General features: G+C 51.1%; 2 protein-coding genes across 2 annotated transcripts; one reads left to right on the top strand and one right to left on the bottom strand.

Moving 5' to 3' along the window:
- Nucleotides 1-38522: 38522 nt before the first annotated feature.
- LOC125521254 (uncharacterized) lies at nucleotides 38523-40283 on the top strand. The gene is made up of 2 exons (XM_048686319.2): nucleotides 38523-38970; nucleotides 39818-40283. The coding sequence occupies exons 1-2, from the start codon at nucleotides 38603-38605 to the stop codon at nucleotides 39933-39935; spliced, it is 486 nt and encodes a 161-aa protein (XP_048542276.1). The 5' UTR covers nucleotides 38523-38602; the 3' UTR covers nucleotides 39936-40283.
- Nucleotides 40284-43067: 2784 nt separating this feature from the next.
- On the bottom strand, nucleotides 43068-45988 carry LOC125519695 (glycosyltransferase family 92 protein Os08g0121900-like). The gene is made up of 2 exons (XM_048684425.2): nucleotides 45541-45988; nucleotides 43068-44986 (listed from the first exon to the last, which is right to left on the bottom strand). Exons 1-2 carry the CDS (start codon nucleotides 45737-45739, stop codon nucleotides 43410-43412), a joined length of 1776 nt encoding a protein of 591 aa, XP_048540382.1. The 5' UTR covers nucleotides 45740-45988; the 3' UTR covers nucleotides 43068-43409.
- Nucleotides 45989-71446: the final 25458 nt, after the last annotated feature.

The raw sequence follows: 71446 nt of genomic DNA, 5'->3' as shown, positions 1-71446 counted from the left end.
ATTACACGGACTGGGTCCGTAACTTGGGGATTATCCTCATTGTTGCACAGAAGAATTACGTCCTGGAAGCACCGCTGGGTGCCAGGCCTGCTGCAGATGCTGCTGACAACATTAAGAACGTTTGGCAGAGTAAAGCTGATGACTACTCGATAGTTCAGTGTGCTATGCATTACGGCTTAGAACCGGGACTTCAACGACGTTTTGAACGTCATGGAGCATATGAGATGTTCCAGGAGTTGAAGTTAATATTTCAAGCAAATGCCCGGATTGAGAGATATGAAGTCTCCAATAAGTTCTATAGCTGCAAGATGGAGGAGAATAGTTCTGCCAGTGAGCATATACTCAAAATGTCTGGGTATCATAATCACTTGACTCAACTAGGAGTTAATCTTCCTGTTGATAGTGTCATTGACAGAGTTCTTCAATCACTGCCACCAAGCTACAAAAGCTTCGTAATGAACTATAATATGCAAGGGATGAATAAGACTATTTCCGAGCTCTTCGCGATGCTAAAAGCTGCGGAGGTAGAAATCAAGAAGGAGCATCAAGTGTTGATGGTCAATAAGACCACCAGTTTCAAGAAAAAGGGCAAAGGGAAGAAGAAGGGGAACTTCAAGAAGAACGGCAAACAAGTTGCTGCTCGGGAGAAGAAACCCAAGTCTGGACCTAAGCCTGAGAGTGAGTGCTTCTACTGCAAACAGACTGTTCACTAGAAGCGGAACTGCCCCAAGTATTTGGCAGATAAGAAGGATGGCAAAGTGAACAAAGGTATATGTGATATACATGTTATTGATGTGTACCTTACCAGAGCTCGCAGTAGCACCTGGGTATTTGATACTGGTTCTGTTGCTAATATTTGCAACTCGAAACAGGGACAGCGGATTAAGCGAAGACTAGCTAAGGACGAGGTGACGATGCGCGTGGGAAATGGTTCCAAAGTCGTTGTGATCGCCGTCGGCACGCTACCTCTACATCTACCTTCGGGATTAGTTTTTGACCTAAATAATTGTTATTTGGTGCCAGCATTAAGCATGAACATTATATATGGATCTGGTTTGATGCGATACGGTTATTCATTTAAATCTGAGAATAATGGTTGTTCTATTTATATGAGTAATATCTTTTATGGTCATGCGCCCTTAAAGAGTGGTCTATTCTTGTTGAATCTCGATAGTAGTGATACACATATTCATAATGTTGAAGCCAAAAGATGTAGAGTTGATAATGATAGTGCAACTTATTTGTGGCACTACCGTTTGGGTCATATTGGTATAAAGCGCATGAAGAAACTCCATACTGATGGACTTTTGGAATCACTTGATTATGAATCACTTGGTACTTGCGAACCATGACTTATGGGCAAGATGACTAAAACGCCGTTATCCAGAACTATGGAGCGAGCAACAGATTTGTTGGAAATCATACATACTGATGTATGTGGTCCGATGAATATTGAGGCTCGCGGCGGGTATCGTTATTTTCTCACCTTCACAGATGATTTGAGCAGATATGGGTATATCTACTTAATGAAACATAAGTCTGAAACATTTGAAAAGTTCAAAGAATTTCAGAGTGAAGTGGAAAATCATCGTAACAAGAAAATAAAGTTTCTCTGATCTGATTGTGGAGGAGAATATTTGAGTTACGAGTTTGGCCTACATTTGAAACAATGCGGAATAGTTTCACAACTCACGCCACCCGGAACACCACAACGTAATGGTGTGTCCGAACGTCGTAATCGTAGTTTACTAGATATGGTGCGATCTATGATGTCTCTTACTGATTTACCGCTATCATTTTGGGGTTATGCTTTAGAGACGGCTGCATTCACGTTAAATAGGGCACCAGCAAAATCCGTTGAGACGACACCTTATGAACTATGGTTTGGCAAGAAACCAAAGTTGTCGTTTCTTAAAGTTTGGGGTTGCGATGCATATGTGAAAAAACTTCAACCTGATAAGCTCGAACCCAAATCGGAGAAATGTGTCTTCATAGGATACCCAAAGGAAACTATTGGGTACACCTTCTATCACAGATCCGAAGGCAAGATATTCGTTGCTAAGAATGGATCCTTTCTAGAGAAGGAGTTTCTCTCGAAAGAAGTGAGTGGGAGGAAAGTAGAACTTGATGAGGTAACTGTACCTGCTCCCTTATTGGAAAGTAGTTCATCACAGAAACCGGTTCCTGTGACATCTACACCAATTAGTGAGGAAGCTAATGATGATGATCATGAAACTTCAGATCAAGTTATACCAAACCTCGTAGGTCAACCAGAGCAAGATCCGCACTAGAGTGGTACGGCAATCCAGTTCTGGAGGTCATGTTACTTGACCATGATGAACCTACGAACTATGAAGAAGCGATGATGAGCCCAGATTCCGCAAAATGGTTTGAGGCCATGAAGTCTGAGATGGGATCCATGTATGAGAACAAAGTGTGGACTTTGGTTGACTTGCCTGATGATCGACAAGCCATCGAGAACAAATGGATCTTCAAGAAGAAGATAAACGCGGACGGTAATGTTACTATCTACAAAGCTCGACTTGTTGCAAAAGGTTTTCGACAAGTTCAAGGAGTTGACTACAATGAGACCTTCTCACCCGTAGCGATGCTTAAGTCCGTCCGAATCATGTTAGCAATTGTTGTATTTTATGATTATGAAATTTGGCAAATGGATGTAAAGACTACATTCCTGAATGGATTTCTGGAAGAAGAGTTGTATATGATGCAACCTAAAGGTTTTATCGATCCAAAGGGAGCTAACAAAGTGTGCAAGCTCCAGTGATCCATTTATGGACTGGTGCAAGCATCTCGGAGTTGGAATAAACGTTTTAATAGTGTGATCAAAGCATATGGTTTTATACAGACTTTTGGAGAAGCCTGTATTTACAAGTAAGTGAGTTGGAGCTCTGTAGCATTTCTAATATTATGTGTGGATGACATATTGTTGATTGGAAATGATATAGAATTTCTTGACAGCATAAAAGGATACTTGAATAAAAGTTTTTTCAATGAAAGACCTCGGTGAAGCTGCTTATATATTGGGCATCAAGATCTATAGAGATAGATCAAGACGCTTAATTGGACTTTCACAAAGCACATACCTTGATAAAGTTTTGAAGAAGTTCAAAATGGATCAAGCTAAGAAAGGGTTCTTGCCTGTGTTACAAGGTGTGAAGTTGAGTAAGACTCAATGCCCGACCACTACAGAAGATAGAGAGAAAATGAAAAGTGTTCCCTATGCTTCAGCCATAGGCTCTATCATGTATACAATGTTGTGTACCAGACCAGATGTGTGCCTTGCTATTAGCCTAGCAGGGAGGTACCAAAGTAATCCAGGAGTGGATCACTGGACAGCGGTCAAGAACATCCTGAAGTACCTGAAAAGGACCAAGGATATGTTTCTCGTTTATGGAGGTGACAAAGAGCTCATCGTAAATGGTTACGTTGATGCAAGCTTTGACACTGATCCGGACGATTCTAAATCGCAAACCGGATACGTGTTTATATTAAACGGTGGAGCTGTCAGTTGGAGTAGTTCTAAACAGAGCGTCATGGCGGGATCTACATGTGAGGCGGAGTACATTGCTGCTTTGGAAGCAGCGAATGAAGGAGTCTGGATGAAGGAGTTCATATCCGATCTAGGTGTCATACCTAGTGCATCAGGTCCAATGAAAATCTTTTGTGACAATACTGGTGCAATTGCCTTGGCCAAGGAATCCAGATTTCACAAGAGAACCAACCACATCAAGAGACGCTTCAACTCCATTCGAGATCAAGTCCAGGTGGGAGACATAGAGATTTGCAAGATACATACGGTTCTGAATGTTGCAGAACCGTTGACTAAGCCTCTTCCACAAGCAAAACATGATCGGCACCAAGGCTCCATGGGTGTTAAAATCATTACTGTGTAATCTAGATTATTGACTCTAGTGCAAGTGGGAGACTGAAGGAAATATTCCCTAGAGGCAATAATAAAGTTATTATTTATTTCCTTATTTCATGATAATTGTTTATTATTCATGCTAGAATTGTATTAACTAGAAACATAATACATGTGTGAATACATAGACAAACATAGTGTCGCTAGTATGCCTCTACTTGACTAGCTCATTGATCAAAGATGGTTAAGTTTCCTAACCATAGACATGAGTTGTTATTTCATCAATGGGATCACATCATTAGGAGAATGATGTGATTGACTTGACCCATTCCGTTAGCTTAGCATTTGATCGTTTGTTTACTGCTATTGCTTTCTTCATGACTTATACATGTTCTTATGACTATGAGATTATGCAACTCCCGAATACTGGAGGAACACTTTGTGTGCTACCAAATGTCACAATGTAATTGGGTGATTATAAAGGTGCTCTATAGGTGTCTCCAATGGTACTTGTTGAGTTGGCATAGATCAAGATTAGGATTTGCCACTCCGATTGTCGGAGAGGTATCTCTGGGCCCTCTCGGTAATACACATCACTATAAGCCTTGCATGCATGATAACTAATGAGTTAGTTACGGGGTGATATATTACAGAACGGGTAAAGAGACTTGTCGGTAACGAGATTGAACTAGGTATTGGATACCGACGATCGAATCTCGGGCAAGTAACATACCGATGACAAACAGAACAACGTATAGTGTTGTGCGGTTTGACCGCTAAAGATCTTCGTAGAATATATAGGAACCAATATGAGCATCCAGGTTCCGCTATTGGTTATTTACCGGAGACATTTCTCGGTCATGTCTACATAGTTCTCGAACCCGTAGGGTCCGCACGCTTAAAGTTCGGTGACGATTGGTTTTATGAGTTTATATGTTTTGATGTACCGAAGGTAGTTCGGAGTCCCGGATGTGATCACAGACATGACGAGAAGTCTCGAAATGGTCGAGACATAAAGATTGATATATTGGAAGCCTACATTTGGACATCAGAATAGTTTCGGGTGAAATCGGGATTTTATCAGAGTACCGGAGGGGTTACCGGAACCCCCCGGGGACTAATGGGCCTTGTTGGTCCATAAGGGAAAGAGAGAGGGGCCGGCCTAGGGCACGCAGCGCGCCACCTTCCCAATGTCCGAATTGGACTAGGAGAAGGGGGGCTGTCGGATGTGGGGTTCCGGCAAACCCTTAAGGTTCGAACACTGGGGTGCGCGCGAAGTCTTTTCCTCCCACCGATCTATGCCCTAGCTCGCTAAGATCTCGCGGACGAACTCGACGAACTCGCAACACAGAAAGACACAAGATTTATACTTGTTCGGGCCACCATTGTGGTGTAATACCCTACTCTAGTGTGGTGGTGGTGGAAAGCCTCTAGGGCTGATGATGAACAATACAAGGGGAAGAACAGCCTCCTGAGGTTGAGGTGTTCTTGTGCTTGGCTAACTTATGTGGTTCTGGATGGTCTAAAAATGGTCCTCCCTTGCCTATGGTGGTGACTAGTCCTACTTATGGAGTCCCTGGTCCTCTTCCCAAATATTGAGCGGGAAGGGAGCCAACAACGGCGGGAAAATTTAAAGGGGGGCAGCTAGTACAAGCTATCCTAACAAAGGCGGTCTCCGCCTGCAAAAGGCTCTGGTGGTGACGCCGTCTTAGGCTCCACGATGACCTCCGTCTTGCCGTCCTTCTGGTCCTGGTCTTGTTGCACCGATATGGCAACCTTTTCCTGATGCCTCGGTACTCCTCGCCTGCGCAGGCCTCCTTAGCACCAAAGAGGAAACAAGGACGCTGCGCGCGCTGGCGCCCGCCTGGTGTCGATCGTCATGGCTCGCGTCATGAGAGCCTTGTGAGGTTTGCCTCGCCTTGATATCTCCGCTCCTCGTGAGCCTGCCCGACTAGGCCACTCCAGAGGAGGTCTTGTGTCGTCCACCTCGCGAGGCTTGGCCCCTCGCGAGGGTCTTGGATGCCTTGTTGATGAAGATGGGCCGTATGGCCTGCTGGCTTAGCCACGCAGCGGGCCGCAGGCAGGCATGTCTGGGGACCCCCGTTCCCAGAATGCCGACAGTAGCCCCCGGGCCAAAGGTGCACTCGAGATAGGCTTCGCGGCGAAGCCAAGGGTCAAGTACGGAGCACCGCGGGCCCCCAAAAGCCTGCGGCCTCGGTTGACACGTGGCGGTTAATCAATGCAGGCGTCTCTGCTTCCCCATGCTGTCTCGGCAACTGCACGACTCGACAAGTCTCTGCGGCATGCAAGGAAAACTATCATTACCTGCGATCGTGGGAGGCGCCGGTTGGCCTTCCCTTGCTTTAAATGGGGATGGGGCGGAGCCCCCGTCGCCCATCTCTTCCTCGCTTGCTTGCTTCTTCTTCGCTCCTTTGCTTGCAGTGCCACCAATGGCACCACAAAGGAAGTTCTCCGCCGCCGAGAAGGGAAAGGCCCCTCGCGAGGGACCCGGCTCCCCGGCGCCCAAGCACGGATGCGGCCGTCCGCGCAAGCGAACCGCGTCCCCTGCCGCGGCCCACCGTCGGAGCAGTGCCACGGCACGCGGAGGGGGTCGTCCCAACCAAGGCAATCTAGTTGATGAGGGGAGGCGTGCTCTGGTGGCGCGGCCCCCCGGTCCGCGCTTCCACACGATGGAAGTGTCCCTGGAGTTTGTCGTCTGGTCGGAGAATCCGGCCGGCAACTGGCTCCCACTTCCGCACTTCTTCGCCGACGAGCTGTCGGCCTCCGGTCCAGGCGGACTCTGGCTGCAGGCGGATGGTTGCTGTACCAAGGCGTCTTGGGTTGAAGTCGTGACTTCCACCGCGGGCAACATAGCTCTGGCCCGCGACTGGCAGACGTTCGCCCGCGTGGGCGGCTTGGGCAGGCGGTGCGCCCTCCACTTCAAGTACGATGGTGGATCGACCCTCTATGTGAGGGTGTTTGGGGAAGATGGTCACCGCGCCGGGTGTTGCCCCGAGGCGAACGATGGTGAGGAGGTGCTCGGTCTTGGGGACGGTTGCGACGAGGATGAGGGCGAGTCTGCCCTTGGGGGCAGCTGTGTCTTGTCCAGCTACGGCGGCTCTTCCTCCGGTGACAGCTCCAGCAGCAGTGGCCACGACCAGCCGCCGCGCCGCCGTGCCCGCTTTGAAGGCGTAGTGGGTCATCTTGTCGTTGTGCCTCCATGAAGCGCGAAGAAGGATCCGGCTAGGCTCAGGGTACCGCTAGGGGTCTGCCTCCGCGGATTGCTGCAACGCTACTTTTGTTTTACTCTTTTTCCTACATCAAGAATGAAAACAGTATGGGCCCAGGAGGGCGTGTATCGAACTATGGTTCCTCGGTTGTTGCACTATGTGTGTTGTTCCCGTGTTGTGTTGTTACTTCGTGTGAAGGTAACTTAACCTGGTATATTCGGAACGCCCTCTTCCTCACGAGGCGCTCATTTCCTCGTGTCCATCTTGCCTCGGCGGCCTGCATTCGCACGGGAACTGCAAAAACCCTTTAGGAAGTGCGCTAAAAGATTTGTCGGTCACCCTGGCCCTGACCTGGCACTTTGTGTCACGGTACCCGAGGGGCACGGACTAGGAGAAGCACGCCAGCTTTTGGGCTCGAACAAGGGTGGCTCGCAAGAAGGCAGAGAAGGGAGAAAAAATGCTCGTGAGGGCACCTGCCTAGCCCCCTCGCGAGGCATGCGAGAGAGAGAACGCGAGCAAACCCGAGCCAGAAAAATGCAGTGAGAGGTGAGGGGGTCAGATCAGCAAGGAACGCCAAAAGCAAACTTCAATTAAGGAAAAGCAAGCCAACTATGGAAAGCAAATAAAAAGGCGTGTCTGGCACCTAATCTAGTCTTCATGTCTTCTCACCAGCGTGGAGCTAAGTGCTGCTGCCACTAGGCGTGGGCGGGAGCCCCAGGGCCTGAGGCTGGCACTCCTGAGACTCCGGGGCGTGTACAGCCCCAACTCATTATTACGTGAGAGTGTCACGGGTGGCGATTCTTCACAGGCATCGGGCCTTCTTCACAGGCTCTGGGCCTTTCTTCACAGGCTCTGGGCCTTGCTTCATGGGTAGAACTTCTGGAGGTGCTGGATGTTCCAGGCGTTTTGGATTGGTACCCTGTCTTGTGTCTCCAAGCGCACGGCGGCAGGCCTGGAGATGTGGACGACCTTAAATGGGCCCTCCCACATTGGTGAAAGCTTATGCAGCCCTTCCCTGGAGAGGACCCGCCTCAGGACTAGGTCGCCCGTCTCGAGTGTCCTGGAGCGGACGTTGCGGCAGTGGTATCGCTGCAATGCTTGCTGGTACTTCGCCGCATGTACCGCAGCTTCGCGGTGACGTTCCTCCCCTAGCACGAGGTCCATCCCCCGTGTGGCGTCCTGCTGCGTTTCGTCGAACGCCAGGACCCGTGCAGAGCGATGCTTGACCTCATGAGGAAGGACCGCTTCAGCTCCGTAGACAAGGAAGAATGGAGTCTCTCCCGTTGGCTTGGTGGCGGTGGTTCGGATGGACCACAGTACAGACTGGAGCTCGTCGTGCCAGCCCCTGCCACAAGCCTCCAGCTTCTTCTTGAAGGTCCTGGTCTTGAGGCCCCTCAGGACCTCCGTGTTAGCACGTTCGGCCTGACCATTACTCCTGGGGTGGGCCACCAAAGCGTAGCAGATCTGTGTTCCAAGGTTAGCACAGTAGGTTTTGAAGAGGTTGCTAGTAAAGTGCGAACTGTTATTTGTGATGATGCGGTTGGGGACCCCGAAGCGGCTTACGAGGCCCTTGATGAACTTGACAGCAGAGCCGGTCGGGATGGTACGGACGGCTTCCACCTCCGCCCACTTGGTGAATTTGTCGATGGCGACGTAGAGGTAGCGGTAGCCCCCTAGGGCCCGAGGGAACAGGCCTAGGATATCCAGCCCCCAGACTGCGAACAACCATGTGAGTGGGATAGTTTGAAGACCCTGAGCTGGCTGATGGATTTGCTTGGCATGGAACTGGCAAGCTTCGCAGGATTTCACCAGCTCGGCTGCGTCGTTGAGTGTTGTAGGCCAGTAGAATCCACTGCGGAACACCTTGCCGACAAGGGTTCATGATGACGAGTGGTGTCCGCAGTCACCGCCATGTATGTCAATCAGCAACTCCCTTCCTTGATCGCTGGATATGCAGCGCAGCGTGACATCGTTCGGTCATTTCCTGTATAACTCGTCGTCTTGGATACAGTATGTCGTGGCTTGCCGGGCCACGCGCTCTGCCTCCTCTTCCTTCTCCGGCAGCGTCCCGTGCATTAAGTACTCCTTGAATTCATTGGTCCAGCATTCCTCCTGGGGCTCGAGTGCCAAGAGTAGCTGAGCTCCTGAGGTCGGGCCACAGGCTGGGGCTCCTACGGCCGGAGGCTGGGGGAGCTCCTCCCGAGGTTGAATCGTGCTTGAAAGAGGTGGCGCAGCTGATGGCTTGAAGAGCCGCTCCTCAAAGACGCCTGGCTCGTGTGGTTGCCGCTTCGATGCTCTCCTGGCGATGTCGTCGGCCTCCTTATTGGTGCCCCGGGGCACATGCTGCAGCTCCAGGCCCAAGAACTGTTTCTCCATCTTGCGCACCTCCGTGAGGTAGGCCTCCATATGCTCGTCCATCAGCTTGTACACCTCGTTGGAGAAGTTGACGAGGAGTTGTGAGTCGCCTCTGACGGTGAGGCGCTTCACCCCTTGAGCCGCCACAGCCTTCAGGCCAGCTATGAGGCCTTCGTATTCTGCGATATTGTTGGAGACCTTCTCGCCGTGCTGAAAGGAGAGTTGCACGGTGTAGTAGAGCTTGTCCTGTGTGGGCGAGATGAGCACCGCTACAGCCCCCGCGCCCTGGTGCACGAAGGCGCCATCGAAATACATGACCCAGCCATCCGGGGCCTCACTTCCTGGGGAGGTGGACCGGTCTTCTCCTTCCTCGAGCATCGGGGCATCCGTCCATTCTGCCGCAAAGTCGGCGAGTGCGGCCCCTTTGATGACCCTGGTAGTTCTGAACTCCAACTGGAATGCTTGCAGCTCGATGTTCCACTCAGCGACCCTTATGGCTGAGTTAGGACTCCTAAGTACCCTCTCCAATGGGTAGGCTGAGATGACCTTGATGGGGTGGCCCTGGAAGTAGTGTCGCAGTTTGCGTGAGGCCACCAGGAGTGCGAGCAGGAGTTTCTGGGGCATGGGGTAGTGTGCCCTTGCGTCTGTAGTACAGTGCTGACGAAGTACACTGGGTGTCCGACGAGGGCCGGCACACTGTCGAGGCTCGGGTCATGGGAGATCGGGGAATATCCTGAGGTGGGAGGATCCCTGAGACCTGATTGTCCTTGGGGGCTTCTGCGATGCCGCCCTGCTGAGCTTGGCCTTCCACCACTGACGCCTTTGCTGCGCCTTCCTGACTCCGCGCCACTTCAGCCCTGGATTGGCGCGGTGCGCCCTTGGCTTGGCTCTCCTCCCGAACCGCCACCAACACCGCACTGGCGGAGTATGGGGTGGCAGCAAGGTAGAGTACCAGTGGTTCGAGGGGCCGCGGTGCCACCATCACCGAGGGGCTAGTAAGGTATTTCTTGAGGTCTTGGCAGGCCCGGTCGGCCTCCGGGTTCCACTCGAATGGGTCCCTCTTCTTCATGAGCTTGAAGAAAGGTAAGGCGCGCTCTCCTAATTTGGAGATGAAACGCCCTAACGTGGTCACCCACCCAGCTAGCTTCTGCATCTCTTTGAGGGTCTGTTGTGGGCTCATGTCCTCGATGGCTTTGATCTTCTCTGGGTTAGCCTCGATCCCTCTGTGGGATACGAGGAATCCCAGCAGCTTGCCAGAGGGGACGCCGAACACACACTTCTCCGGGTTGAGTCTCAAGTTCACTTCGCGTAGGCTCTTGAAGGTCCCCTCCAAGTCTTGAATCAATGTCCTCACCTCGCGAGACTTGACCACTATGTCATCGACATAGGCCTCTCCGTTTCTCCCGAGCTGCCGCCCCAGACCAATGTGCATCAACCGCTGAAAGGTCGCGCCCGCATTGCGCAGCCCGAAGGGCATGCAGGTGTAGCAGTACACCCCACATGGTGTCAGGAAGGCCCTCTTTTCCACATGTTCCACCGCCATCTTGATTTGATGATACCCTGAGAACGCATCCAGGAAGCATAGCAGTTCACACTCGGCGGTGGAGTCGACAATCTGCTGAATGCGCGGGAATGGGAACGGATCTTGGGGCCAGGTTTTGTTAAGATTGGTTAAGTCAACGCACATCCGTTCCTTCCTGCCTTTTTTCGGCACTACGACAGGGTTCGCCAGCCATTCAGGGTATTGGACCTCTCGGATGTCACCTGCCGCTTCCAGCTTACGTGTCTCTTGGACGATGAAGGCATGCTTCTTAGTGGACTACCGTCTCGCTCGCTGCTTCACGGGGTGGATGTTGGGGCATACCCATAGATGATGATGGATCACCTCCCTCGGGACCCCTACCAGCTTATTGGGCTCCCACGCGAATATCTCCTTGTTCACGCTCAAGAACCTCACCAGGGCTTCTTCTTGTTCCGGGTCAAGGCCGTCTCCTATGGTAAAGGTGGCTCCTGAAGACCCGTCCTCGCTGACCGATACCTGCTTGGTTTCTGCCTTGTCTTGGGTGAACAGCTGCTTCTTCTTGGTGGGCGCGGCCTCCCTGGCCGCAGGGGCACCGACGTCGGCAGGTTGTGCTGCTGCTGCGGTCTTGAAGGCGAGCCTGAGCACCGCCAGGGCCTCCTTAGTGTCCCCCTTGATGGTGAGGACGCCCTTGCTCCCTGGCATCTTCATGAGGTTGTAAGCTGGGTGAGTCGCCACCATGAACTAAGAGAGAGCTGGGTACCCGAGGATGGCGTTGTACGGGAGACCGATGCGAGCGATGTCGAAGTCCACCAGCTCGGTGCGGTAGTTGTCGTGTGTGCCGAAGGTGACAGGGAGGCAGATCTGTCCCAGGGAGTGGACAGCTCCACCACCCACTCCCGAGAAGGGCTTACTGAGGCCGAGCCGCTCGAGTGGCACGTGGAGAAGGCTGAAGGCTTCCACGGAGAGCAAGTTGAGGCCAGCACCACCGTCGATGAGGGTCTTGGTGACGGCCACGTTGCAGATGGTGGGCGTGCAGAGCATCGGGAGCATTCCGGAGCCGGTGATGGAGTCGGGTGGTCTTCTAAGCCGAAGGTGAGGTCGGCCTCTGGCGTAGCCCGACCTGGCGGAGCCCCCGGGCGCCTGGAGGTGGCCCCGATCTGACGGAGGAATGGCTTGGCATGGCGGTCTGACGGCGGTGCTTGAGAGCCGCCCACCAGGGCTACGACTGCATCGTGCGCTGGCACTGCATAGCGAGCAGTGAAGAGGCCGCGAAGCTCCTCCCAAGATGCCACCATGGATCCGGGAAGGTTGAGCAGCCAGGCGCGTGGCTCGCCGGCAAGGGCCATGGGAAGCCAGTTGGCCATGACCTTGTCATGACCCCCGGCTTCGAGGACGGCCTCCTCGTACGCCAGCAGGAAAGCTGACGGGTCCGCCGTGCCATCGTAGCACGGCGGCATCTCCGGTCTGAACTTGGACGGCCACTGCACCCGCCACAGGGCGGGGGCCAGGGTTTGGAACCCCCTGGCCCCGTTGTCAACGCTGACCGTCGGAGTCGGCGGCAGGGCGCCTGCCATGTGGGCGAAGCGCGGTGGCGACGGAGCGCAGATCGACGGAGGGGAAGCTACGGCGCACCCCTACCTGGCGCACCAAATGTCGGATGTGGGGTTCCGGCAAACCCTTAAGGTTCGAACACTGGGGTGCGCGCGAAGTCTTTTCCTCCCACCGATCTGCGCCCTAGCTCTCTAAGATCTTGCGGACAAACTCGACGAACTCGCAACACAGAAAGACACAAGATTTATACTGGTTCGGGCCACCGTTGTGATGTAATACCCTACTCCAGTGTGGTGGTGGTGGATTGCCTCTAGGACTGATGATGAACAATACAAGGGGAAGAACAGCCTCCTGAGGTTGAGGTGTTCTTGTGCTTGGCTAACTTATGTGGTTCTGGATGGTCTAAAAATGGTCCTCCCTTGCCTATGGTGGTGGCTAGTCCTACTTATAGAGGCCCTGGTCCTCTTCCCAAATATTTAGCAGGAAGGGAGCGAACAACGGCGGGCAAATTTAAAGGGGGACAGCTAGTACAAGCTATCCTGACAAAGGTGGTCTCCGCCTGCGGAAGGCTCTGGTAACACCATCTTGGGCTCCACGATGACCTCTGTCTTGCCGTCCTTCTGGTCCTGGTCTTGTTGCACCGATATGGCAACCTTTTCCTGATGCCTTGGTACTCCTCGCCTACGCATGCCTCCTTAGCACCAAAGAGGAAACAAGGACGTTGCGCGCGCTGGCGCCCGCCTGGCACCCACCTGGTGTCGATCGTCATGGCTCGCGTCACGAGAGCCTCGTGAGGTTTGCCTCGCCTTGATATCTCAGCTCCTCGTGACCCTGCCCGACTAGGACACTCCAGAGGAGGTCTTGTGTCGTCCGCCTCGCGAGGCTTGGCCCCTCGCGAGGGTCTTGGATGCCTTGTTGATGAAGATGGGTCGTACGGCCTGCTGGCTTAGCCATGTAGCGGGCCGCAGGCAGGCAAGTCTAGGGACCCCGTTCCCAGAATGCCAATAGTAGCCCCCGGACCCAAGGTGCGCTCGGGCTAGGCTTCGCGGTGAAGCCAAGGGTCAAGTACGGAGCACCATGGGCCCCCAAAAGTCTGTGGCCTCGGTTGACACGTGGTGGTTGATCGAATGCGAGTGTCTCCGCTTCACCATGCTGTCTCGGCAACTGCACGACTCGACAAGTCTCTACGGCATGCAAGGAAAACCATCATTACCTGCGATCGTGGGAGGAGCCGGTTAGCCTTCCCTTGCTTTAAATGGGGAGGGGCCGGAGCCCCCGTCGCCCATCTCTTCCTCGCTTGCTTGCTTCTTCTTCGCTCCATTGCTTGCAGTGCCACCAATGGCACCATGAAGGAAGTTCTCCACCGCCGAGAAGGGAAAGGCCCCTCGCCGGGGACCCGGCTCCCCGGTGCCCAAGCGCGGACGCGGCCGTCCTCGCAAGCGAGCCGCGTCCCCTGCCGTGGCCCACCGTCGGAGCAGTGTCATGGCACGCGGAGGGGGTCATCCCAGCCATGGCGATCCAGTTGACAAGGGGAGGCGTGCTCTGGTGGCGCCCCCCCCCCCCCCCCCGGTCCGCGCTTCCACATGATGGAAGTGTATCCAGAGTTTGTCGTCTAGTCGAAGAATCCGGCCGGCAACTAGCTCCCACTTCCGCGCTTCTTCACTGACGAGCTGCCGACCTCCGGTCCAGGCGGACTCTGGCTGCAGACGGATGGTTGCTGTAGCAAGGCATCTTGGGTTGCAGTCGCGACTTCCGCCGCGGGCAACATAGCTCTAGCTCGCGGCTGGCAGACGTTCGCCCGCGCGCACGGCTTGGGCAAGCGGTGCACCCTCCACTTCAAGTACGATGGTGGATCGACCCTCTACGTGAGGGTGTTTGGGGAAGATGGTCGCCGCACCGGGTGCTGCCCCGAGGCGAACGATGGTGAGGAGGTGTTCGGTCTCGGGGACGGTCGCGACGAGGATGAGGGCGAGCCTACCCTCAGGGGCGGCTGTGTCTTGTCTAGCTACGGCGGCTCTTCCTCCGGTGACAGCTCCAGCAGCAGTGGCCACGACAAGCCGTCGCGCCCGCTTTGAAGGCGCAGTGGGTCATCTCGTCGCCGCGCCTCCGTGAAGCGCAAAGAAGGATCCAGATAGGCTCGGGGTGCCGCTAGGGGTCTGCCTCCGCGGATTTCTGCAACGCTACTTTTGTTTTACTCTTTTTCCTGCATCAAGAATGAAACCAGTATGGGCCCAGGGGGCGTGTATCGAACTATAATTCCTCGGTTGTTGCACTATGTGTGTTGTTCCCGTGTTGTGTCGTTACTTCGTGTGAAGGTAACTTAACCTGGTATATTCGGGACGCCCTCTTCCTCACGAGGCGCTCATTTCCTCGTGTCCATCTTGCCTCGGCGGCCTACATTCGCTCGGGAACTGCAAAAACTCGTTAGGAAGTGCGCTAAAAGATTTGTCGTTCACCCTGGCCCTGACCTGGCGCTTTGTGTCACGGTACCCGAGGGGCACGGACTAGGAGAAGCACGCCAGCTTTTGGGCTCGAGCGAGGGTGGCTCGTGAGAAGGCAGAGAAGGGAGAAAAAATGCTCACGAGGGCACTTGCCTAGCCCCCTCGCGAGGCATGCGAGAGAGAGAACACGAGCAAAGTCGAGCCGGAAAAATGCAGTGAGAGGTGAGGGGGTCAGATCAGCAAGGAACGCCAAAAGCAAACTTCAATGAAGGAAAAGCAAGCCAACTACGGAAAGCAAATGAAAATCCGCGTCCGGCACCTAATCTAGTCTTCAAGTCTTCTCGCCAGCGCGGAGCTAAGTGCTGCCACTAGGCGTGGGGGGAGCCCCAGGGCGGCCGGCACTCCTGAGACTCTGGGGCGTGTACAGCCCCAACTCATTATTACGTGAGAGTATCACGAGCGGCGATTCTTCACAGGCACCGAGCCTTCTTCACAGGCTCTGGGCCTTTCTTCACAGGCTCTAGGCCTTGCTTCACAGGCTCTGGGCCTTGCGTCATGGGTAGAACTTCCGGAGGTGCTGGATGTTCCAGGCGTTTTGGATTGGTACCCCGTCTTGTGTCTCCAGGCGCACGGCGCCAGGCCTGGAGATGTGGACGACCTTAAACGAGCCTTCCCACATTGGTGAAAGCTTATGCAGCCCTTCCCTAGAGAGGACCCGCCTCAGGACTAGGTCGCCCGTCTCGAGTGTGCTGGAGCGGACGTTGCGGCAGTGGTATTGCCGCAATGCTTGTTGGTACTTCGCTGCCCGTAGCGCAGCTTCGCGGCGACGTTCCTCCCCAAGCATGAGGTCCATCCCCCGCGTCGCGTCCTGCTGTGTTTCATCAAACGCCAGGACCCATGCGGAGCGATGCTTGACCTCATGAGGAAGGACCGCTTCAGCTCCGTAGACAAGGAAGAATGGAGTCTCTCCCGTTGGCTTGGTGGCGGTGGTTCGGATGGACCACAGTACAGACTGGAGCTCGTCGTGCCAGCCCCTGCCACAAGCCTCCAGCTTCTTCTTGAAGGTCCTGGTCTTGAGGCCCCTCAGGACCTCCGTGTTAGCACGTTCGGCCTGACCATTACTCCTGGGGTGGGCCACCAAAGCGTAGCAGATCTGTGTTCCAAGGTTAGCACAGTAGGTTTTGAAGAGGTTGTTAGTAAACTGCGAACCATTATCTGTGATGATGCGGTTGGGGACCCCGAAGCGGCTTACGAGGCCCTTGATGAACTTGACAGCAGAGCCGGTCGGGATGGTACGGACGGCTTCCACCTCCGCCCACTTGGTGAATTTGTCGATGGCGACGTAGAGGTAGCGGTAGCCCCCTAGTGCCTGAGGGAACGGGCCTAGGATATCCAGCCCCCAGACTGCGAACGGCCATGTGAGTGGGATAGTTTGAAGACCCTGAGCTGGCTGATGGATTTGCTTGGCGTGGAACTGGCAAGCTTCGCAGGATTTCACCAGCTCGGCTGCGTCGTTGAGTGTTGTAGGCCAGTAGAATCCATTGCGGAACACCTTGCCGGCAAGGGTTCGTGATGACGAGTGGTGTCCGTAGTCCCCGCCGTGTATGTCAATCAGCAACTCCCTTCCTTGATAGCTGGATATGCAGCGCAGCGTGACATCGTTCGGTCGTTTCATGTATAACTCGCCGTCTTGGATACAGTCTGTCGTGGCTTGCCGGGCCACGCGCTCCGCCTCCTCTTCCTTCTCTGCTAGTGTCCCGTGCGTTAAGTACTCCTTGAATTCATTGGTCCAGCATTCCTTCTGGGGCTCGAGCGCCAAGAGCAGCTGAGCTCCTGAGGTCGGGCCACAGGCTGGGGCTCCTGTGGCCGGAGGCTGGGGGAGCTCCTCCCGAGGTTGAATCGTGCTTGAAAGAGGTGCGGCAGCTGATGGCTTGAAGAGCAGCTCCTCAAAGACGCCTGGCTCCTGTGGTTACCGCTTGGATGCTCTCCTGGCGATGTTGCCGGCCTCCTTGTTGGTGCCCCGGGGCACGTGCTGCAGCTCCAGGCCCGAGAACTATTTCTCCATCTTGCGCACCTCCGCGAGGTAGGCCTCCATATGCTCGTCCTTCGGCTCATACACCTTGTTGGAGAATTTGACGAGGAGTTGTGAGTCGCCTCTGACGGTGAGGCGCTTCACCCCTGAGCCGCCACAGCCTTCAGGCCAGCTATGAGGCCTTCGTATTCTGCGATATTGTTGGAGACCTTCTCACCGTGCTAAAAGTAGAGTTGCACGGTGTAGTAGAGCTTGTCCTGGGTGGGCGAGATGAGCACCGCTCCAGCCCCCGCGCCCTGGTGCACGAAGGCGCCATCGAAATACATGACCTAGCCGTACGGGGCCTCACTTCCTGGGGAGGTGGACCGGTCTTCTCCTTCCTCGAGTATCGGGGCATCCGTCCATTTGGCCACAAAGTCAGCGAGTGCGGCCCCTTTGATGACCCTGGTAGTGCTGAACTCCAACTGGAATGCTTGCAGCTCGATGTTCCACTCAGCGACCCTTCCGGCTGAGTTAGGGCTCCTAAGTACCCTCTCCAATGGGTAGGCTGAGACGACCTTGATGGGGTGGCCCTGGAAGTAGTGTCACAGTTTGCGTGAGGCCGCCAGGAGTGCGAGCAGGGGTATCTGGGGCATGGGGTAGCATGCCCTTGCGTCCCGTAGTACAGTGATGACGAAGTACACCGGGCGTTCGACGAGGGCCGGCACACTGTCGAGGCTCAGGTCATGCGGAGATCTGGGAATATCCTGAGGTGGGAGGATCCATGAGACCTGATTGTCCTTGGGGGCTTCTGTGATGCTGCCCTGCTGAGCTTGGCCTTCCATTGCTGACGCCTTTGTTGCACCTTCCTGACCCCGCGCCACTTCAACCCTGGCTTGGCGCGGTGCGCCCTTGGCTTGGCGCTCCTCTCGAACCGCCACCAACACTGCGCTGGTGGAGTATGGGGTGGCAGCAAGGTAGAGTACCAAAGGTTCGAGGGGCCACGGTGCCACCATCACCGGGGGGCTAGTAAGGTATTTCTTGAGGTCTTGGAAGGCCCGGTCGGCCTCCGGGTTTCCACTCGAACAGGCCCTTCTTCTTCTTGAGCTTGAAGAAAGGTAAGGCGCGCTCTCCTAGTTTGGAGATGAAATGCCCTAACGCGGTCACCCGCCCAGCTAGCTTCTGCATCTCTTTGAGGGTCTGTGGTGGGCTCATGTCCTCGATGGCTTTGATCTTCTATGGGTTAGCCTCGATCCCTCTGTGGGATACGAGGAATCCCAGCAGCTTGCCAGAGGGGATGCCGAACACGCACTTCTCCGGGTTGAGCCTCAAGTTCACTTGGCGTAGGCTCTCGAAGGTCTCCTCCAAGTCTTGAATCAATGTCCTCGCCTCACGAGACTTGACCACTATGTCATAGACATAGGCCTCTGCGTTTCTCTGAGCTGCCGCCCCAGACCAATGTGCATCAACCGCATAAAGGTCGCGCCTGCGTTGCACAGCCCGAAGGGCATGCATGTGTAGCAGTACACCCCACATGGTGTCAGGAAGGCCGTCTTTTCCACATCTTCCACCGCCATCTTGATTTGATGATACCCTGAGAACGCATCCAGGAAGCACAGCAGTCACACTCGGCGGTCGAGTTGACAATTTGGTCAATGCGCGGGAGTGGGAACGGGTCTTGGGGGCAGGCTTTGTTAAGACTGGTGAATTCAACGCACATCCGTTCCTTCCCGCCTTTTTCCGGCACTACGACAGGGTTCGCCAGCCATTCGGGGTATCGGACCTCTCGGATGGCACATGCCGCTTCCAGCTTGCGTGTCTCTTGGATGATGAAGGCCTGCTTCTCAGTGGACTGCCGTCTCGCTCGCTGCTTCATGGGGCGGATGTTAGGGCATACCCTTAGATGATGCTGGATCACGTCCCTCGGGACCCCTACCAGCTGATTGGGCTCCCACGCGAATATCTCCTTGTTCACGCGCAAGAACCTCACCAGGGCTTCTTCTTGTTCTGGGTCAAGGCCGTCTCCTATGGTAAAGGTGGCTCCTGAAGACCCGTCCTCACTGACCGATACCTTCTTGGTTTCCGCCTTGTCTTGGGTGAACAGCTGCTTCTTCTCAGTGGGCGCAACCTCCCTGGCCGTGGGGGCACCGGCGTCGGCGGGTTGTGCTGCTGCCATGGTCTTGAAGGCGAGCCTGAGCACCGCCACGGCCTCCTTAGTGTCGCCCTTTATGGTGAGGACGCCCTTGCTCCCTGGCATCTTCATGAGGTTGTAAGCCGGGTGAGTCGCTGCCATGAACTGAACGAGTGCCGGGTACCCGAGGATGGCGTTGTACGGGAGACCGATGCGAGTGATGTCAAAGTCCACCAGCTCAGTGCGGTAGTTGTCGCGTGTGCCGAAGGTGACAGGGAGGCGGATCTGTCCCAGGGAGTGGGCAGCTCCACCACCCACTCCCGAGAAGGGCTTACTGAGGCCGAGCCGCTCGAGTGGCACGTGGAGAAGGCTGAAGGCTTCCACGGAGAGCAAGTTGAGGCTAGCACCACCGTCGATGAGGGTCTTGGTGACGGCCACGTTGCAGATGGTGGGCATGCAGAGCATCGAGAGCATTCCGAAGCCAGCGGTGGAGTTGGGGTGGTCTTCTGAGCCAAAGATGAGGTCGGCCTCTGGTGCAGCCCAACCTGGCGGAGCCCCCGGGCTCCTGGAGGTGGCCCCGATCTGACGGAGGAACGGCTTGGCGTGGCGGTCTGGCGGCGGTGCTTGAGAGCCACCCAGCAGGGCTGTGACTGTGTGGTGCGCTGGCACCGCATAGCGAGCAGTGAAGAGGCCACGGAGCTGTTCCCAAGATGCCACCGTGGATCCGGGAAGGTTGAGCAGCCAGGCGCGTGGCTCGCCGGCGAGGGCCATGGGAAGCCAGTTGGCCATGACCTTGTCATCACCCCCGGCTTCGAGGACGGCCTCCTCGTACGCCAGCAGGAAAGCTGACGGGTCCGCTGCGCCGTCGTAGCGCGGCAGCATCTCCGGTCTGAACTCGGATGGCCACTGCACCCACCACAGGGCGGGGCCAGGGTTCGGAGCCCCCTGGCCCCGTTATCAATGCTGACCGTCGGAGTCGGCGGTAAGTCGCCTGCCATGTGGGCGAAGCGCAGTGGCGATGGAGCGCAGATCGACGGAGGGGAAGCTATGGCGCACCCCTACCTGGCGCGCCAAATGTCGGATGTGGGGTTTTGGCAAACCCTTAAGGTTCGAACACTGGGGTGCGCGCGAAGTCTTTTCCTCCCACCAATCTACTCCCTAGCTCGCTAAGATCTCGCGGACGAACTCGAAGAACTCGCAACACAAAAAGACACAAGATTTATACTCGTTCGGGCCACTGTTGTGGTGTAATACCCTACTCCAGTGTGGTGGTTCTGGATTGCCTCTAGGGCTGATGATGAACAATACAAGGGGAAGAGCAGCCTCCTGAGGTTGAGGTGTTCTTGTGCTTGGCTAACTTATGTGGTTCTGGATGGTCTAAAAATGGTCCTCCCTTGCCTATTGTGGTGGCTAGTCCTACTTATAGAGTCCTTGGTCCTCTTCCCAAATATTGAGCGGGAAGGGAGCCAACAACGGCGGGCAAATTTAAAGGGGGACAGCTAGTACAAGCTATCCTGACAAAGGCGGTCTCCGCCTGCGAAAGGCTCTGGTGGTGACGCCGTCTTGGGCTCCATGATGACCTCCGTCTTGCCGTCCTTCTGGTCCTGGTCTTGTTGCACCGATATGGCAACCTTTGCCTGATGCATCGGTACTCCTCGCCTACGCAGGCCTCCTTAGCACCAAAGAGGAAATAAGGACGCTGCGTGCGCTGGCGCCCGGCTGGTGTCGATCGTCATGGCTCGCGTCACGAGAGCCTCGTGAGGTTTGCCTCGCCTTGATATCTCCGCTCCTCGTGAGCCTGCCCGACTAGGCCACTCCAGACGAGGTCCTGTGCCGTCCGCCTCGCGAGGCTTGGCCCCTCGCGAGGGTCTTGGATGCCTTGTTGATGAAGATGGGTCGTATGGCCTGCTGGCTTAGCCACGCAACGGGCCACAGGCAGGCAAGTCTGGGGACCCCCGTTCCCAGAACGTCGACAGGGGCGGCGCCCCGCTTTCCTTCTCTTTCTCTCCCTACCTTTCCCCCTCCTAGTAGGAGTAGGAAAGGAAGGAATCCTACTCCTACTAGGAGGAGGATTCCTCCTCCTAGGCGCGCCAACATGGGTCAGCCGGCCTCCCCCTTGCTCCTTTATATACATGGGCAGGGGGCACCTCTAGACACACAAGTTGATCACAAAGATCTCTCCCAGCCGTGTGCGGTGCCCCCCTCCACCATAATCCACCTCGGTCATACTGTAGCGGTGTTTAGGCGAAGCCCTGCTGCGGTAGCTTCATCAACATCATCACCACGCCGTCATGCTGACGAAACTCTTCCCCGAGCTCTACTGGATCGTGAGTTCACGGGACATCACCGAGCTAAACGTGTGCTGAACGCGGAGGTGCCGTATGTTCGGTACTGATGATCGGTCGATCGTGAAGACGCACAACTACATCAACCGCGTTGTCATAACGCTTCCGCTTAACGGTCTACGAGGATACGTGGACGACACTCTCCCCTCTCGTTGCTATGCATCACCATGATTCTGTGTGTGCGTAGGAAATTTGTTGAAATTACTACGTTCCCCAACAGTTTGACAGTGTCCGGGAGCTTAGCCGCTGAATTAAAGGTTTGCTTGACAAGGCCGCTCTATACTTCCGCTGCCAGGGCCGCGGTGTGCTCCTCAGTACAGAGGGAGCATTTAGTATTTCCATTAACTGTTATGACACCGCGTGGTCCGGGCATCTTGAGTTTGAGATAAGCATAGTGTGGCACCGCATTGAATCGAGCAAATGCAGTTCGTCCGAGCAGTGCGTGATAGCCACTGTGGAAGGGGACGATATCGAAGATCAAGTCTTCGCTTCGGAAGTTGTCCGGGGATCCGAAGACGACTTCCAATATGATTGAGCCCGTGCAGCAGGCCTCTACACCTGGTATTACTCCTTTAAAGGTAGTTTTTGTGGGCTTGATCCTTGATGGATCGATGCCCATCTTGCGGACTGTATCCTGATAGAGCAGGTTGAGACTACTGCCACCGTCCATGAGGACTCGTGTGAGATGGAATCCATCAATAATTGGGTCGAGGACCAGTGCGGCTGAACCGTCATGACGAATATTGGTCGGGTGGTCCCTGCGATCGAAGGTGATTGGGCAGGATGACCACTGGGGCGACTGGCTCTATCGCGTAGACGTCCCTAAGCGCGCGTTTGCGCTCCCTCTTGGGGATATGGGTAACATATATCATGCTCACCGTTTTAACTTGGGGGAACTTCTTCTGTCCCCCCGTGTTCGGCGGCTGGGCCTCCTCGTCTCGTCCTCACTTTGTGACCCCTTCTCCTTGTTTTCGGTATTTAACTTACCGGCATGTTTAAAGACCGAACAGCTTCTGTTGGTATGGTTGGCTGGTTTATCGGGGGTGTCGTGGATCTGACATGGACGGTCGAGTATGCGCTCCAAGCTAGATGGGCCCGGATTGTTTATTTTAAATGGCTTCTTCCATTGGCCGGACTTGGAGCCACTGAATCCGATGTTGACTGTCGTGTCATCGGTATTGTCACTGTTGTTTCGACGCTTGTGTCTGTTGCGTCAGGGCTTGTCGTTGCTATTTCTGGCTTCAGAAGCGCCAGGTTCGCTTGCATTATTATTGCTGTGGGCTATCTAGCTATCTTCGCCCGTGCAAAAGCGGGTCATGAGTGTCGTGATGGCTACCATGGACTTCGGTTTTTCTTGGCCGAGGTGTCGGGTGAGCCATTCGTCGCGGATGCTATGCTTAAAGTCCTCTAGGGCTTCGGCATCCAGACAGTTGACGATCTAGTTCTTTTTAGTTAGGAACCTAGTCCAAAATTTCCTGGCTGACTCTCCGGGTTGTTGAACTATGTGACTTAAGTCATTGGCATCCGGAGGTCGGACGTATGTACCTTGGAAGCTGTCGCGGAAGGCGTCTTCCAAGTCCTCCCAGCTGCCAATGGAGTTTTCTGGCAGGCTGTTTAACCAGTGCCGAGCTGGTCCCTTGAGTTTTAGCGGGAGGTATTTGATGGCATGAAGATCATCATCGCGGGCCATATGAATATGGAGAATAAAGTCCTCAATCCATACTGCGGGATCTGTTGTTCCATCGTATGATTCGATATTCACGGGTTTAAACCCTTCTAGGAATTCGTGCTCCATTACTTCATCAGTGAAGCAGAGGGGGTGTGGCGCCTCTATATCGGGCCAAGTCGCGACGTAGCTTGGATGGAGTCCGTCTGCGGTTTTCGTCCCGGACGTGGTTATGCTTGTCACGTCCGGCTAGGTAGCCGTCCTCGCGCGTCGGGGCATGCCCCCATGATCCGTAGATCGATCTGGTCTAACCTGCTCTCTTTTCCAGCTCTTGCCGCAGGTCATATTTATATCCCCGAGTTGTTGTGTCCCTACCTTTACAGCGAGGTAGTATAGGCTGGTGTTCATCCTGAGTTGCCGTTTTGTCCCGGCCATAAGGTGGTCGGTCAGCCGCATTACACGCTGATGGTACGGGACCAAGTGCCTCATCGTCGAATTGAGGTAGGAGTTTACGCTTCGGCTAACTTTTGGTTGGACGCTCGAGGCCATATTCCTTGGCTGCTAGGACATTAGTCCACCTGTCATTAAGTAGGTCTTGATCAGCTTGAAGCTGCCGCCGTTTCTTTTTCAGGCTCCTTGCAGTGGCAATTAGCCGGTGCTTAAAGCGCTCCTGCTCGAGGGGTTCCTCGGGCACGATAAAGTCTTCGTCGCCGAGGCTCACCTCCTCCTCGGAGAGTGGAAGATAATTACTGTCCTCTGAGTCCTCGTTTACGGCATGTTCATCAGGTCTAACTTGCCCATCTTCCCGGTCGTCATGTTCGGAGGTTGGCTTGACGGGGTCTTCTTGGTCTTCGGCATCGTCCGGAGTATTTTTGTCTCTCGTGCCGGTATCACTGTCTTTTTCACGGCGTGATTTAGAGCGGCGCTGCTGACGTCGGCACTTTGGCTGTATCTTAGGAGGTTTATCCTCGACCGGATCTTTATCGTTATCGCCATTACCCTCTTTGGGTGTATCCACCATGTACACGTCATATGAAGAGGTGGCCGTCCAGCTCATTTAAACGGCGGTCTTTAGGCCTGCTCTTCTCCGGCATCGTCATCCATACCGCCGATGTCTTCGGAGCCGTAATCGAGCATGTCAGTTAAGTCCTCGACAGTGGCTACGAAGTGGGTGCTGGGTGGGATGTAAAATTCCCCGATCTCAGCCCCTAGTCTGGGCTGGGCGTAATTCGAACGTTGCTCCTCTGTAATGACGAGGGATCGCATCAAGTCCAGGGCCTCACTTAAAGGCGAGGTTTGGCCAGGGAGAAAAGAGCCAAGGAGTACGGCGGGAAGGAGACTCCTTGGCCAAACTCACACGACGTCGACTCTGAGGGTTCGGAGCCAGTGTCCGGAGAAGAGTCTGGCTTCGCGATGGTTGCCAGTGACACTACTTCCTCCGGCTCTCCCGTACTAGGCTTAGTGGCCGTGGATAGTCCGGCGGGCTCAAGAATCTCCTCTTCGGACCTAGCTATGCGCTCCGGATCTAAGGCCAGAGTGGAGGTTGGGGTCGTGAACCCTTGGAAGATCAAGTCTCCTCGGATATCAGCGACATAGTCCAGATTTCCAAAACTAATCTGGTGATCTGGGGCGTAGCTATCGATCTGCTCTAGATGGCCAAACGAGTTGGCCTATAGTGCGAAGCCGCCAAATATGAAGATCTGGCCGGAAAGAAAAACCTCCCTCAGGGCAGCATTGTTGTAGATGACTAATGGAGCCATCGAACCTTTTGATGACGACACGGCGGAACTCTCAATGAAAGCACCAATGTTGGTGTCAAAACCGGCGGATCTCGGGTAGCGGGTTCCGAACTGTGCGTCTAAGGTCAAAGGTAACGGGAGATGGGGGACACGATGTTTACCCAGGTTCGGGCCCTCTTGATGGAGGTAATACCCTACTTCCTGCTTGATTGATCTTGATGAATATGAGGATTACAAGAGTTGATCTACCACGAGATCGTAATGGCTAAACCCTAGAAGTCTAGCATGTATGATTGTGATTGCCTCTACGGACTAAACCCTCCGGTTTATATAGACAGCGAAGGGGCCTAGGGTTGTACAAAGTCGGTTTAAAGAGGAAGGAATCTTCATATCCGATTGCCGAGCTTGCCTTCCACGCAAAAGAGAGTCCCATCCTGACACGGGAGGAAGTCTTTGTCTTGTATTTTCACGGCCCATCAGTCTGGCCCATGTCACATAGGCCGGACGCCCGAGGACCCCTTAGTCCAAGACTCCCTCAGTGGCCTCACATGCCCTATCAACTATCACACTCTCTCTATGTGGTGGCTCACTTGCTCCCTAAAAATAGGTGCACTCAAAGTCACATATGGTGGAGTCACTCATCTCACTCAAGTGGTGGGGGTTGTGGCTCTCCTCACATGAGAATTGGGGCAACTCATCATATATGGGGCTAGTGGTGAAGTCACGTTCACTCTCAATATGGTGGAAAAAAGTCACTCAAGTCATCATACGTCGTCGTGGTCAAAGGGAAAATCACATGCTCAACCATCTTGTCACCGTTGTCGTGGATGAAGGCCGAAGATGGCACATCATCACTCTCCTCCCTGACCGAAGGGAAAATACCATGCTCGATCATCTTGTCACCGTCACCGTGGATGAAGACCGAATATGGCACATCATCACTCTCACATCCAAAGATGGAAGCATCATCCTTGCTCGCCACCGGGTCGCTCGCCTCCAAAGCTTGTTCCTTGATTGGCTCCTATCGGTGTTCTGGGAACGGGGGTCCCCAGACTTGCATGTCTGTGGCCCACGGCGTGGCTCTGCGAGCGGGCCCGTACGGCCCATCTTCATTAACAAGGCATTCAAGACCCTCGCGAGGGGCCAAGCCTCGCGAGGCGGACGACACAAGTCCTCCTCAGGAGTGGCTTCACCAGGCTGGCTCGTGAGGGGCGGAGAGTTCAAGGCCAGGCAAACCTCACGAGGTTCTCGTGATGTAAGCCATGACGACCAAGGCCAGGCGGGCACCAGCGCGCGCAGCGTCCTTGTTTCCTCTTTGGTGCTAAGGGGGCAAGCACAGGCGCGGAGTACCGAGGCATCAAACAAAGGTTTCCATATCGGTGCAACGGCACCAAGACCAGCAGGACGGCAAGACGAAGGTCACCGTGGAGCCCAAGACGGCGTCACCACCAGAGCCTTTGGCAGGCGAAGACCGCTTTTGTCAGGATAAGCTGTACTAGTTGTCCCCTTTCAAATTGGCCGTTGTGGCAGGATACCACGATACCAAGATGATATGGAGGTTACCGTCCGAGGCGATGATGAGTGGCGGTGTTGTCGATGTCGAACCATTCCTAGTTAGCCGAAACACCCTAGGAAACGGGAAAACGCAAACTCAAAATCTCAAATGTCAAATGTCAAATGGTGGCAGCAAAATGCAGTGGTGGTTTTGTGGAAGCTCAATGGGATTGCGGAAGTGCAATGATGGGTTATGCGAGTCGGAGTTGAAGGTCACCGTCCCTAAGTAGCCGAAACACCTTAGGAGACACAACTCACAACACAAACAAAATTGGATTAAGTTGGGGTGGTGGAAGTGTATGGTGGGCAAGATTATGCGGAAGTTATGGTGGTGGTTGATGAAGAAGCAACCGTCCCTAAGTAGTTGAAACACCTTAGGAGACTCGAATCACTAATCAAGCAACCACTAATGCTATGGTGAACAAAATGGGTTAGGTTGCGAAAGTCGGTGGTGGTAATGCGGATGATGTGGTGAGGGCCCTAGACAAAGATGCCAAAGTTTCAAAAAAATTATGGTGTCAAATGATGTTGGTAGTATTTTTGTGGGATGGGGAATGTCTTCAAAATGAGCTAAAGAACGTCAAAAATAGAGTTCGGATGAATTAGTTATGGCCAAAACAAAAATCAGCCAAAGTCAATATCTACAGGGACCGGACGTCTGGTAAGTGTCGGATATCCGGTGGTCAGACGTCGGAAGTCTCGGAAATCCGTTAATTTTTTTCTGTTGGGTGGCACCGTTCATCTGGAAAGTGTCGTATATCCGGTGGTTCGGGAGGCTCCGGACGTCCGGTAAACGTCGGTCGTCCGGTGTATCGGGGTGAACTCAAGATCCGAGATTCGGGACGCGATTTTGGGCAGAAAATGGAGATTTGTGGGTCAAAATTGATGAGATTTCGTGGGATGGAAAGTGAGGAAACTTGGGGAGATGCTAGATCCACTTGAAACCAAGAAAATCCATGGATAAAAATCAACAAAACATCATCAAACCAACAAATCACAAAAAAATGGGGCTATTTTTGGTGGGGATTTTCGAAATTGGGGACTAAATTAAACAAAACAAGGCAAGAAAATGGGGGTAGGGCTCCAAATTCGTGATCAATGTGGCTCATGATACCAAGATGATACGGGGCTAACTCGATGTAGGCCGATCTTTCACGATTGGAGTGGATTCCCTCGAAGAACACGATGAACACGGGGAAGAACGGAGAGAAATCACAAGGGGAAACAATCAAGAACAAGTCCAATCACACATCCACTAGATAATCAAACACACAAGATCCATAAGGTACATGAACAACAAAGGGAAAGATACAAGGTAAAGTTCATCTCCAAGAGGAGGTCTTGATGGTATCCTAGATGGATCTTCCCGTGAGGGGTCTTGATGATATCCCGCAGGATCTTCTCAAATGGAGGTCTTGAACTCCATGGGAGTGGTAGTCTCTCTCTCTCTCAAGAGGAGGAGTGGTACAAGGAGCAAAGCTCACCTAAGAATGAGCTGTCACTTTGCTAACCCTAGAAAGGAGGTGGAGGCGGTCTATTTATAGTCTAAGCCATGAAGGGGTAAGTGGGAGAGGGATACAAGGCCAAAGGCCCGGCTGCGCACAGGCAGTGTCGGACGTCCGGTCGCTCTCAGGGGTCAGGACGTCCGAAGGGCATCGGACTTCTGACAACTTCTCTGGACTGGTGGCATCGGTCATGCGGTTGACGTTGGTCGCCCGGTCACTGGGACTCGTCGGTCGTCCGGCCGCTGTAGGTCTCTCGGCTATAGCTATACTGGTCGTCTGGACTGTGATAGGTACCCGATGTCCGGTGGCGTCCGGACGTCCGGTGGTTGTAGCTTGCACTCTTCCCTCACGGATGGTGTAGTTGTTCCTTGGCGCTTGCACTCCTCCTCGTCATCCGTGAAGCTCCGACAATACCTATGCATGCACACGAGTGGAGTGTCAAGTAGTATACCATCCTCGAAGGGGTCAAGTGAACACGTGTAAAGGAGATTATTCACCTTTAAGTATGTGAAGTAGATGTCGCATGTGTCACTTGCCAAATGGACTCTTGACATGGTGATGTCCTTAGGATGCTCCGTGTCCATTTACCAATCTGAAACGGGATAAATTACAGTACACTCACCATCGATGCTTATACATTCTTTCGGACTGCATGTGCACTTGTGTTCTTAATCTGTAATCTAGTGGTGTGGTGAATCTGGCCACTCCTGCACAATACCATTTCCTACCATGTCTTAACTGTGAACAATTTTTATTCTATTTTAATCCAAGTCTCTTTATTTGCTACTAAGAAATTGGATGAATCGATAGCAGTGTTGCTTATATGTGCAAAGCATGTTATCTGTCTGCTTTTTTCTCTTTCAGGGTGATATCACTCACGCCAAGAACTGCCATTGATGCTATGTAGCTAGTTGGGTATAAGCGTCAAACAAGTGCAGTCATCAGCTTGCTCAGCTTCTTGCGCTGTAGCTCCCAGGCAGGGCTAACCTTTCTTGAACTGTGTTGAAGTGATGTCGGTTCTGTATATTATTTTAGGCAGCTTTTTTATTTGCACTAATGGCGACCTTTGATGCTAGTGTATGTAATTTGTTGTCTGGTTGCGCTTTATTATTGCTGGCGGTGAACTTTTATGCCTAGTGCATGTAATATGCATTAATTTCTTTGTTGTATAGTCTAGGTGTATTTTTTGTCATGATGACGTAATTTAATTTTTGTATATGCTGTCATCGCTCCCTCATAAGGTCGTAAGCTTTGACGGAGCGCAATGGGCCTAAACATTCGGTTTATTATATAAAAATTATGGTAGTAAAACTGCTCGGCCCACCAATCGCTATTAATGGGCCAAAATGTGGGCCTACAATCATGTCCGACCAATAGCAGTCCTAGATGTAAACTCACCAACTATTAGTTTCGGGCCTTTAACAGGCCGAGTAAACCAGTTGCCTAAGTTGGGCCAGAAAATAGAATGGGCTTTTAACAGTCCAAAAAGTAGATTGGGCCTGAACAGTGTCGGAGGCCCATGCTTGGCCCAACCACAAGATGGACCACTGACAGGCCAAAATATGTGCCGGACCACAGTTGGCCCAATAACATGATGGGTCATAAGAAGGCCGGATGCAAAACGGGCCATCATTAGGCCCAGTTATCTCACGGGCCTTTAACGGGCCAATTGTCAGGTTGGGCTAAAATGTATCCACGAAGACTACGGGCCTTTAAGAGGCCGAAAGTCACTTCGGCCCAGAAATAGGCCCACATGCAGCACATGTCGTTAAATGGTCAAAAGTGAAACCGAGTCGACAATGACCCATGCGTACCAATGGCCATTGACATGCCAAAAGTAATATTGGGTTGAACTACTACATGGTCCTTTAAGAGGCCGTAGTTCAAATGGGCCCCTAATCCGAAAGCACAATGCGTGTTAACGGCCCAGATAATATCTGGGACGTAATTTGGCCCATAATATGTCAGGCAGTTAACGGCCGGTTCCGTTATGGGCCATAATTTGGCCCATAATATGTCAGACAGCTAACAGGTCGGTTCCGATATGGGTCGTCATTTGTCCTAAAACATGGCAGACTGTTAACGGGCCGGATCTGATGTGGGCAGTCATTTGGCCCAAAATGTGACAAACATCTAACAGCTCGGATCTTATGTGGGATGTAATTTGGCCCAAACTGTGGCGGGCTGTTAACGGGTCGGCCTTTTTATCTTAAATGGGCTACTACTGGGCCATGCCACGTGTCAAGGTATCATAGGCGCATTCCATCCATTGTACGGATGACATCTATTCCAACGCTGAGCCGACACATGGATCCTCTAGCGAATGAGAATTTTACACGTGGAAAATCCCCATTAGGGGTGGGCATAAAAACCGACAAAGCGAAAACCGAACCGATGCCGAAACCGAATAAACTAAATTTTCGGGGTTCTTTTACTGTCACAGAAAAAATCCGTTTTCATGTCCACTAACCGAACAGAATTCGGTAGGTTTAGTTTTCATCTCGGTTAATTGAACAAAAACCGAACAGACGTGGTTGATTGTACGCACGCAGCGTAGTCTCTCGGGAGTCACGCGACCAGCCTCCCACGATCGCTCACCTGACATGCGTGCATCTCACATAACGTGGGCCTGCCTGACCAAAGTGCCAACAAGGATAAGGCCCAGCTCACATGGGCTTTTCTTTTGGTGACCGGTGTGCATGCGCGTACAAGTATGCGAATAGCTGACCAGGCCATTCACTCCTTTAGTCCCACCTCGCCCAACTGAGGAGATAAGCCAAATTTTTTGCCTATATACGAGGGTGCAGCTAGTTCAATCAGGGCATGAATACTCGAGGCGTGGTCATTCGGCATAAAACCGAAAACCGCACCGAAATTTCGGTTAACCGAATTTTCGGTTAGCTAATCTCAGCTAGCATTTTCGGTTTTTAGTTTGCCTAACCGAATTTAAGAAAAATGAATGGTAGAAACCGAATTTTCGGTTTATACCGAACGCCCAGCCCTAATCCCCATTGGTTCGGGCTGTTAGCGAGTTTTTAGATCCAAACCGGAACCCGATAGCTTAACAGTGACCTGTTACGGTGGATGCCACATGTCGGTTACCCTTGACGAAACCACTTCCATGATGCGCCGATTATCGTCATGGAAGTGGACACTTCCATGATGATAATTTTGGTATTGTCATGGAACACTTCTACGATAGCATAGGTATGACCATCTTGATTCTGTCATAAAATCTTCATGGATGTTCATGCATGACAGAAAACATGACCTACTGTGACAAACACGTAGCATAGTTTTCACTAGATGCTTCTCTCTCGAACACGTAGCATACGGTGGGTGAACAAATTACTATTGGGCAATTGATAGAAAAGCGCATAGTTATGACGTATTCGCGGCAATGATCATGTATATAGGCATCACGCCTGAGACAAGTAGACCGACTCCTGCCTGCATCTACTCCTATTACTCCACCAATCGACTGCTATCCAGCATAAATCTATAGTATTAAGTCCATGATAAACAGAGTAATGCCTTAAGCAAGATAACATGATGTAGACAAAGTAAACCCAATCAATGTGAATAAACTCCGTCGTTTTACCCTTAATGGCAACAATACAAATATGTGTCTTGTCCCCTACTTTGTCACGGGGATGTAGAGCACCGCAAGATTGAACCAATTACAAAGCACCTCTCCCACTAGAGATAAAATCAATCTAGCTAGCCAAACCAAACAGATAGATCGAAGAGAAAATCTATAACAATCATGCACAATAAAGTTCAGAAAAAAGACTCAATTACTATCAATGAATATTCCAATCATAAACCCACAATTCATCGGATCCCACCAAACACACCGCAAAACAAGATTACATCGGATAGAACTCCAAGAAGATCCAGGAGAACATTGTATTGATGATCAAAGAGAGAGAAGAAGACATCTAGCTACTAGCCATGGACCCGTAGGTCTGTACTGAACTACTCACACATCATCGGAAGGTAGCAAGGATGATGCAGAAGGCCTCTGTGATCAATTCCCCCTCCGACAAAGTACCGGAAAAGGCCTACAGATGATCACGAAAGAACAGAAGCTTGTGGCGGTGGAAAAAGTGTTTCAGGTGGCTCTCTGGGGGTTCCCAATATTTGAAAATTTATAGAAGTGTAATTAGGACAGACGGAGCCTCGAGGGGCCCACAAGGCAACAGGGCGCGCCCGGTTGCCTTGCCGTCTCCTTGTCCGTTCTCTGGTCTCCTCCTGAAGCTTCTAGGGTCTCTTATGTCAAAAAAATCGTCAAAAAGTTTCATAGCGTTTGGACTTCGTTTGGTACTAATTTTTCTAGAAACCCAAAAACAAGCAGAAAACAACAACTGACACCAGGCAGTGGGTTAATAGGTTAGTTCCCAAAAATGATATAAAACAATATAAAAATGCATATAAAGTATCCAAGATTGATAATATAATAGCATGGAGCACTCAAAAATTATCAACGGCAGATAGGATCCTTGATAGAGGAGTGTGGAATCCTCGGATAAGCCGCCCACCATGTCGCACACACCTACAGCATTGCATGGCTGGGCGGATCCTATTGCAGGTGTTGTTTGGCGGCAAGGCGCCTTCCGCGTCCGAGCAGCGGTCTGCTACGCGCCATTCGGGGTGCCAGAGCAGCTGGCGTCGTTGTGACACGTGTTCCTGCCGCCGGGCACTACGTGAACCACATGTCAGCAACGTGTCGGCCGCTATCAGGCATGATAGTTGAAAGGGCGTATGCGCACGCGCTGCAAGCCACCGGTGCCGGGGAGGTCTGCCTTGTGGAATTCATTCAATGCCCTCTCTTTACATGTGTTCATTCATCCTTTTTGTCCTTTGATACGCTTATGTGCAAATTGAGATGAAATCTTTTGCAGTCCGTGCCAATTTTTAGTTCATGCTATTAATATCCAACCCTTATTTTTGTTGTGATACTTTTTTATGAATCTAGGTTGCTATGGTGTTCAAACTACAATTAAAACATGCGTAGTTTAAGTTTTCTAATACATCCATACAATTGACATGGCAAACTTTAATATGTTTTTGCCATGGCACCTCCATTAGATGCTTATATATTACCATGGCAAAAAATCTAAGATCCTTTTGCCATGCCACCCTCTAGTTTCATAATATATGTATAGACATGCCATGATAAACTTCTTTAAACATGTTTTTTGCCATGCCATCTTAAACTTGTTTTTTTTGCAAGAGCTCCTTTTGTTCATTACATGGAAAAATTACTTGCTAGCTATCAACTAACCATGACAAACTTTTCTGCCATGGGCTCTTTTTAATTTTTATACTACATTTTCAATAATTTTTATCATGCAAATTTGGTAGTTGAATCATGGCAAGAGAATATCCGGGTCATGGCAAATTTAGTTTATGGATCCGCAAATTTTAGTAATTGACCATGGCAAATTTTGCAACTGGCCATGGCAAAAACAATTTATGTATCATGGAAAATTTAGGTTATGGATCACAGGATCTTTAGTACTCCCTCTGGTCCCTTTTACTCTGCATATAAGAATTGTTTGGGTCAAACTTCAAAAAGTTTGATCATATTTATATGAAAAAACATCAACATCTGCAATGCTAAAGTTTTACAATATGAAAATTTAAGTCAGGACGCATCTAATGATAATGATTTCACATTGTGAATGTTCATATTTTTTATAAAGTTGGTCAAACTCTACGAGGTTTGGCTTCAGACGAATCTTATATGTGAACTAAAAAGGACCAAAGGGGGTAATTGACCACTTCCAAAATGTTACTACAATTTCCATGTCCCATCTACATTTTTTCTAGGGAACAAAATTCATATAGTTGCCATTTGTCAAGAGAACTTTTTTCCCTATTATTTTTCCATGTGCAAATGATATTGTTGGCAAATTCATATGGTAAAGTTTCCAAAAAAATCATATGGTATCATAGAAGCAATTTGCCATGGAAATTTTTTATTAGTTGACCATGGCAAGAAAAAAAAGGAATCATGGAAAATTTAGTTTATAGATCATGACAAATTTAGTTATTGACCGTGATATTGACCATGGCATTTATTTATAATTTACCATGGCAAAACCAATGTATGCATCATGGAAAATATAGGTTATGGATCACGGGAATTTTAGTAATTGACCATGGCAATTTTAGTTTGTAGATCATGGCAATTTTAGTTTTATGATCATGGTGATTTTTATTCTTCTCATGACACTATTCTCTCTTTTTGAACCATGGCAATTTAGTTTTGTGCTTTCTTATTTTTGAGCATCGTGGGAATTGGTTTTATATGTAGCACGGTAATTTTCCATCATTGTTTACACTAAATTTGGTCATCATCACAAACTTTCGCACATTTTTTTCTTTTCATGTCCTTTTTGCAAGCATCACATATGCATCATGGCAAGCTTACCTCACTTTTGTCACCAGGGTAAACTTATTCATTTTTTGCCATTAATGTGTGTTTTTAGGACCATGGCAAATCTCGTCCTTTCTTGCAACATGGCAAAATTACTATTTTTAGGGACAATGAAAAATTTAGTTTATGGTCATTTTTTATTAGCTAATCCATGACATTTCTTATATTCCCCCTTTTAGCTATTTTTTTACATATGAATTTCCTGTTTTTTTAATTCTATATTTGAAAGCCTTTCTCTTTTTTGCAAGGTTTTTCTGTTTTCTTCATTCTTTCTTCTTGGTTTTTGGGATTTTTTTAGTACAACGGCACTCAAACTGGGTTGTCGCTGTCATTTTTTAGTTTTAGGCTGCCTAGTTCAGTCAGGAGAAGTCATTCGATCTAGGCTCTCTCCCACATTGACCGCTTTCTTTCATTTTGTTCGGGGAAATCCCTATTAGACGCTCGCTGCATCAAAATGTCGAGCAAACGCATAGGGATGGAGCGGGCATAGGGATGGAGCGAGATCGATTGCGCTGGACCGGCCCAGTACATGATCTGTTACGTTTCGGTTTTAGGAACCTTCTAGCAGGTTCATATCTGGTTTTATCAGTTTTGGGAACCTTCCAGAAGGTTCTTTGAGCCGGTTTTTCCTGTTTCTCTTTCCTATTTCTTTTCATTTTTCCATTGTTCTTTTTCCTTTTTTTTTTCTTTTTCATTTTTCCATTTTCCATTTTCTGTTTCTCTTTTTATTTTCTATCAAGTTTTTTTCTTTTTCAACAAATGTTCAGGAATTTTATAAATGTTCGCATTTTAAATTTTTGTAAACAAATTTCAAATCCTTTGGGGAATTTCAAAAAACATTTCCATTCAAAATATTGTTCGTAAATTTTAAAAATGTTCATGTTTTGAAATTTTGTTCGGGAATTAAAAATATGTTAGGGGACTTCAAAAAATGTTCCCGGTTTCTAATTTTGTTCACAAATTTGAATTTTTTTCTGAAATTCAAAAAATGTTCTGGCAATTAAAAAATGTTTGCATTTTCATTTTTTGTTCACATATCTAAAAAATGTTTGGGAATTTCAAATGATGTTTCAGCTTTCCAAATTTGTTCACATATTAAAAACAAATCACGATTTCAAAATTTGTTCGCAAATACAAAAAAAAAGTTCATGATTTGGAAAAATGTTCGCTATTTTAAAAAAGTGTTCATGTTTTCAAGTCTCTTCCAGTTTTTAAAAAATGTTCATGTTTCTAAATAATGTTCGTAAATTGAAAAAACTATTTTATTTATTAAATTTTGGTCCTGTTTCCTCAAAAAATGTTGTTGTTGTAGAAAATATTTTTCTTGCAAAGCAAATCATGGTAAAATTTTGAAAATAACTTGAAATCTATCGCGGCTGTTAGTTCGTATAAACTGGGATGCCATCTTAGAAGTGAAGACGCAGGTAGTAAATTGGTTAGCGATGGATTAAGTTTTTGCAAGGTCCTGTGTTCGATCCGTCGCAACACTTTAGTTTTTTTTATTAGTTTATGGTCATTTTTTATTAGCTAATCCATGACATTTCTTATATTCCCCCTTTTAGCTATTTTTTTACATATGAATTTCCTGTTTCTTTTAATTCTATATTTGAGAGCCTTTCTCTTTTTTGCAAGTGATTCTGTTTTCTTCATTCTTTCTTCTTGGTTTTTGGGATTTTTTTAGTACAACGGCACTCAAACTGGGTTGTCGCTGTCATTTTTTAGTTTTAGGCTGCCTAGTTCGGTCAGGAGAAATCGTTCGATCTAGGCTCCCTCCCACATTGACCGCTTTCTTTCATTTCGTTTGGGGAGCTCCTGTTCGGGGAAATCCCTATTGGACGCTCGCTGCGTCAAAATGTCGAGCAAACGCATAGGGATGGAGCGGTCATAGGGATGGAGCGAGATCGATTGCACTGGACCGGCCCAGTACGTGACCTGTTACGTTTCGGTTTTAGGAACCTTCTAGCAGGTTCATATCTGGTTTTATCAGTTTTGGGAACCTTCCAGAAGGTTCTTTGAGCCGGTTTTTTCCTATTTCTTTCATTTTTCCATTGTTCTTTTTCCATTTTTTTTCTTTTTTCTTTTTCATTTTTCCATTTTCTGTTTCTCCTTTTATTTTCTTTCAAGTTTTTTTCTTTTTCAACAAATGTTCAGGAATTTTATAAATGTTCGAATTTTAAATTTTTGTAAACAAATTTCAAATTCTTTGGGAATTTGAAAAGGAGTTTCCATTCAAAATTTTGTTGGCAAATTTTAAAAATGTTCATGTTTTGAAATTTTGTTCTGGAATTCAAAATATGTTAGGGGACTTCAAAAAATGTTCCCAGTTTCTAATTTTGTTCACAAATTTGAATTTTTTTTCCGAAATTCAAAAAATATTCTGGCAATTGAAAAATGTTTGCATTTTCAATTTTTTTTCACATATCTAAAAAATGTTTGGGAATTTCAAATGATGTTTCAGCTTTCCAAATTTGTTCACATATTAAAAACAAATCACGATTTCAAAATTTGTTCGCAAATACAAAAAAAGTTCAAGATTTGGAAAAATGTTCGCTATTTTAAAAAAATGTTCATGTTTTCAAGTCTTTTCCAGTTTTTCAAAAAATGTTCATGTTTCTAAATAATGCTCGTAAATTGAAAAAACTATTTTAATTATTAAATTTTGGTCCTCTTTCCTCAAAAAATGTTGTTGTTGTAGAAAATATTTTTCTTGCAAAGCAAATCATGGTCGAAATTTGAAATAACTTGAAATCTATCGCGGCTGTTAGTTCGTATAAACTGGGATGCCATCTTAGACGTGAAGACGCAGGTAGTAAATTGGTTAGCGATAGATTAAGTTTTTGCAAGGTCCTGTGTTCGATCCGTCGCAACACTTTCGTTTTTTTTTTTTGAATTATCTCGGTCTTAAGCCCCCGAACAGGTAGCTGCCGCCCGCGCGCCCCACCACATGGGCCGGCCAAGGAGACCTTCAGAAAAGAAAAAGCAAAAACCGCGAGGAAAAAGTTCACATATAAATCAGGAATAGGGGAATTCGAACTCTTTACGCCAATGTAAATGACCACCAGCGTTAACCACTAGCACATGCTCCGTTTGTTGATGAATACTGGAAACAGATCTTATTTAACCATTCATTAAGTACAAAAATTAAACATATACTAGTATTATATACTCACTATAATTATATTTAAATAAAGAAAACATAAATTTGAAAATGCATTCGCAAAATAGACCAATTGAAAGAAATAAAGACCTTTCAAAAGGTTTGTACCAAATTGAAAAAAAATCGCAAAAATGAAAATTTTCATGAATTATAAAAAGAGTTCAACGAATTTGAAAAAAGTTCATCAATTTAAAAAAAATCAGAACACTTCATCAAATTTTTTAAAAAATCATCAGATCTGAAATAAGTTCATAGATTTTTAAAATTTTCATCGATTTTGGAAAAAAAGTTCATTGATTTTGAAAAAAGTTCATCAATAATGAAAAAAAGCACATCAATTTTTGGAAAAAGTTCACTGATATTTTGAATTTGAAAAGTAGTTCATCCATTTTGAAAAAAAAGTTCACCGACATTGAAAAACGTTCATCACTTTCGAAAAAAAATCATCGATTTTAGATAAAATTCAATGATTTTGTAAAAATGTTCATCGATTTCGAAAAAAATGTTCATTGATTTTTTTAAAACACAAATTTGAATAAAAAGTTCATGCATTTGGAAAAAATAAAAATAATGAAGAAAAAAAGCTGAACAAAACAGTAACCAGAAAAAAGAAAAAGAATAAAGTTCCGCGAACTCTAGAGGATAAATAGGGAAAACGATGTGAATCTGCACAATAAATCAAGATGGCCTGTCGGTTTGGACCTGTTGCTCTGAATAAAAAGGTCTCTAGTTCGAACACCTTTTTTTGAATTTTAACATGAAAGAAAGAAATTGTTAAATGGGCCGGCCCAGTCGCAGAGGGGGTGTTTGCTGCAGGCGCCCGTTAGCAAAAATGGCCTGGGCGCCTGCAGCGCCAAATAGGGAATGCCACTTTTTTTTCTGAGGCTGCAGATTAGCTTTGCTGCTTCCGGTGGCCTGCCATGTAAGCCCAGTATTAGTTGGTATGAAAAACAAATGTAAGCCCAATTGTAGTACTAGTAGCTTTCTACTTTCTCGATCCGGCCGAAACCCCAAAGCCCACCACCCTGTTCCCGTCCCTCGCCGGCGAGTGCCACCTGTCTACCACCATGCCAACCACGGCCGCCGCACGATCCTTCTTCTCATCGCCAGCACCACCTCCTCTCCTCCATGCGGGATCGGGGATCACGGTCGCCTCCTTCCCGCGTGGATCTCCTCCTACCATCGCGCTCTCCCTCTCGGTCTCCGCCTCCGCCCCCACCTCGCCGTGGGCGCCGGCGGCCAACCCCAAGTACCACAACGCGAAGGTGGACGCGGGAGACGAGGACGTGGACGGGGGCGATCTGCTGCGGCAGTTCACGCGGGAGGTGGGGCGAGCCGGCGTCATGCACGAGGTCAGGCGGCGGCGGTGGCACGAGGACGCGCGGGACAAGCGCAAGCGAAAGTCCCGCGACGCCGCATGGAGGCTCAGCCGCAGGTGCGCCCCGCTCGATCCATCGATCTGTTGCTTCATCCCGTGATCCTACCTTTGGGACCAATGAGCAAATTCGATCATTTTGCAACCACCCCCACCCCACCCCCCTCCCCGGTTCATCTTCTCTCACTAATGGTTGCTCCATTGCCCTATCCATTTTAAGTGCTACAGATCACATGATTACTGATTAATGCTGTACAGTTGTGTCTGTTCCATGTTAGCAACATTTCATCCACATATGAGCTCGACCTGGCATCGAAATTAAGCAGCAGACTCATGCCAAATTAGCTTGCTATATGTTAAACATCAGACGATTCAGACCACGGTACATATATTACAGAGTAGTGATTGAACCAATCAACGGTAGCCGTATTATGTACTGTACTACAAACTGGTTCAGAATGGAAGTGATCATGAATTTCAAATGATATATGTAGAGTTGTGTATCTGTGCACATTATTTGGATTGATTATGGACTGTCAGCTTCGTATCTGTCATTTGTGGCGTCATTTTTAATCATGAATTCATGCTGATAGTGTGCGTTTACAGTATGTAGAAACGAAACCTATACTAGATTCCAAGTCGATTATTCATTGAAGAATTGTGTAGCAAAATTTGAACTAAAGTTTGTAGTGTGCAAGGGGTTAGCAAAATTTAAACTAAACTTTGTAGTGTGCAAGGGGCCTGTCAACGTTTGTAATGCACACGATTATACATAAGTTTTTTTTAGGTCACCGGGGGGGGACAAAGCGCCCGTATCATAAGTGATCCGGAAGCACCTTGAGTTCATTCCAACTGTACCATTTTTCTTCTTGATTGCTTAATTGGTGCTAATAGTTTGGTCTGGCAGGCGTTTCAAGGGTCCATATCCATTTGACGATGAGCAGGAGTCGAAGGAAAGAACCACCGATGATGATGCGCGTGACAACTGGGAGCTTCCTGGAGGAGAGTTTCCTTCTTTCAGATGAACCAAGAAGCTACACTTACTGATGGTTTGTCAGACAAAGAATTCCGACCATGCAACTTCAGTTATATTTCTGTAGTTGCGGAGGAACTTAAACTTATTTTGTGGGGATCCCTAATTCATTTAGGAGGTAGGACTTGGCTAGGTAGGGTCAACTTCATGCATCTTTGGGATTGAAAGCTCTGCTATGAATGTTATGTACCTAGTATATCTCAAAGCACTGTGTGAGTGTGTGATCTCTCTGGTGTGTAATTCTGATAGAATCGCCAGTTTGCTGCAATGGCTCAGTGCCATGTGTTCTTCTATTGGAATAGAATTGATGGTTTGCTGTTGCAAAGACTTTATCTACTCCCTCCTTTATGAACTTTAGTAAAGTATAATATTGAAGCTGCGACAATTAATATGGATCGGAGGGACTAAGGCCCTGTTTGCTTCAGATTCTGCGACCAGATTCAGCTTGAATCTGGAATCTGAAACAAACAGCCACAAACAGTGCCACTTCGGTGGTGAAGCTGAAGCGAATCCACAGGTGATTAAAATCCCAGCAAAGCTGAAACAAACAGGGCCTAATAATCTTTTCATCCATTTCTATTTTGAGAGCTGCAGTGTGTGACTATATATTTTTTTTTTTTGGCTAAGTGAAGCTGCGTTGTGCAGCTTAGAGGAAACACACGGAGCTGATCTATAGTTGGCCCATAAATGGGCCAGATTCAGCGGGCTAAGAGCCCTGCAGCTGCAAGTACAAAGACTTCATTTCCCCCTCTGCTTTGTGAATGAATGAATTCATTGGTGATACACAAATTGGCAGTTCCATATCCTGAAAAATGATCTAAACGTGGTAAAACTTATGGCTATGTTTTGCAGTGGTTCCAAAATTCTCCCGTAATTAATCATATACTACTCCTCTAGAAAAGATTACTCGTCTAGAAAAGAAAACCGGCCTACCCTCTCCGACTAGGAAAACCAAGGGGCTGAACTTTTCCCCATTTTCTTCAAAAGCAAGATACATGATCATTTAAACCGAGCGGACGAACACTTTTGCATGCAGGCAAGACGGGCTAATGGCAATTGGTATTGGCTTCGGTGTCGGCCCAGTGGCAGCTGACGCTTTTCAATTCGCTCTTTCAAAAGGAAAAAAAGGTAAGATATTCCTAGTATCATTCCACGTTTTAACGCGTGCTGGTGATAATAATAAGTGAGAAAAAAAAAGGACGTGAAGGAAACGACGAGAAGGGAGAAGAAACATGAAGAACACGTCCATTTCATTTTTGCCACGCGGGTTTTTTTTTTTGGTGTTATTAGGCGTATGATTGGGACTACCCTTCTTCTGCTTCGATTTTCTGGCGATTCGCCGAGTTGGCGACCGCATGCATGCGGCTGGGGCTTACTTGCAGAACGGTCGGATGCTCCAGCACAGCAGCGGAAGATTGCTTCTGGAGTTTTGCGTCAGCAGACAGCAGCTCCGCATCCGACCGACCGCCTAACATCAGGCCCGCCACTGAACCTGTATTTTAGCATTTTCATGTTGCGTTTCTTGTCCCTTCGTCTGAAAATACTTGTTATCAAAATAAATAAAAAAATATGTATCTAAAATTAAAATATATCTAGATACATTCATTTTTCTCCATTTTGATGACAAGTATTTCCGGAGTATTTTGGTATTCAGAAAGGGCAAGAGAAACAGCAATGGCAGACGCATCCGCTCTGTACAAGTCATATGGTTTGGCAGCTACTCAAAGTTTCAAGCGATGGGAGGCAAAAAAGTTTCTGGTGAGGACATACATAAACATCTGTATTTTCGGATCTGCCAAGTACGAGAATCGAATGGTTTTTCAGTTAAATCACCCTCGTGACCGTCTCCGCAGTTGCGAAACGCACAACTCCTGCAATTCGTGTGGAACCCAGCAGTAAACCCCATGTGAACCGTTGCATTCTGCTGCCCTGTGTCATCACTCATCAGCAACAGCTCTGTGCACTTGTACAGGCAGGCTACAGCACACAGCAAGCACAACTTTGCTGTGCCGGAGAGACAAGCAAAGGTACTCCAGGCACCTGATGCCAAATTCAAGAACCATCCAAGCGGCCACCTAGGAACGGCATTCAGCTCATCATGGACGGCAGCTCACATGTCTACATACATGCACTGCATCCAAAACATTGTTGTTGTTATTATTATACATGTAGACGTTGTAGCATCGTAAACCGACGGCGCACCAGCACCAAGACGCCAAATCGCAGCTCAAAATGTGTAGTTTACTCATCCTCAGCACCACCAGACGGCAGCATCCCCAGAAGGCACCAAGCCAATCCACACTCGCCAGCCGGCTCTTGGGTTCTTGTCCAGAGCTCTCCTTGATTAGCACAGCTAAACTAACATATGGCAACAACTGGCTGGTTTAGCGGGTCGGGATTAGGAAACAGAAAAAGGGTTTTGGTCTGCTTGATTCCTTGCTTTGACTTGTAAGTTGTAACTATGAGGAATCTGTCCTGTAAACAAACATAGGAATAGTAGTAGTAGTAGTAGAATAACACACAATTGGAACCGTTGGAGAGTAGATAAGGCCATCCTTTCAAGAAACTTTAAACGATGATAAATGGATAAAGTAAGAAGGCAGTACATTTCAAAGAGGAAAAGAAGCCTAGGTCTTCACTAGAGTGTGCTTGTCTATGTGCAAGGTTAACTGGTTAAGTAAGCAAGTAACCAAACCTCTGAAACCTCAGTAATGAAAGATGGACAAGAACGCAATGATTGTGAGAGTGATCTGTCGGAAAAAAGCTCGTGATGACAGTGATCTTGATGTGGATCCGGTTGCGTTAGATTTGATTTCTCTATTTGTGCAAGAGAATAGCTGGTTTGACAGAGAATGGCACTTTCCCAAAGCAACTACGGGGTTACATCTAAAGATGCTAAGCATAAGGTTGTCATCATGTATATAGAAAGTAAAAGAAAGCAGGCGGCACAGGTCATTTTTCCCGGAAAAGTCTAATATTCTTTCAGGACTACATCAAGCAAGGTGTACCATCTTTGTCCCCATAACTCCATAACGAATTTGCGCAGATTTTAGATTGGGGATGAACAAATTAAGCACTCTAATTTTAGTTGCTCACAGCCACAGTAAGATTAGGCAAAAACACAGGGAAACAAAGTCAAGCACTTCACTCTATGCATTCTCTCTTTCAACAGTGAGCTGTTTACTTATCTGTATCTACAAAAGAATCATTTCTCTCTTAGATAGTATGATCAGTGAAAAAAATGATGCTACAAAAGAATCATTTCTCTCTTAGATAGTATGATCAGTGAAAAAAATGATGCTTCTAAATTACGGACAGCAAACCTAACAACAAGGTCTAAAAATATACCAAAGAGCAAAACCCACTCTACCACCAAACTTAATTTCGTGTTTCTTCTTTCGTTATCTGTTTTTCTCTCCATGTCATGTACCGTGTGTTGTGTGGATCAAATACCGTGCTTACCCATCTACCATGGAAGACTTCCAGTCTGTGGATCTGTGAATTCTTTGTGCACAAAATCTTTCAGACCAGTGTCATATACTTCACAGAACCGACTTGGCCAATCCTCAGGTTCCACCGGTTTGGTCCCTAGACCTGGCGCCCTGTCCCTGGATCCAACATTCTCCTCGTCCTGCCAATCGGCAACATAGGTCGCCACGCGGCCAGCAAACTTCTCTTTGAACACCTCCCAGACTTGGTATTTGTAGTGATTGATCAGCATCACTCCCTGGCCAACATTCGCATACTTCATCCCTTCCTTCAGATGGAAATGGTGCACCACGTTGATCAGTGATGGATTCAATGCATCTGGCCTGACAATTGATTTGTGCCGCTCCGGCGCAGCCAGCCGGCAGGTGTAGCCTGTTGTGACTCCTTTCTTAGGAATCTTAGTCCGGCCTGATGGACCAAAGCTGTGGCATGCAGTCCTGAGTTCACCAATCCTTGGCCTGCTTGAGTAATTCCGGAGGACATCTTGTAGAGTTTGGTTGCCAGGGAAGTGCAGGAACTCATCGATGTCGATGAACCCCACCCACTCGCAGCTCTCCCGCGCCCTGAGTGCACAATGTGCAAATCCAGCCTCCTGAGATTTCATCCAAGGCCACAAGTGGCGTGTCACATTGTATATGGATGGATCCATGGAACCGAGGACTTCCTCGATGCCATCATCGCTGTTGTTGTCATAGATGAACCACCGTTGCACTCCGATATGGGAGTGGTACATGATCCATTCCCGCAAGAACTGAGCTTGGTTGCGCAGCATGGTGCACACACACATCGAGTGTACCTTCTGCTGCCGATGCCTTGTATGCCGATGCCTGTTATACCTAGGAAGTGGCTCTGGTTGCGCGATTGAGGGGAGTGTAGAGCTCCCCCGGCCCTTAGTCCTGATGGAGACCAGCATAGGCTTGCCATCACTGTTTCTGTTGATGTTTCCATCAGCTGTCATCCTGAGGTACCGGCGAATGCGGACAGGTGTCACACACCGGAATGTTTCCTGCGCAGCAGAAACCACAGGGGAGGTGACAACGAGCTTCGGCTTCGACAGGTCCCGGCCAAAGACACACTCATACCGTGATGGCACACCGAGACGGCCTGGACGGAGGTTCATCCCTTTGGCAAACACAACGGTGGAGTTGTCCCGGCTGTCAAGAAGTGCAGTGTACACGAGCTGATCCCATTGGAATGGTGTCACCGGAGGTGACTGGGACAGCGACAGGGACACAGCCATCTCAGACGGTCCGGCAGGGCAATGCACGAGGCTTGGTCCATCTGGCAAGGCAGCAACTGAGAGGGGACGACGACACAGCTGCGTTGAGTTGGCAGTGGAGTAGAGGCACTCAAACTGCCCGGGAGCTGGCAGCAATGATCCGTCGCCGAGGATTACGAGAAGATGGTCCGGCAGAGCGACAGCATGCCGGATTTGGACAGACGCTGAAACGGTGCCGGCACCGTTGCCTCCAGCTTGCTGCACCCGGCGCTCCGAGGAGAGGGCGTTCAGGGTCGCCGACGGCCAGGCCTTCAAGAGCACCGGCCGGAAGGACGCTGCATCCATCACAAGAAGACGATATCAGTTAGCACATCACAGGAAGAAATAGCCAAACGGATTTAGCGTGCCTAAATTCGGGCGCACAGCAGAGTCATTCTTCATGTGACGACGTGAGGCATCTGTGTTCTATTCTGGGATCGATCAGTCAAAAAAGGCAGCAGCATGTGACTGACTGACTGGATGGCTAACGTTACAATTCAGAAACGGCAAGCTGCTATAATCGACGCAAGAATCGAGTGATAAGAACTGCAATTTTTCCCGCGAATGGTAGGACTCCAATCAGATCTAACGGCAACCTCGCGAGAAAGAGTCCAACTTCTATTTTTCACCATCCAGACGACGAACATCGAACCCAAACAAAATTTCGCATGTAAAAAAATGGATTTTTCATTTTGTTCTTTCGGTCAAAATCATTCGAAATGATCCCACCACACTCTGCCACGAGATTTCCGCGAGAAAATAAATAATTCCACTATCCTACCTAGTACCTAGACCCAACCAATTTGGCCCACGCGGGCTCCAGATTCCAGGGGCAGGGGAAGCGGCTCACCTCCAATGGCGTGCACCCCGCCGAAGACGACCGCGCCGGCGCAGAGGAACACGAAGAAGACGGCGAACAGCCGCCGCCGGCCCCCCGCCGCAGGCGACCGGTGACCACCCCTCGCGCCGAAGCTCCCGCCTCCTCCTCCGTTTACCGCCTTACCACTGCCGAGCCTGCTCAGCTTGCGCTCCTTCGCCGATATCGCCATCTCGGGAACCTCCCGTCCGCCCGTCCGTCGACTCCTCACCAGTACCCCAGCAGGAAGAGCTCAGATCCACGAGAACGCCAGACGAGAGGCCGCACCATTCGTTCACACCGCGCTACGCGTCGGCGGCGCGACGGCGAGCACGCTCCCTCCCTCGCCGCCGCGATTGCCGGGGGGTGCGGAGGTGGTGGTCGCAGAAACCGAAGCGGTGGTTTGCGGCGAGGTGGGGAGGAAGGAAGTCGTCGCCGCAGCGGCAGCGGTGGGTTTTATACCCGCGTGCACGGAACCGACGTGTGGGCCAGAAGATGGGCCCGCACGTCGGTGGCACGCGGCGCGTTCCAGACTGTGAGGGGCGGGACCTTTGACTGACAGGTGGGTTCGGGGGTAACGGCACGGCGCGTCCGGCCAATCGGGAGACAGGTGCGTTTAGCTCTGGAGGGGAATGAGCATGATGTGTGGGTCCACGCCGTCAGTGGTGTTGTGCCTTGTTTCGGCGTGGTGGAACAGCAATTATTGGGGTGCACATGGAGGATGGTATCCAGTCCTGCATGTTGATTTCGAAATTCCTTTTTGTCTAATATGGTTGCTCACCACATATGCCATGCCGTGTTCATTTGGGAATTTTTTGGAGAATAAAATATATAAATTTACTGAGGGGGGGAGAAGAATAAATACCAGGAATGCTTCGCTCAGCTGATGGCGTTGCAACCATCGACTACCTCGAAGACCGTCCAATTAGAATCTGATACGACGACCCGCAACACCCCCGTCCCAAGGTGAATGAGGTTTGCAACACCATCCTTGTTGCAAACCTTTCAAACGCAACGGTCGGTCTGTTGCAGAGCGGCTAGGGCGAGGGAGGTGGTCGCGGTTGGATCCATAGTGTCTGTGACATAGCTCCCCGACCTACGGCGGTTGCTGGATCCGCAGTGGTGATGACCATGCATACGACACGCGTCGGCGGCTGGACCTGCAGCGGCGACTTTGGGGTGATTGCAACAATCCTCTTATTGCACAGGGCCCTAGCGTGACACTACCTTTGTTGCAAAGGCTAGCGATGCTCTGTCGGGTCGGGGTGCAGCATCGCAGTTTTTTTCCTGCAACAGGATTCTTGTTTCAGAAGGAATAGAATGTTTTGGGAGGTGTTTGCAACAAGGCTCCTATTGCAGCGGCACGAGGGCATTACAAAGGCTAACACTCATGGCGATCAATCGGACGACTATTTTGGGCTCCATCCGATGGCTGGTGGAGCAATCAATCTGTTCGGATCGTCACCCGATCAACGCGTAGCGCTCCTCATAAATTATTGCAAAGAAGCTGCAGGTGCACTTTATGCTATAAACATGTGAATCTTCACCTAAAAAACCACGTGAATCTTTACAAAGAAAAAACATGACCATCTATGGCATGCAAATTTTTTTAAGGATTACATGCAAAGAAATTATTAAACATTTTAGATTATTACAATATCTGCTTTTGCTATATTGTTAGTTCAATTTTAGGGCCCTGCCAAAAAAGTATAATTTCTAATTGTACTAGGATATTTATCAATGGATGACGAAAAAAAAGAATATTTTTATCAATGGATGATTTCCCGTTGTGTTTTCTCTTGTGAGAGCAAGAGAAATTGTCATGCTTGATTTGCTAAACGAGGGCAACGTTTTGACGGTGCAAACTTGTGTCGTACGTGTTTAGGGTTGGTGCCTTGGTGGTCACGAAAAACCTTCTTAGGACCATCATCAGGGTCCTGCTTGAATCTTGATTGGTATGTTTTGGCATTATTTCATTGCTTCACATGTGATAGGCTTGTCCTTTTTCTGGACAAAAAAGAAAAGAAAAGAGTGATTCCATTTCATTTCATTCACCCTCAAGAATTAGCATTCATGTCAATATCCCATATCTTAATAGTAAGATTAGTAACTCAAATTGAAAACCTTATTATAACTCACAAAGTTGACCAAACACAAGGTATGTACAACCTCCGTTCGGAATTAACTGTCGCTGAAATGAGTATGTAAGGGCATCTCCAATAGATGATGTAAAATACATCACCAAATTATGCTTCGAGTAAAATTTACATCACCAAAAAATGGTTTTTACATCACAAAAAACCTCCAACTCCAACGGATGATATAAAATTGACATCACCAAAAAACCTCCAACTCCGACGAATAATGTAAAATTTACATCACCACGGAGGCGACCATGGTGAGGTGCGCCCGAGCGGCGTTGGCGGCCGCCAAGTCTGAGGAGGCGTCCAAGGGGTCGGGGGGGGGGGGGGGGGAGGGCAGGTTTCGTGCGGCAGTTGGGGTTGCACGCATTTTGGCATTTTGCTAGAGCGGCCCAAGTGATGCAAAATTTACCATCACTTGGTGCCCTATTGTCGGAGGAAATAACCATGGGTAGCCAAGCCGGCTCCCCCTGGCCCTTCTGAAAAAATTATTACGAGCCCATCCGGCCCTCAAGAATCCAAGACATGGGGCCGCCTTCCCCTCGCCGGCTGTTTCCCAGGCCGACTATCTGTTGGGTTTCGTAGTAATTTCAAAAAAATTCCTACGCACACGCAAGATCATGGTGATGCACAGCAACGAGAGGGGGAGTATGATCTACATACCTATTAGATCGACAACGGAAGCGTTTGGTTGATGTAGTCGTACGTCTTCACGGCCCGACCGATCAAGCACCGAAAATACGGCACCTCCGAGTTCTAGCACACGTTCAGCTCGATGACGATCCCCGGACTCCGATCCAGCAAAGTGTCGGGGAAGAGTTCCGTCAGCACGACGGCGTGGTGACGATCTTGACGTGCTACTGCTGCAGGGCTTCGTCTAAGCACCGCTACAATATTATCGAGGACTATGGTGACTGGGGGCGCCGCACACGGCTAAGGAATAGATCACGTGGATCAACTTGTGTGTTTCTGGGGTGCCCCTGCCTCCGTATATAAAGGACTAAAGGGGGGAGGCTGGCCGGCCAAGGAGGGCGCGCCAGGAGAGTCCTACTCCCTCTGGGAGTAGGATTCCCCCCCCCCCAATCCTAGTTGGAATAGGATCCGCGGAGGGGGGGAAAGAGAGAGAGGGGCCGGCCCCCTCTCCTTGTCCTATTCGGACCAAGGGAGGGGAGGGGGCGCGGCCCATGTAGGGCTGCCTCTTCTCTTTTCCACTAAGGTCCATCATGGCCCATTTAGCTCCCGGGGGGTTCCAGTAACCTCCCGGTACTCCGGTAAAATCCCGATTTCACCCGGAACACTTCCGATATCCAAACATAGGCTTCCAATATATCAATCTTTATGTCTCGACCATTTAGAGACTCCTCGTCATGTCCGTGATCACATCCGGGACTCCGAACAACCTTCGGTACATCAAAATGCATAAACTCATAATATAACTGTCATCGTAACCTTAAGCGTGCGGACCCTATGGGTTCGAGAACAATGTAGACATGACCGAGACACGTCTCTGGTCAATAACCAATAGCGGGACCTGGATGCCCATATTGGCTCCTACATATTCTACGAAGATCTTTATCGGTCAGACCGCATAACAACATACGTCGTTCCCTTTGTCATCGGTATGTTACTTGCCCGAGATTCGATCGTCGGTATTCCAATACCTAGTTCAATCTCGTTGCCGGCAAGTCTCTTTACTCGTTCTGTAATACATCATCCCGCAACTAACTCATTAGTTGCAATGCTTGCAAGGCTTAAGTGATGTGCATTATCGAGAGGGCCCAGAGATACCTCTCCGACAATCGGAGTGACAAAACCTAATCTCGAAATACGCCAACCCAACATGTACCTTTGGAGACACCTGTAGTACTCCTTTATAATCACCCAGTTACGTTGTGACGTTTGGTAGCACCCAAAGTGTTCCTCCGGTAAACGGGAGTTGCATAATCTCATAGTTATAGGAACATGTATAAGTCATGAAGAAAGCAATAGCAACATACTAAACGATCGGGTAATAAGCTAATGGAATGGGTCATGTCAATCAGATCATTCACTTAATGATGTGATCCCGTTAATCAAATAACAACTCACTGTTCATGGTCAGGAAACATAACCATCTTTGATTAACGAGCTAGTCAAGTAGAGGCATACTAGTGACACTTTGTTTGTCTATGTATTCACACATGTATTATGTTTCCGGTTAATACAATTCTAGCATGAATAATAAACATTTATCATGATTATAAGGAAATAAATAATAACTTTATTATTGCCTCTAGGGCATATTTCCTTCAGTCTCCCACTTGCACTAGAGTCAATAATCTAGATTACACAGTAATGATTCTAACACCCATGGAGCCTTGGTGCTGATCATGTTTTGCTTGTGGAAGAGGCTTAGTCAACGGGTCTGCAATATTCAGATCCGTATGTATCTTGCAAATCTCTATGTCTCCCACCTGGACTAGATCCTGGATGGAATTGAAGCGTCTCTTGATGTGCTTGGTTCTCTTGTGAAATCTGGATTCCTTTGCCAAGGCAATTGCACCAGTATTGTCACAAAAGATTTTCATTGGACCCGATGCACTAGGTATGACACCTAGATCGGATATGAACTCCTTCATCCAGACTCCTTCATTTGCTGCTTCCGAAGCAGCTATGTACTCCGCTTCACATGTAGATCCCGCTACAACGCTTTGTTTAGAACTGCACCAACTTACAGCCCCACCGTTTAATGTAAACACGTATCCGGTTTGCGATTTAGAATCCTCCGGATCAGTGTCAAAGCTTGCATCAACGTAACCTTTTACGATGAGCTCTTTGTCACCTCCATATACGAGAAGCATATCCTTAGTCCTTTTCAGGTATTTCAGGATGTTCTTGACCGCTGTCCAGTGATCCACTCCTGGATTACTTTGGTACCTCCCTGCTAGACTTATAGCAAGGCACACATCAGGTCTGGTACACAGCATTGCATACATGATAGATCCTATGGCTGATGCATAGGGAACATCTTTCATATTCTCTCTATCTTCTGCAGTGGTCGGGCATTGAGTCTTACTCAACTTCACACCTTGTAACACAGGCAAGAACCCTTTATTTGCTTGATCCATTTTGAACTTCTTCAAAATTTTGTCAAGGTATGTGGTTTGTGAAAGTCCAATTAAGCGTTTTGGTCTATCTCTATAGATCTTAATGCCTAATATGTAAGCAGCTTCACCGAGGTCTTTCATTGAAAAACTCTTATTCAAGTATCCCTTTATGCTATCCAGAAATTCTATATCATTTCCAATTAGTAATATGTCATCTACATATAATATCAGAAATGCTACAGAGCTCCCACTCACTTTCTTGTAAATACAGGCTTCTCCAAAAGTCTGTATAAAACCAAATGCTTTGATCACACTATCAAAGCATTTATTCCAACTCCGAGAGGCTTGCACCAGTCCATAAATGGATCGCTGGAGCTTGCACACTTTGTTAGCTCCCTTTGGATCGACAAAACCTTCTGGTTGTATCATATACAACTCTTCTTCCAGAAATCCATTCAGGAATGCAGTTTTGACATCCATCTGCCAAATTTCATAATCATAAAATGCGGCAATTGCTAACATGATTCGGACAGACTTAAGCATCGCTACGGGTGAGAAGGTCTCATCGTAGTCAATCCCTTGAACTTGCCGAAAACCTTTTGCGACAAGTCGAGCTTTGTAGACAGTAATATTACCGTCAGCGTCAGTCTTCTTTTTGAAGATCCATTTATTCTTAATTGCTTGCCGATCATCGGGCAAGTCAACCAAAGTCCATACTTTGTTCTCATACATGGATCCCATCTCAGATTTCATGGCTTCAAGCCACTTTGCGGAATCTGGGCTCACCATTGCTTCTTCATAGTTCGTAGGTTCATCATGATCTAGTAGCATGACTTTCAGAACGGGATTACCGTACCACTCTGGTGCGGATCTTACTCTGGTTGATCTACGAGGTTCAGTAGTATCTTGTTCTGAAGTTTCATGATCATCATCATTAGCTTCCTCACTAACTGGTGTAGGTGTCATAGAAACAGTTTTCTGTGATGTACTACTTTCCAATAAGGGAGCAGGTACAGTTACCTCGTCAAGTTCTACTTTCCTCCCACTCACTTCTTTCGAGAGAAACTCCTTCTCCAGAAAGTTTCCGAATTTAGCAACAAAAGTCTTGCCTTCGGATCTGTGATAGAAGGTGTATCCAATAGTTTCCTTTGGATATCCTATGAAGACACATTTCTCCGATTTGGGTTCGAGCTTATCAGGTTGAAGCTTTTTCACATAAGCATCGTAGCCCCAAACTTTCAGAAACGACAACTTTGGTTTCTTGCCAAACCACAGTTCATAAGGCGTCGTCTCAACGGATTTTGATGGTGCCCTATTTAACGTGAATGCGGCCGTCTCTAGAGCGTATCCCCAAAACGATAGCGGTAAATCAGTAAGAGACATCATAGATCACACCATATCCAGTAAAGTACGATTACGATGTTCGGACACACCATTACGCTGAGGTGTTCCGGGTGGCATGAGTTGCGAAACTATTCCACAATTTTTCAAATGTACACCAAACTCGTAACTCAAATATTCTCCTCCACGATCAGATTGTAGAAACTTTATTTTCTTGTTACGATGATTTTCAACTTCACTCTGAAATTCCTTGAACTTTTCAAATGTTTCAGACTTATGTTTCATTAAGTAGATATACCCATATCTGCTTAAATCATCTGTGAAGGTGAGAAAATAACGATATCCGCCACGAGCCTCAATATTCATCGGACCACATACATCTGTATGTATGATTTCCAACAAATCTGTTGCTCTCTCCATAGTACCGGAGAACGGCGTTTTAGTCATCTTTCCCATGAGGCACGGTTCGCAAGTACCAAGTGATTCATAATCAAGTGGTTCCAAAAGTCCATCAGTATGGAGTTTCTTCATGCGCTTTACACCGATATGACCTAAACGGCAGTGCCACAAATAAGTTGCACTCTCATTATCAACTCTGCATCTTTTGGCTTCAACATTATGAATATGTGTGTTACTACTATCGAGATTCAACAAGAATAGACCACTCTTCAAGGGTGCATGACCATAAAAGATATTACTCATATAAATAGAACAACCATTATTCTCTGATTTAAATGAATAACCGTCTCGCATCAAACAAGATCCAGATATAATGTTCATGCTTAACGCTGGCACCAAATAACAATTATTTAGATCTAATACTAATCCCGAAGGTAGATGTAGAGGTAGCGTGCCGACTGCGATCACATCGACTTTGGAACCGTTTCCCACGCGCATCGTCACCTCGTCCTTAACCAATCTTCGCTTGATCCGTAGTCCATGTTTCGAGTTGCAAATATTAGCAACAGAACCAGTATCAAATACCCAGGTGCTACTACGAGCATTAGTAAGGTACACATCAATAACATGTATATCACATATAGCTTTGTTCACCTTGCCATCCTTCTTATCCGCCAAATACTTGGGGCAGTTCCGCTTCCAGTGACCAGTCTGCTTGCAATAGAAGCACTCAGTTTCAGGCTTAGGTCCAGGTTTGGGTTTCTTCTCTTGAGTAGCAACTTGCTTGCCGTTCTTTTTGAAGTTCCCCTTATTCTTCCCTTTGCCCTTTTTCTTGAAACTAGTGGTCTTGTTGACCATCAACACTTGATGCTCCTTCTTGATTTCTACCTCCGCAGCTTTCAGCATCGCGAAGAGCTCGGGAATAGTCTTATTCATCCCTTGCATATTATAGTTCATCACGAAGCTCTTGTAGCTTGGTGACAGTGATTGGAGAATTTTGTCAATGACGCAATCATCTGGAAGATTAACTCCCAATTGAATCAAGTGGTTATTATACCCAGACATTTTGAGTATATGCTCACTAACAGAACTGTTCTCTTCCATCTTGCAGCTATAGAACTTATTGGAGACTTCATATCTCTCAATCCGGGCATTTGCTTGAAATATTAACTTCAACTCCTGGAACATCTCATATGCTCCATGACGTTCAAAACGTCGTTGAAGTCCCGATTCTAAGCCATAAAGCATGGCACACTGAACTATCGAGTAGTCATCAGCTTTGCTCTGCCAGACGTTCATAACATCCGGCGTTGCTCCTGCAGCAGGCCTGGCACCCAGCGATGCTTCCAGGACGTAATTCTTCTGTGCAGCAATGAGGATAATCCTCAAGTTACGGACCCAGTCCGTGTAATTGCTACCATCATCTTTCAACTTTGCTTTCTCAAGAAACGCATTAAAATTCAACGGAACAATAGCACGAGCCATCTATCTACAATCAAATATAAACAAGCAAGATACTAATCAGGTACTAAGTTTCATGATAAATTTAAGTTCAGTTAATTTACTCAAAGAACTCCCACTTAGATAGACATCCCTCTAATCCTCTAAGTGATTACGTGATCCAAATCAACTAAACCATGTCCGATCATCACGTGAGATGGAGTAGTTTCATTGGTGAACATCATTATGTTGATCATATCTACTATATGATTCACGCTCGACCTTTCGGTCTCCGTGTTCCGAGGCCATATCTGTATATGCTTGGCTCGTCAAGTATAACCTGAGTATTCCGCGTGTGCAACTGTTTTGCACCCGTTGTATTTGAACGTAGAACCTATCACACCCGATCATCACGTGGTGTCTCAGCACGAAGAACTTTCGCAATGGTGCATACTCGGGGAGAACACTTCTTGATAATTTAGTGAGAGATCATCTTATAAATGCTACCGTCAATCAAAGCAAGATAAGATGCATAAAAGATAAACATCACATGCAATCAATATAAGTGATATGATATGGCCATCATCATCTTGTGCTTGTGATCTCCATCTCCGAAGCACCGTCGTGATCACCATCGTCATCGGCGTGACACCTTGATCTCCATCGTAGCATCGTTGTCGTCTCACCAAGCTTGTGCTTCCACGACTATCGCTACCATTTAGTGATAAAGTAAAGCATTACATCGCGATTGCATTGCATACAATAAAGCGACAACCATATGGCTCCTGCCGGTTGCCGATAACTCGGTTACAAAACATGATCATCTCATACAATAAAATTCAGCATCATGTCTTGACCATATCACATCACAACATGCCCTGCAAAAACAAGTTAGACGTCCTCTACTTTGTTGTTGCAAGTTTTACGTGGCTGCTACGGGCTTAAGTAAGAACCAATCTCACCTACGCATCAAAACCACAACGATAGTTTGTCAATTTGACTCCGTTTTAACCTTCGCAAGGACCGGGCGTAGCCATACTTGGTTCAACTAAAGTTGAAGAAACTGTCACCCACAAGCCACCTCTGTGCAAAGCACGTCGGGAGAACCGGTCTCGCGTAAGCGTACGCGTAATGTCGGTCTGGGCCGCTTCATCCAACAATATCGCCGAACCAAAGTATGACATGCTGGTAGGCAGTATGACTTATATCGCCCACAACTCACTTGTGTTCTACTCGTGCATATAACATCAACACATAAAACCTAGGCTCTGATACCACTGTTGGGTTTCGTAGTAATTTCAAAAAAATTCCTACGCACACGCAAGATCATGGTGATGCACAGCAACGAGAGGGGGAGTATGATCTACATACCTAGTAGATCGACAACGGAAGCGTTTGGTTGATGTAGTCGTACGTCTTCACGGCCCGACCGATCAAGCACCGAAACTACGGCACCTCCGAGTTCTAGCACACGTTCAGCTCGATGACGATCCCCAGACTCCGATCCAGCAAAGTGTCGGGGAAGAGTTCCGTCAGCACGACGGCGTGGTGACGATCTTGACGTGCTACTGCTGCAGGGCTTCGCCTAAGCACCGCTACAATATTATCGAGGACTATGGTGGCTGGGGGCGCCGCACACGGCTAAGGAATAGATCACGTGGATCAACTTGTGTGTTTCTGGGGTGCCCCTGCCTCCGTATATAAAGGACTAAAGGGGGGAGGCTGGCCGGCCAAGGAAGGCGCGCCAGGAGAGTCCTACTCCCTCTGGGAGTAGGATCCCCCCCCCCAATCCTAGTTGGAATAGGATCCGCGGAGGGGGGAAAAGAGAGAGAGGGGCCGGCCCCCTCTCCTTGTCCTATTCGGACCAAGGGAGGGGAGGGGCGCGCGGCCCATGTAGGGCTGCCTCTTCTCTTTTCCACTAAGGCCCATCATGGCCCATTTAGCTCCCGGGGGGGGGGGGGTCCGGTAACCTCCCGGTACTCCGGTAAAATCCCGATTTCACCCGGAACACTTCCGATATCCAAACATAGGCTTCCAATATATCAATCTTTATGTCTCGACCATTTCGAGACTCCTCGTCATGTCCGTGATCACATCCGGGACTCCGAACAACCTTCGGTACATCAAAATGCATAAACTCATAATATAACTGTCATCGTAACCTTAAGCGTGCGGACCCTACGGGTTCGAGAACAATGTAGACATGACCGAGACACGTCTCCGGTCAATAACCAATAGCCGGACCTGGATGACCATATTGGCTCCTACATATTCTAAGAAGATCTTTATCGGTCAGACCGCATAACAACATACGTCGTTCCCTTTGTCATCGGTATGTTACTTGCCCGAGATTCGATCGTCGGTATTCCAATACCTAGTTCAATCTCATTGCCGGCAAGTCTCTTTACTCGTTCTGTAATACATCATCCCGCAACTAACTCATTAGTTGCAATGCTTGCAAGGCTTAAGTGATGTGCATTACCGAGAGGGCCCAGAGATACCTCTCCGACAATCGGAGTGACAAAACCTAATCTCGAAATACGCCAACCCAACATGTACCTTTGGAGACACCTGTAGTACTCCTTTATAATCACCCAGTTACGTTGTGACATTTGGTAGCACCCAAAGTGTTCCTCCGGTAAACGGGAGTTGCATAATCTCATAGTTATAGGAACATGTATAAGTCATGAAGAAAGCAATAGCAACATACTAAACGATCGGGTGCTAAGCTAATGGAATGGGTCATGTCAATCAGATCATTCACTTAATGATGTGATCCCATTAATCAAATAACAACTCATTGTTCATGGTCAGGAAACATAACCATCTTTGATTAACGAGCTAGTCAAGTAGAGGCATACTAGTGACACTTTGTTTGTCTATGTATTCACACATGTATTATGTTTCCGGTTAATACAATTCTAGCATGAATAATAAACATTTATCATGATTATAAGGAAATAAATAATAACTTTATTATTGCCTCTAGGGCATATTTCCTTCACTATCGGAAGGCGGCCTGACTTCAGCCTTCATGAAAAAAGTCGCGGGAGGGTCGGCTCCGAGGAGCCGGCTCCGAGAAGGCCGACTCCAAGAAGCCGGATCCCATAAAGCGGTCAAGATCGTACCCTCGAAATCTGCACCCACATAACGGCGATGTGACGGGGCGTGGCTACAGTAAAGCTTGCCACCCCGAATCCCGGAGCACGCCTGGCACAGTGTGCCGTACGGGAGGCCATGACCCGTCCGGCACGGCACTGTTGCCACGATGACCCTGATGTCATCCACGACGGGCCGCCAGAGTGGCCCACGGGCGGCGGGCCCCTTCAGGCAGAGAGACACCCGAAGGCGGCCCGGCCTCCCCCAGTCGGCCCAAGACAGAGTCGGCTCTCCACAGCCGGTTTGCCACCCCCTCGAAGGGGGCACCTCATTAAGGAGACAAGACGCGGTGAGGCTACAGCGATCACCCGCCGGACGGCGGCACTGTAGCCACGCCCACCTCGGCGAAGCCTTCGTCACCAGGATTGAGCAACAGTAACCAGCCACCGACAAGGCCCTGGACAGTGGGGCTTGCCTGTCGACCAAGGAGCCGGCAGCCGGCGGGACCCACCAGCCGGCGGGCCCCAGCAGCCGGCGCAGAAGCCGGCGAGTGTAGACACAGACGGCTGGGCCCCACGCCCAACCGGATTACCATTGTGTCCCCGGGGGGTAGGCCTATATAAACCCCCCGGGACACCCATGCAAAGGGTTGATTCCAGCTAGTTTTAAACACCACATAGGGAGGAGAAGAGAGCGGGCAGAGCCCTTCTTCCTCCTCTCGCCAAACAGCTCAAGGAGCATCGTGTAGCTACTTGTTCATCTAGTGATCATGCGGAGACCCCGCAGAGCAGCAGTAGGGGTGTTATCTTCACGGAGAGCCCCGAAGCTGGGTAAGATTCGTTGGCGTGCATGTCTTTGCCTCATTCCGCTTCCAGGCACCGGCGACGTCTTACTGGCTCCCACAATGATAAGCCACCCGTTGACATATGTCGCACCTACCACCCAACATTTGGCGCCCATCGTGGGGCAAGGTGCACCGTCGTCCGGAGACCTGTTCTGGACGGGAACCTTCTTCCTCCCCCGTGAGCGTAGCCAGCCCGGCACGCCCGATGGCGCTTGCCACGACGCGCTGCAAGGCGTCACCAGCATCTGCGCAGCGAGCGGCCTCGCCGATCTCCTCGACAAGACCCTCATCTTCGACGAGCTCGCCTCCGACGCGGGCACCGACCACCTCGTCAACCTCCTCGGCCAGCTCCATGTCTCCGGCGAGCCTGCTGTGGATTTGGAGTCGGTTGGCTCCACCGATCCGATGCCTGTTGACTCCGACACGGCCTCACTCGACACCTTCCCCACCGACGTCACGATCTACAACGACCCGCTTCCCCGGGCCGATGGCTACGACGCTATCACCACCGAGGTGATGGTCATCGGCCACGGCGGCGCTGCTGACGAGAGCGCCCACGACGCCCCGCACGCGGCGGTCCATGACTTGTCCATCCCCCTCCCAGCCGATGTCGACGCTGAAGCACTGGAGGCTCGCCGCCTCGCCCTCCTCGCGGAGGGCCGGAAGTTGGTTTCCATGAGACGCCTCGCTGAGGCTCACCGACGCGAAGCCGACCGCGCCGCCTTTGGCACGCCGCCCCCAGGCGGGCCCAGCCGGGTCGGCGCTGTCGTCGCCGGCACGTTAGGAGTCGACCGCCCAGTCTACGCCACTCCACTCGAGAACCTGCGCAGCGCCCAGGCGGCCGTAGACAAGCTAGACGGACTGGGGGCCGAAGAACTCCCCCACATGACCCGACGCATCCAGCAGCTAATCGATGCAGCCATGCAGCGGCACGAAGCCGACGCCCGCGCGGAAAGCCCTCCCCCGCGCCGAGATCACGGCGCGACGTCCCGGACGCCGACTACGGGTAGAACCCGCGCGCGGCGCGAGAAAGAGCCGGCTGCCAGCCGAAGCCAAACCCGAATCTCCATCGAGCGAGACGCAGAAGGCCACCCCGAGCCGTGGAGTGGCGGGGCAACCCGCCTCCGCCTCGGCCCCGTGGAGAGAGATATCCCACCCCGCCGCCTGTTGAGCATCCGACTCTTAGCGGCCGGCTAGGTCGCCGTGAAGGAGTCGGCGAGAACGACGCCCGCCATCGGATCGACCGCTTGGCGCGATCCCTGGCGCTGGAAGAAGATGACGATGTCGGCCCGCCTTGCTTTGGCCCCCGCATCCGCGACGAGCCCTTCCCCAAAGGGTTCTCGCTCCCAAGAGACACGCCCAAGTACAACGGCTCCGTGAAGCCGGAAGATTGGTTGATCGACTACTCCATGGCGGTTAGCATAACCAATGGCAACAGGCGCGTTGCCGTGAAGTACGTGCCCCTCATGCTGCAAGGCACGACGCGGACCTGGCTCAACAGCCTCAAGCCATACAGCATCAACAGCTGGCTAGATTTCATAGAAGCTTTCGTCCGCAACTTCACCAGCACCTACAAGCGGGCTCCCAAGCCCAGACAGCTCTCCTTGTGCGTACAAGGCCCCGCCGAGTCTACTCGCGATTATCTCACGCGTTGGGCCGAGCTCCGCAACTCTTGCGAAGGGGTGCACGAGGTGCAAGCCATAGAATACCTCACTGCCGGGTGCCGAGAAGGCACCCTCCTCAAGCACAAGCTTCTCTGCGACGAGCCGACTACCCTCGACGAGCTTCTGGACATAGCGGACAAGTACGCCACCGTCGACTCCTCAATGAAGACCGAGCTCCAAGTAGACGCGTCCGGGAAGGTACTCAACCCAGCGCCCAAGACGCCGGCTGGGGATTCCGGCCGACGCCCACACCCGAACGACCACAAGCGCAAGGGCCCTGCGTCTCCTCCCGCCAGTCGGCAGGTGGCCACAGTCGAAGACGAGCAGCCCGAAGGGCAGCCCGCGCCCAAGAAATCCAAGGGCGGCAGGCCGGCTTGGCAGCCAGCCTTCTCCTACGAGTAAACTCTCGACGCCCCGTGCAAGTTCCACAGCGGCGCGAAGCCGTCCAACCACACAACCCGGAAGTGCCATTGGCTCACCCGAATCTCCAAAGGCGAAGGGCTCGCGCCGCCTCCGCCTGCCGGTCTGCCGCCTCCGGCCCCGCAGCCGCCGACCGTTCGGCCCGCAGTCGGAGCCGTGCATGATGAGTTCCCCGACGAGCATGCCGCCTATGTCGTCTTTACAAGCCAGCCCGAAGACCGGCGCAGCAAACGCCGAGAGCACCAGGAAGTCAACATGGTCGCTGCCAACCCCGCCGAGCACATGCACTGGTCAGAAAAACCTATCAGCTGGAGCCGGGCCGACCACCCAGAGGTGATGCCATCTCCCGGCTCTTATGTGTTGGTCCTGGATGCCACCCTTGCAATGGACAGACGCGCCGCCCGTTTCTCCCGCGTGTTGATAGACGGCGGGAGCAGCATCAACATCTTATACCGTGACACCCTGGAGAAGCTGAACGTCAAGACGAAGCAACTCATGCCTACTCGGACAGTGTTCCATGGCATCGTACCCGGCCTGTCCTGTGCCCCCATTGGCAAGATCAAGATTGATGTACTCTTTGGGGACAAGGAGCATTTCCGCTGGGAAGCGATCTGGTTTGAAGTGGTGGACCTGGAGAGCCCCTACCATGCATTGCTTGGCCGACCTGCCTTGGCCAGGTTCATGGCGGTTCCCCACTATGCGTACCTCAAGATGAAGATGCCGAGCACCAAGGGCATCATCACCATAGCCGGCAATTACAAGAAGTCTTCCGAGTGCGCAGCAGCCAGCAGCCGGCTGGCCGAGTCCCTTGTGATTGCCGAAGAGAAGAAGATGTTGGATCGAGTCGTGGCCATGGCCGGCAAACAGTCGGCCCTGTCCCCCGATCCCAAGGAGTATGATGCCCAAGGATCTTTCCAGCCGGCCAAGGAGACGAAGAAGATACCTCTTGACCCCGAGCACCTAGAGAGGTTTGCTGTCATCGGGGCAAACCTAGACGGCAAATAGGAAGGCGAGCTCGCCGATTTCCTCCGTGAGAATCGGGACATCTTTGCATGGTCCCCCAAGGACATGCCGGGTGTTCCGAAGGAATTCGCCGAGCACAAACTACAGGTCCGAGAAGACGCAAAACCAGTCAAACAACCCCTCCGCCGACTGTCGGAGGAGAAAAGAAGGATTGTGGGAGAGGAGATAGCCCGGCTTCTGGCAGCCGGCTTCATTATGGAAGTTTTCTTTCCAGAGTGGCTTGCCAACCCGGTCCTCGTATTAAAGAAGAATAATAAGTGGCGCATGTGCATAGACTACCCGAGCCCCAACAAGGCCTACCCCAAAGATCCCTTTGCCCTGCCGAGGATTGACCAAGTGATAGACTCCACGGCCGGATGCGAGCTGTTGAGTTTCTTGGATGCTTACTCAGAATACCACCAGATAAAGTTAGATCCGGCTGACCGCCTGAAGACCGCCTTCATCACGCCATTTGGAGCCTTCTGCTACCTGACTATGACATTCGGCTTGAGAAATGCCGGTGCCACTTTTCAGCGTTGCATGCAGAAGTGCCTCCTCAAGCAGCTCGGCAGAAATGCCCACGTCTACGTAGATGACATTGTGGTGAAGACGGAGAAGCGCGGCACCTTGCTGGAAGACCTCAAGGAAACATTTGAGAACCTACGCCGGTTCCAAATCAAGCTCAACCCCGAGAAATGCGTGTTCGGAGTGCCAGCCGGCCAGCTCCTAGGCTTCCTGGTATCCGAACGCGGCATCGAATGCAACCCGGTGAAAATGAAGGCCATTGAGAGAATGGCGATTCCCACCAAACTTCGAGACATCCAGAAGTTTACCGGATGCTTGGCCTCCCTGAACCGCTTCATCAGCTGGCTCGGAGAGAAAGCTCTCCCCTCTACCGCCTCATGAAGAAGACCACTCACTTCGAGTGGAATGACCAAGCCGACCAAGCTTTTCACGAGCTGAAGAAGATGCTGGCCACACCGCCGGTCCTGGCGGCGCCGACTGAGAAAGAGCCCATGCTCCTCTACATTGCCACAACCAGCCGGGTGGTCAGCACCGTCATCATAGTCCAACGCCCAGAAGAGGGCCGAGCCCAGCCAGTCCAGAGGCCGGTGTACTATTTGAGCGAGGTACTGTCTACCTCGAAGCAGAACTACCCGCACTACCAGAAGATGTGCTATGGCGTGTACTTCACCGCCAAGAAGCTGAAGCCCTACTTCCAAGAGCATCCCATCACGGTCGTATGCACCGCCCCGCTTGCCGAGATCATAGGCAGCCGGGATGCATCCGGTCGGGTGGCGAAATGGGCCATCGAGCTGGCCCCTTACACGATCTTCTACCAGCCTCGCACCGCCATCAAGTCCCAAGCATTGGCCGACTTCCTCGTCGACTGGGCCGAGACCCAGTACCTACCGCCGGCTCCCGACTCCACTCATTGGCGCATGCACTTCGATGGGTCCAAGATGCGCACCGGCTTGGGAGCCGGCATCGTCCTCACCTCTCCCAAAGGCGACAAGCTCAGATATACGCTACAAATTCACTTTGCCGCCTCCAACAACGTGGCCGAGTACGAGGCACTCATACACGGGCTCCGGCTTGCCAAAGAGCTCGGCATTCGCCGGATCCTATGTTATGGCGACTCGGACTTGGTGGTCCAGCAGTCATCCGGCGACTGGGACACCAAGGACGCAAATATGGCAAGCTACCGCTTCCTCGTTCAGCAGATCAGCGGGTACTTTGAAGGATGCGAGTTCCTCCACGTACCGAGAGCCGACAACGAGCCAGCTGATACCCTGGCTCGAATAGGCTCCACTCGGCAGGCAATACCAACCGGTGTCTCTTTGCAACGCCTCCTCAAGCCGTCTATCAAGCCGTCTCCAGAGTCCGATTCCATCTTCGTGCCGCCTGACCCCGACGCGGCCGGGTCCGGCTCGAAGAACCAAGCAGGTGACCCGGGGACTTCGATAGTCGGCCCGGGGATGTCAGTAGGCGGCTCGGGGACTTCCGTAGTTACGCCCGACCCGGGGACTGCCACACCCGGCTCGGGGACTGCGGTAGTCGGCCCGGGGACTGCTCCAACACAACAGGCGACGGCCGACTCCAGCGTTTCACCACCCAGCCCGCCCGCCCTGGTCGCAGTAGCCGTGTTGGCAATAGAAGAAGTCGCAGCTCCATCATGGGCTCAGTCCATCCTCAACTTCCTAATAAACCAAGATCTGCCGGCTGATGAAACAGAGGCAAGACAAGTCCAACGCCGAGCCGGAGCATACACAATCGTCAACAGAGAGCTCGTCAAGCGCAGTGTCACCGGAGTCCTCCAGCGATGCGTCGAGCAAGAGAAGGGCATCGCAATCCTCAGAGATATCCACCAAGGAGAATGCGGCCACCATGCGGCCTCAAGATCACTCGTCGCCAAAGCCTTCTGCCATGGTTTCTTTTGGCCGACTGCTTTGGATGACGCCAAGGAGTTAGTTAAACATTGCAAAGGGTGCCAACTTTTCAGCTCCAAGCAACACATGCCGGCTTCAGCACTCAAGACCATTCCCCTCACTTGGCCCTTCGCCGTTTGGGGACTGGACATGGTGGGCCCATTTAAGACGGCGCGCGGCGGCATGACACATCTGCTTGTCGCTGTGGATAAATTCACCAAATGGATTGAGGCAAAGCCGATCAAGAAGCTGAATGGGCCGACTGCCGTGACATTCATCGCAGACATAACAACACGGTACGGCGTGCCACACAGCATCATCACCGACAATGGCATGAATTTCGCCAAGGGAGCCTTGGCACGTTTCTGCGCGACGCAAGGCATCCGGCTGGACTTAGCTTCCGTTGCCCACCCACAGTCAAACGGCCAGGTCGAGCGAGCCAACGGCCTCATCCTTTCCGGCATCAAGCCCCGACTGGTCATACCACTGGAGCGTTCAACTGGCTGTTGACTCGATGAGCTGCCGGCCGTCCTCTGGAGTCTGCGCACTACCCCAAACAAGTCAACCGGTTTCACTCCTTTCTTCCTCGTGTATGGTGCCGAGGCGGTCATCCCAACCAACATCGAGTTCGATTCACCTCGGGTAACCATGTACACGGAGGCGGAGGCCAAGGAAGCACGAGAAGACGGCGTCGACCTGCTGGAAGAGGGCCGGCTGTTAGCCCTCAGCCGGTCCGCCATCTATCAGCAGGGCCTGCGCCGCTACCACAGCCGGAAGGTCAAGCCAAGATCATTCCAAGAGGGCGATCTTGTGCTCTGGCTGATCCAGCGAACAGCCGGCCAGCACAAGCTCTCGGCCCCTTGGGAGGGCCCCTTCGTCATCAGCAGAGCTTTAGGCAACGACTCCTACTACCTAATCGACGCGCAGAAGCCGAAGGCACGAAAAAGAGACGACTCCGGCGAGGAGTCGGAACGACCATGGAACGCCAACCTCCTCCGAAGATTTTACAGTTGAAATGCAGTATGTATCATGCTAACTTTTGTATTAAGTACGGGATAATAGGCCCCCCGAGGAGAGCTCGGGGACTGCCATCTTTTATCTATGAATGAAGAGTATCATGCTTATGACCTTGTCATTTCATTTACTTTTTCCGTCCGGCACCGGGTTCGACTAGTCGGCCCGGGGACTGGCCGCCTGGAGTTATATTAGAAATCCTACCCGCGGTCAGACAAGTAGTGTGCCGGCACCCAAGCCTTCTCTTGCCAAAAGTCGCAGTTCGAAGAACCGGCTGTCCGGCTGGCAAGAGTTAAAGGTAGGAAAGGACGCCCGCACGAAAAACGGCTAGGGACTAACGGACTAATATAACAAAAGCCGGTTTTTCTCCCACCACCGACCGACTACCAAAGTAGCCGGACGGCCGGCTTCCATTCACCTCACTTCAGTCTAAAAAAGCTCGAGTACTTACCTCCCCAAAGGGGAAGGCGGCAAAGGAAACAACCTAAGGACAAAAAGCATACGTAAATGGAAGCCAAACACGCACACAATAATATTTACATAAAAGACCTTCAAAAGGCCAGCATTCAACATAGTTTGAATACACCCCCAGTGGGTGGAACTGCGCAAGTTTAATAAAATTGTTCAAAAGGCAACAAGCAGGAAAAAACAAGGACAGCAGATTAAGCCAAGGGAGCGACTGGCGAGTCAGGCAGGTCGGTGGAGACGGCAGTGCCGGCTGGAGGAGTGGCCGGCTGGCGAACCTCGGCATGATCACCGCCTCCCGCAGAGGGCGCACTAGCACGCGCCTTGTTGCTGGAGGCACGATCGGGCTGAGGCTGGCTGGCCGCTTCACCGGCCGGCTCAACGTCTTCGCCCTCCTCTCCTTCGTCGTCTTCGCCTTCATCACTGGAGGCGATCTCCTCTGCCGAGTCCTCACCCGCTGCCGGGTTCAGCCCGAACCACTCCTCCGGCTGGGCAACACCGTCGTCATTAATTTCAGGAGCAAAGACGCTGATGTCAGTGCACTCGGCGATCGTCGAGGCGCGCTGAGCGATAGCCGGCCGCACCTCCTTCAGCTCTTCGTCGGCCTCCAGCCGCCAGGTGCGCAGTTGGTCCAGGTTCAGCCCCGGATACCAAGCTCGGACGAACTCCAACGCCCGCCCAGCTCCAAGCCGGGCTGCTGATGCCTTCCAGGCCTCGAAGCGGCCAACCGCAACCTCCAGCCAGTCGACAGTCCGACTCGGGTGCGGGGAATCGTCTCGCTTGGCCAGAGGGCGGCCAACACCTGCGCCCCGGCGCGCTGGAGGCGGCGGAGCATACGGTGAGCCGGCTGCAGCCGGGCTTGGACCGCCAAGAGTTGCTCCTCGAGCGTCCGGCTCGCGCCCGGCGCGATTTCAGCCCCCGCCTGCCGGCGCGCCTCGCGGTGGGCCTCGATGGTTTGGGCGGCGAAGACGGAGTAGCCGGGAAAGTAATCTGCACGGAGAACAAAAAGCAGCACAAGTCGGAATACAAATTAGGGATCAAGGGGCAAGCAAGGAGTGAAGAAGGTGGCTTACCATCGATCAGATCCTCGATACGACCGAAGCCCTCGCTCAATGCCTGCTTCGTCTTAGCCCAGCCCGCCGCTTCGGTCTCGAACTCGGCCCTCAGGGCGTTCTCGCTGTCCCGAGCTTCCTTCAGAGCCGCCTTGTGGCTCTCCTCCTGGTCGGCCAACTTCTTGGCCAGGCGGTCACGCTCCAGGACCAAGGCGCTGTACTCGGCTTCCTTGGCGCGAAGGGCAGCCTGTGCCCCGCTGAGCTGCTCCCTCAAGTCGGCATTGGCTCCTGCAAGCATGAAGACAGGAAAAATTAATAAGGAAGAAGTCATCAAGGAAGATCCGACCCGGCTGCTCAGCAGTCGGCCCGAATCTCGGGGACTACACCCAGTGGGTGCGCTGACGCGCCCCCACAGGAGATGAACGAAACAAAGCACGCACTCCGGCTGCTGGTCAGATCCTCGGTTCTCCGACCCAGCTCCTGAGACTGGGAGTTGAAGGCGGCAGCGCGGAGGTTATGATAGTCCTGGAAGATCAGACAGGAGGCGAGAATAAGATAATCGTCAAGGAAGATCCGACCCGACTGCTCAGCAGTCGGCCCGAATCTCGGGGACTACACCCAATAGGTGCGCTGACGCGCCCCCACGGAAGAAATCAAAGAACAAAACAACCCAGGACAGAAGACTCACCCGGATGACGGCCCGTGTCACAAGGAACTCTTGGGTGTATCGCTGCAGCGAAGCGGCCTGAGCTTGAAGCCAGCTCCGGACCTCCTGGGCCGCCGCGTTCAGCTCGCCCGTCCCCCCGCTGGGGGTCCACTCGGACGCGCTGGTGCTGGCCGCCTCCAGGGCCTCCGCCGTCTGGCCGACGCCCGCAGCTTGGTGCGGTTCCGGCATGGAGGCGCCACCCCCTGCGCGCCGGCGCAATGCTGGCTGCACCTCGAGGCCGGCCCCTGCCTCCGGCTCGCCCCCGGCCGGCTGCTCTGGCACCGCAGCCGATTGGCCGCCTTGGCCCGCTCCGGTCGGCGCTGCCTGCGGCGCCCCCTCCACGAAGATCACGGAGCCCTCCCTCCTCTCCATCACCGGCGGGTCTTGGTCGACCTCCTCCGACGGGGGCACTGAGATGCCGGGGGCCACGGCGCGGAGGGGAACGACGAGCAGCGGAGGCCGGTTGTGCGAGGCCTCCGCCTCCATCTCCGCGGCTGCCACCTCCGCCCGGGCCTTGGCTGCCGCCTCGGCCTGCTCCTTCGCCGCCTGGGCGGTCCTTCGCTCCGCCGCCTCCCGCTCCTCCCGCACCTCCCGTGCGTTCCGCTCCGTGGCCTCCCTAAGGTCGGCGCGGGGATCCACGCGGCGGGAGCCTGAAGACCCTCCAGTCGGCCCGACTACGGAGCCGCCGGGACCCGCTCAAGGGAAAGCGGTGCCCTGTCCGGCGAGCCAAGAAAGGTTTAGAAGAGTTTCGGTCGAAAGGGATAACAAAAAGTATATATACAAGGCATTCGACGACTTACGCCGAGATCGCCTGCGGCTATTTTACCGCCTTGCGAAAGCGGGCCGCCTTCGCGGCCGCCTCATCCCGCTTGGTCGCCGCCGTGGGAGCCTTGGATTTCTTCGGCCGGCTGCCGAAGAGGATCGACGCGGCCCGGCGCTTCTGCGCGCCGCCGCAGGCAGCCGGCGCGGCGGACGAGCCCGCACCTTGATGATCAAGCGCCGGCTGGCGTCGCGGGGCGACTTCGACCTCGACATCGTCCGGCCAGTCCTCGAAGCCGGCCCCGAGCCCCGCTCCTCCGGCCTCGTCGCTTTCCCCCACGATGGCATCTTCCATGGCGGCCGCTCCCAAGTCCGGATCGTCGGCGTCGTCCACCGTGCGGTCGGGGAGGAGCTGGCGCTCTACCCCTGCGGCCCCGGTTGTCGGCGGAAGAAGAGGGTTCTGCTAAGGGCAAACCAACTGATCAGAGGCCGGCTATCATGAGGCCGGCTACCAAAGGAAGAAAGGAAGGAAAAACTTACGGCAGGCGGAGGGTTGGCGCGGGAATACGGCTCCTTGCCATATCGCCAATCCTCGGCGAGCTTGCAGTTGGAGATGTAGTTCACCATGTAAGACACCTCTGCATGAGGCATCTCCCTGGTGCTCAGCCGGCACGGGGCGAAGCGGCCGCTCATCTGACAAATCATGTGAGGCCGGCCTTGGAGGGGAAGTACCCGGCGCTCCACGAAGGCGGCCACCAAGTCGGCTCCGGTCAGGCCCTCCGACTGGATCATCACCCGAAGCCGGGAGACGACTGCGTTCCCGGCCTGAGACAACGACCTGGCCCGGTAGCTCCACGAAGGTCGCCTCCCAGCCGGCGGGCCGGCTACATAAGCCGGCAGGTTGACGTAGTCGCCTTGCTGGGCGACGTTCTTCACGTAAAAGTAAGACTTCTGCCAGAGTTTCACCGACTGGATCAGCGGGATGGGCGGGAACGGGTTGTTCTCGCCCGTCCGCCTCATGGCAATATAGGCTCCGCAGGGTGGCGGGCACGCCCGCGACAACGGTGCCGAGCTTGCTCTGGAAGAATTCCCCCCAGAGCTCGAGCGTGGGGAGGACCCCGAGGAAGCCCTCGCACAGGGTGACAAAGGCCGACAGCAGCATCACCGCGTTGGGCGTGAGGTGATGCGGCTGGAGGTGGTAGAATTCGAGGAAGGCTCGAAGGAATCCGCTCGCAGGGAGGCCGAAGCCGCGCAGGCAGTGCGAGCGGAAGATCACCCGCTCGCCCTCCTTCGGTGCCGGCGAAATCTCCCTCGCCGGCGCTTGACGAACCCGCACGAAGTTCTCGCCCGGCAGGCGCCGTGTCCGGCGGAGGAACTCGACGTGGTCTTCATGGACGTTAGATCCATCCCACGATCTTGAGAGCGCCATGGGAGCAACGCGGCGAGGAGCAAGACGATGCGACGGCGGAACGGCGCAACAATGGGTGGCAGCAGCGGCGGAAAGAAGAAGGAAGGCGAGGAGGGGCGGAGCGAGGGAGAGTGTGCGAGCCTCTGCCGCTCCCTTTCCTCCCCCTACTTATGGACCGGCGCGGCGGAGCCGAGGAGGCGTGGCGTGGGGGAACGTGGGGATCAACTGCGCCCACTCCCCCACGTCCCGCGATTATTGCGCCCTGAAGACGTAATAAAATCGCCGCGGGAAGGCGAGCGGTCCGCGTGGGCCGCAGAAGATCCGCGCTCGGGCTGAGGCCTAGGAATGGCGGGCCTGGGCCTGCGGCGGCGTCCCGTCACGCGCGTGCACCGGCAGGATTTCCTTGCCACGTGGCCCGCGGGATGGCCTGCGGTCAGCTCCCAGGTCGACCGCGCTCCAGCCTACGAGAAATGGGGCTTTCCGAAGACGGCGCGCACAAGCACAACCGGCCCCTCAGGGTAGGAAGCTGACCGAGTTTCTCGTCCCTTTGTCAGTCTCGAAGCTCGCCAGCTTCGGGGACTACTGTCGGAGGAAATAACCACAGGTAGCCAAGCCGGCTCCCCCTGGCCCTTCTGAAAAAATTATTACGAGCCCATCCGACCCTCAAGAATCCAAGACATGGGGCCACCTTCCCCTCGCCGGCTGTTTCCCAGGCCGACTATCGGAAGGCGGCCCGACTTCAGCCTTCATGAAAAAAGTCGCGGGAGGGCCGGCTCCGAGAAGGCCGACTCCAAGAAGCCGGCTCCCATAAAGCGGTCAAGATCGTACCCTCGAAGTCTGCACCCACATAACGGCGATGTGACGGGGCGTGGCTACAGTAAAGCTTGCCACCCCCGAATCCCGGAGCTCGCCTGGCACAGTGCGCCGTACGGGAGGCCATGACCCGTCCGGCGCGGCACTGTTGCCACGATGACCCTGATGTCATCCACGACGGGCCGCCAGAGTGGCCCACGGGCGGCGGGCCCCTTCAGGCAGAGAGACACCCGAAGGCGGCCCGGCCTCCCCCAGTCGGCCCAAGACAGAGCCGGCTCTCCACGGCCGGTTTGCCACCCTCTCGAAGGGGGCACCTCATTAAGGAGACAAGACGCGGTGAGGCTACAGCGATCACCCGCCGGACGGCGGCACTGTAGCCACGCCCACCTCGGCGAAGCCTTCGTCACCAGGATTGAGCAACAGTAACCAGCCGCCGACAAGGCCCTGGACAGTGGGACCTGCCTGTCGACCAAGGAGCCGGCAGCCGGCGGGACCCACCAGCCGGCGGGCCCCAGCAGCCGGCGCAGAAGCCGGCGAGTGTAGACACAGACGGCTGGGCCCCACGCCCAGCCGGATTACCATTGTGTCCCCGGGGGGTAGGCCTATATAAACCCCTCGGGACACCCATGCAAAGGGTTGATCCTAGCTAGTTTTAAACACCACATAGGGAGGAGAAGAGAGCGGGCAGAGCCCTTCTTCCTCCTCTCGCCAAACAGCTCAAGGAGCATCGTGTAGCTACTTGTTCATCTAGTGATCATGCGGAGACCCCGCAGAGCAGCAGTAGGGGTGTTATCTCCACGGAGAGCCCCGAAGCTGGGTAAGATTCGCCGGCGTGCATGTCTTCGCCTCATCCCGCTTCCAAGCACCGGCGATGTCTTACTGGCTCCCACAATGATAAGCCACCCGTTGGCATATGTCGCACCTACCACCCGACACCTATTTTATATCAGGAGCAAATCTCCAGTAATCTTTTTCTTTTGCATCTACATCATCTGTTGAAATAGCGTTTTTGTGTCTTTGGTGATGTAAAAATCTGTTATTTTTCCATCTACATTATCTATTGAAGATGCTTTAAACACGTCTAGATCCACTCATTTTCAGCGATACTTAATTCCGGATGGAGGGAGTACTTTGCTGAAAAATAAAAAGGAATATACATATGCAGATTCTTGAATGTTTGCATTATGAAAGTTATACTAGTATTGTGCATCAGAGCATGATGAGGAATATATAAAGCAAGAAGACCCAGCTACTAGTATGATCTTGCCAAAAAAAGGGGGGGCAAAGCAAGTAAAATGTGGTCCTGAAAAGGGTCACCATATTAAAACTCTGCTTTAGCCCTTGTTGGGGGGCATGGTTAAGGGCTCTCATTAACAACGTTTAGTAGTAGTAGTACTAGTACTAGTATGATCTTGCCAACCCTGAAAACCCGCAACCAAAGCCAGCCAACGTTGAACGATTCCATGCCAAAAGGCTATTATTAAAAGATAAATACTTAATTGTCCTAGCAATGGTACTTTATTGACTGTACTGAGATGTTCCTGCAACTTGCTTACTTTTTCCCTTGTACTAGTACAATGTACGAGTAAGACACATGGGTTGCAGGGCTCAAAATTTCTTCACCTCACCTAGTCTGAACTCTGTGGCAGCATATGATAAATGAGAAAGATTAATGGTGTGTTTGGTCGGGAACGAAGTGTAATGGAATGTCATGGTTCCGTTCTACTAGAATGGGTCGGTTCCATCTCTGTGTTTGGTAAAGACAATTCAAAGGAATGGAATGGTTATATTTTGATGTTTGGTTTAAGGGATGGAATG

This window comes from Triticum urartu, chromosome 7A (genome assembly GCF_056163025.1).
Source record: "Triticum urartu cultivar PI428250 chromosome 7A, HENAU_Tu73, whole genome shotgun sequence".
Taxonomy (NCBI): Eukaryota; Viridiplantae; Streptophyta; class Magnoliopsida; order Poales; family Poaceae; genus Triticum; species Triticum urartu.
This window is presented reverse-complemented; position numbering and strand designations above follow the sequence as displayed.

Excerpts from the sequence above, each read along its gene's own strand:
- LOC125521254 (XM_048686319.2), top strand. The coding sequence starts at position 38,603 with ATGCCAACCACGGCCGCCGCACGATCCTTCTTCTCATCGCCAGCACCA. Across the intron at positions 38,971-39,817 it reads GCATGGAGGCTCAGCCGCAG|GCGTTTCAAGGGTCCATATC; the intron begins GTGCGCCCCGCT and ends TTGGTCTGGCAG.
- LOC125519695 (XM_048684425.2), bottom strand. The coding sequence starts at position 45,739 with ATGGCGATATCGGCGAAGGAGCGCAAGCTGAGCAGGCTCGGCAGTGGT. Across the intron at positions 44,987-45,540 it reads CGGGGTGCACGCCATTGGAG|CGTCCTTCCGGCCGGTGCTC; the intron begins GTGAGCCGCTTC and ends TGATGGATGCAG.